The sequence below is a fragment of the Molossus molossus genome, unplaced genomic scaffold (assembly GCF_014108415.1).
Source record: "Molossus molossus isolate mMolMol1 unplaced genomic scaffold, mMolMol1.p scaffold_m16_p_4, whole genome shotgun sequence".
Taxonomy (NCBI): domain Eukaryota; kingdom Metazoa; phylum Chordata; class Mammalia; order Chiroptera; family Molossidae; genus Molossus; species Molossus molossus.
In genome coordinates, this window is record NW_023425377.1 from 26,724,933 (window position 1) to 26,785,700 (window position 60,768).

Sequence of the window (60,768 nt, forward strand, 5' to 3'; positions counted from 1 at the left end):
TATCCACGCACACTAGAAAGCCATAATTAGCACCTGCTACTGAAGACCAATAAATTTTGCATCCTGGCATCCTGACAGACGCCCAGCCTGTTCCACGCGGTGAAAAGGTTGGAGGCTGTGGACTTCACCTCAGTCAGGGGGCGCTGGCGGCAGTCTGCGGTCCCGAACTGCAGCATGGACTTTGTAGTTCAACGTGCCCGTGACATCACTACCGGTGTCACCTTTGAGTGGCCTATCGAATCAACTTCCGGTATCCCGGTGCTATCTGGGAATGGTAGTCAATAAGTGCCTGATGGACTAGGGCTTTAGCAGCCTTGGAACTACAATTCCCGGCAGGCTACGGGGTGCACCCGGAGGTAGTAATGAGCCGGCGATTGCCTCAGCAGGTGTGAAGTGTGTGCTTCAGTGCCTTGGAGGCCTGGGTTCCCCAATAGGGAGGCAGAAAGGTTGTAACTACTCTTTTGGGGGTGATCGCTGAAGTCGTGGGTTGTCACTGTCGGCTGGGCGGCGCCATGGCGGTGAGTTTTTGCGGGAGGGGAGTCCGCATGGTCGGACCCTAGGACTCGTTAATCTGTGTGTTTTCAAAAACCTAGAGGCTCCATGTGGTAGCCGCTGCCCTGCGGGGGAGAATCCTTTTCTAAAGAAAGGGGAGGACTTGCCCCCGACGCTTAAGACGTGGCTGTTGTGAGGCTGTGCCTTTTCTTGCTAACCGATGAGCCAGGAACTGATGTCTTCAACTTTACAGACTACTTAATACGTGTGTGTTACCGAAGTTTCTAAAACCGATTTGGAGTCAGAGGCATATGTAACATTGATTCTTTCAACAAAAAATTGAGTGCATCCCAGTAAAACAGAAAAAAAATATCTGCATTCGTGGTGTTTATATGTGTGTGTGGGCTACGTACTGAAACATATGGTAAAGTATGTCAGATGCTGATAATGGCTAAAGAAAAAAAAAAGAGCAGGAAGCATATGGAGTGTGGGGTGGAGTAGGGCTGCAATTTTAAAAAGTTGATCAAGAAAGGCTTTGTTGCAAAAGGGGCATTGTGGCAAAAAGGAGGTAGGGAGCAAGCCATGCAACCACATATATGGAGGGAAAGATTTCCAGGCAGACATAACAGTGTGAGTGCACAGCTAGGAGGGTTGTATGTCTAAAAGGCAGTGATCCAGGGGAGATGGTGGTGGTGACGAATGTGTGTTTGTGTGTGGGGCAGAGGTTGAGCAGTTTGCTGATTGAAGAGTGGGTTCAAGAAAGAATGGGAAGAGAGGGAATGGAGATGATGAGTATTGATAACTCTTGAGGAATTCTATAAAGGAAAGTGGAGGAATGGGGTAATAGATGAAGGTCAAAAGAGGGCTTTCTTTTTTTTTTTTAAAGACAGGAGAAATTATACTGTGCTTGTATGCTCATGGGAATTATCTTGTAGAAAGGGAGAATTGATACATAAGAGAGATGATTGCTGCAGTGATATTCCTGAATAGAATAGGGGTCATAAGGTCAAGTGCATCAGTGGAGGGGTTAAATAGGACCACATTCATCTATAGTAACAGGAAAGAAGGCAGAGTATATGGGTATAGATAGATGTATGTGGGACAGTAGAGGTGATGAAGGAGGCTGTGGAAATTTTCTGTTCACTTGTCTTATTGAATTAGAAACCAAGATTATAAGCTCAACCAAAGTAAGGATGAGAAAGGAAGTGTTGGAGGTTTGAAGAGGGAGAAGGTATAAAACAATTGTCTAGGACATTGCTGTCAATAGAACTTTTGCACTGTCTAATTTGGTAGCCACTAGCCATGTGTGGCTGTTGAAACGTGGCTACTACAATGGAAGGATCACATTTTTATGTAATTTTAAAATTATAGTCACAGGTAGCTAATGGCTATCGTACAGGACACTATGCACATTTAAGTTTGAGAAGCGCTGGTGTTAGGGCAAGGAGAAACTAACTGGTTTTCAGAGAGTAGTATTTTGCTAGTTATCACTTCCTGTTAGTGGTCATGAATTTAAATTGAGACTAGTCAGCATGGTTGAGTATTTATCTCCTACCATTTTCAGCTGCCTTAGTGAAGGAGCAGAGCAGATGGATAGGAGGCAAAGTTTGCCAGGCAAGAATGATAAAGACAAGGGCAATGGAGTGATTATACAGATGGACTAAGGGATAGAAGTGAAGACATGGGATGGGAGGGGCCTAAGAATTAGTGGCTAGGGGTCAGGATCAATAGGTCTAAATGGGGCTGAAGAATTACTGAAGTCAGCCCTGGCCGGTTTGGCTCAGCGGTTAGAGCATCGGCCTGTGGTCCGGAGAGACCGGGTTCGGTTCCTGCTAAGGGTATGTACCTCGGTTGCAGTTTGTCCCCGGCCCTGGTTGGTTGTGCGGGTGGCGACCACTCGATGTGTCCCTTTCACATCGATGTTTCTCTCTCTCTCTGTTCCTCTCTCTCCCTCCCACTCTATCTGAACAAAGAATGGAAAAATGTCCTCGGGTGAGGATGATAAAAAAAATTACTGAAGTCAGAATTCTAGCAGAGTTAAGATCAATCATGTCAATAACTAACATTTCTTAGATGTTAGGCTTTGCGTTTAATGTTTTATTTGCATTATCACTGAATCTTCACACTACTCTATTTGAGGTAGGCAGTCTATTATCTGTAGTTTACAAATGAAGAGATCCATGCTTAGAGAATTTAACTAATATAGCTAGTACATGATGAACGTGGATTAGGCCCTGACCTGTTTGTCTTAGTGCTTAGAGTGTCAGCCCAAGGACTGAGGGTCAGGGATTCTATTCCCAGTCAAGGGCATGTACCTGGGTTGCAGGTTCAATACCAGGCCCTGGTTGGGGTCATGTGGGAGGCAACCAATTGATATGTCTGTCTCTCTCTCCTCTTTCTCTCACCCTTTTTCCCTCTTCCTCTTTCCCTCCCTTTCATTCTATCTAAAAAATCAATGGAAAAATATCCTCAGGTGAGGGTTAACAAGAAAAAAACAAACAAACAAAAAAAACAAAGGGAAGTTGAACAGATTGACTCCTTTGTCAGTCACTGTGCCCTAGTGCTTTTTTGGAAAACCCAGGCTTTCTGATTCCTGGTCCAATGCTTTTCTTTTATTTCAGGTTGCTCAGTGCCTTGCCAAAAACCCCATCCCACATTGGCGGTATTCTTAGCCAGTGGAATTTGCAGGTTGTTTTTTTTAGTTGGTGTTAATGGGAATGGGCTTTTCAATGTATAAGACCTTAATACATTTTTCCCTTCTTTTATTTTTATTTATTTATTTATTTAATCCTCACCCGAGGACATTTTTCCATTTTTTTGTTCAGATAGAGTAGGAGGCAGAGAGAGAGAGAGAAACATCAACGTGCAAGGGACACATTGAATGGCTGCCACCCACACAACCCAACCAGGGCTGGGAACAAACTGCAACCAAGGTACATGCCCTTAGCAGGAACCAAACCCGGGTGTCTCTGGACCGCAGGCCGATGCTCCAACTGCCGAGCCAAACCTGCTAGAGCTCCCTTCTTTTATTTTTTTTAAAATATATTTTTATTGATTTTTTTAGAGAGAGAGGAAGGGAGGGGGAGAGAGAGAAATGATCATTGGTTGCCTCTCATATCCACCTCAACATGGGATCGAACCCAAGCCCGGGTATGTGCCCTGCCAGGGAATGGAACCAGCGACCTTTTGGTGCATGGAACAATGCTCAACCAGCTGAGCCACACCAACCAAGGTGGGAGCCAATTCTTAATTGTTGTAGTACTCCCAAATGTAAACTAATTGGGGAATTTCTTTTTTATTTTTTTGTTAATCCTCACCTGAGGTTATTTTTTCCATTAATTTTTTTTAGATAGAGTGGAAGGAAGGGAGTGGGGAGAGAGAGAAACATTGATGTGAGAGAGACACATCAATTACTTGCCTCCCCCACGGCACTGACCAGGGCCGGGGATTGAATCTACAACCCAGGTTCATGACCAGGAATTGAACCCGGACCCTTAGTTCCATGGGCTGATGCTCTAACCGCTGAGCCAAACTGGTCAGGACAAAGTCTCTTAAAACATAACCATAATGCCATTTTCACACCTAATAAAAGGCACATGACGTTCCCCTGCTGGTGTGGCTCAGTGGATTAAGCCTCATCATATGGACTTAGAGGGCTGGGTTGGATTCCTAGTCAGGGCTTATGCCCAGGTTGTGGGCTCAATGCCTAGTAGGGGGCATGCAAGAGGCAGCCGATCCATATTTCTCTCTCACATCAATGTTTCTATTTCTTTTTCCTTTCCTCTCTCTCTAAAAAAAAAACAAAAAACAATAAAACCATATTTTAAAAAAAAGCACATGATGTCTAATTGTCTCTTTGTGATAATGGTTAACATTTTGAGCATTTACCATGGGTCTGGCACTATGGTAAGTCCTCTTTTAATTCTCATAATTTTCTCTTTTAATTCTCATAATAATAATTATACATGGTAATTATAATTTTTATAGACAGAAAAATGCAGGCTTAAAAAGAACACGGAACTTGTCTAGGGTTCTACAGCTAGTCAGTGATGGAGCTAAGATGTGGTTAGAGTACCAAGAGAAAGCAAAAATAGGAGTCAGAAGATGACTCCAACTTGACCATTTACTGGCATGCTGATCTGAACTTGAGATTCATTACCTTTGAAATGATAGTCACTGGTCTGCCCACTTGTTAGGTTGTTAAGATCAAATAAATTAATGTTCATAAGAGTGTTTTAAGAATTGCAGGATATTATTAATATATATATAAAAGTTTATTGTCAAGTGTTTCTTTACCGGGGGTGATTTTGTCTCCTAGAAAATATTTGGTCCGGAAACTCTTGGTTGTCACAGTTGGAGGGTGCTATAGGCATCTAGTGGGTAGAAGCCAGAGATGCTCCTAAATATTTTATAGTGCACAGGACAGCCCCTGGAAACAGAATTTAGCCCAAAATATCAATAGTGCCAAAGTTTAAGAACTCTGATCTAGTTAGATAACCTTTTAGCTAATTAAAATAACCAATTTCCTAGTTAAATAACCAGTGAAGAAATTGAGGCTCAGATAGATCAAGTGACTTACTCAAGGTTATACAAGTTGGTGCTGGGCCAATATCAAATTTTATTACAATCAACCTTTGAGGTTTGAGGAACAAATTTTTCTGAGAAGCAGAAATCCCAAAGAAGTTCTGTGCACTTAGCATGTTCAGTACAGTAACAAGAAACATAGTTGTAAGTAATTTGTGAAGACTGATGCTTTAATTTTTTTTTTTTTTTTTAGAGGAAGGGAGAGGGAGAGAGAGAGAAACATCGATGAGAGAGAACGTGAATCAGCCACCCCCTGCATGCCCCACACTGGGGGTTTGGCCCACAACCTGGGTATGTGCCCTGACCGAGAATCAAGCTTGCGACCTCTTGGTGCATGGGTCGATGCTCACCCAGTAAGCTATGCTGGCCGGGCGCTTTCATGTTCTTTAAAGTTCGTGGCATGGTCATTTTTAAGCAAAACATATTTGTCATGAAACGTCAGTGTCTGTGGCACTGCACTTGGTAAAGGGTTTAAAAATCTGCCTGCAGGAGTTCACAACCCCCCTGGGTAAATGTCTCAAGGATCATTTAGTTGCATGCAACGGAAGTGAACTCAAGCTGGTTAAAGTAAAGAATTTAGTAATAACAGTGTGATTTCCTATGACCCATGACCCTGAGGTAGAAGGTACAACTAGGCTTCACGAGGTCCTTGAAACATTTGGTGCTTTGGGCCCTTTTCTCTGTAAACAGTATTAAAAATTATATTTAATTACTTTGGCATAAATGTGTATTGTGCTGTATATTAGAATTGACAACGGTTTAGCGTGTATTGGAATAGAGAGACTGGAGGCAGGTTACTTGTAAGAGGGCTTTGCAGTAAGAGGGGGAAAGGATCTGAGGTCTAAATGAAGGTGGTTAGTAGCAGGAATGGAAAGGAGTGAACAAATGCCTTATTCTTTCTTGGAAAAGGAAATACTTTCTGCAACCACAGTTAGTTTTATGGAAATTCTTGGGAAACAGTCCAAATTGCTTAGCACTTTGATTCAACTATGCAACCCAGGTTCTAGTCCATGCAATTTTTTTATGGCCATGGTATGTAAAAGCAGGCAGTGTGTTACTCACTTCTCTTTTAAAATCTTTAAATATTCAACAAATATTTGAGAGCCTGCTCTAAGCTAGACATTGAAGACAAAGAGAAACATGACACAGCGGACAGATACTAACATCACTACCATATGATAGGACTATCATAAGGGGAAATATTCATAAGTAGGATCATATTAAGCGTTGCATCTCATAAACTCTTAGGGAATCAAGGTAGGTGATTAGCTGAGATCTGGAGGATGAGCTAGCCAGGCAAAGAGACTAATTGATTGGTGGTGTATGAGGCCAGAAAGAAGAGTTTGAGCACAGGCCCAGAGGTGGAAGAGTAACTTAGCATATTTGGGGAAATGCAGATGGCTTAATAGGCCAGGAATGTGATGATGGAAGCTTGGAGGGGAGGGAAAAGGAGAGGACAGATATGAGCAAGAAGGGCCTTGAATGCCAGATTTCAGAGTATGGACTTTAGCCCGGCCAATGTGGCTCAGTGGTTGAGTGTTGGACCATGCACCAAGAAGTTGCCGGTTTGATTCCCAGTTAGGGCACATGCCCAGGTTTTGGGCCAAATCCCTAGTGGGGGGCGTGCAGGAAGTAGCCAGTTGTTATTCTCTCTCATGGAAGTTTCTGTCTCTCCCTCTCCCTTCCTCTCTCTCTAAAAATCAATAAACAACAACAAAAAAGAGTGTGGACTTTATCCTGGGAGCATAGAGAACCTCTGAAGGGGGATTGACTTGATCAGATTTGTGTTTTGATATGATTTCTACTCACAACAATTATGGTCAGGATTTATAGAAACAAAAAATCTTATTTTCATTTGGTTCCTAGATAAACTTGTTACATGTCCATGACTTCAAATTATGGGATTCTTCTCATTTCCTCTTTTTGCCTTTGTGACAAGTTTCTTTTAATCCACATTTCACCTTTTCCTTATAAGCTGACATTTTATCTTTCTGTTGCTTGTATTTCTCTTCTTACACTTGCTTAAAAATAATTTAAAATAGAGAAAGTTGAAAATAGTAAAACAGAGGTGACACATTTATGGTAGATTTGTACTGAATCTTACCTAATTTTAATACTATTAGTTTTTATTATTACATAATATACAAGGTCTACTTAAGATAGTTATTGGAGAGATAATGCTACTTTTTTTTTACTGCATGGAATTCCTCTTTGTATAATACTTCAAATTTGTGTAACCATTAAAAAGAAAACAGCTGTCTAAGAATTCAGCGTATCTGTGATGTGAACAGGAAGTAGTTTTTAAATTGTTGGGTGGAAGGAACAGAGGGAGGGCACAAAGGAGACAGATCCAGGGGTTAAGTGACTTGGCAATGTCACCTGTCTAGTGGATTATAGAAGTATGAGTAGAACCCAGGCATTTTCTCATTTGAAAATGTTGCAGAATCTGAAAATGTTAGCAGGTGAGAAGGAGAAGAAAATGTAACTAAAGTTCAGATAATTTTATACCAGAAAATAAAACTCTAGAAATGAATATTCATTTTTCAAAACAATGAGATATGTGTATGGTCCATTGGTATCCAGATTTTGCACTGGCCTAAGTGCTATGTTCCCTTTCTCTCTCAGCACAGTTACTATTAGCAGCTCATTCTTTGCAACAGAGTCACATACTGAGAATGAAGCTCTAACCCTTCTTTCTTTAGAGGTAGAGTGATCATGCATGTTTAGTCACTGTTAATCCAAGAATGGCTCATTGGAAGATAGGAATGTTGCCAGGTAGATCCAGTATACTAGAGACATGCGTACTATTCTCTGTTTCATTTTAATTTCATATTAATAGTCTTATAAGCCTGCTCGGTGTGGCTCACTGGTTGAGCGTCAACCCATGCACCAAAAGGTCGCTGGTTTGATTCCCGGTTGGATGTCTGGATTGTGGGCCTGATCCCTAGTGGGGGACATACAAGGAGTGGCCAATCGATGTTCTCTTTCATTGATGTTTCTCTCTCTCTAAAAATCAATAAAGAAAGAAAATAGTCTGATAAACATTTTGGAGAGTTCTTCATCAGCTTCCTTGACAAAAAGACCATGCCACCTCTATCTCTTGGACTGGAATGTCTTCCTTTGCCGCGTATGATTGCAGCTGGCAAGCAGGCACTGCTCTGTCCTATACTTTAGTGAGCACAGGGGGCAGACATAGGTTTACAGTTGTCAGTATGCGAAACAGTTTATTCTTATGATGGTTTTTGTATTGATTGATTGATTTTAGAGAGAGATCGATTTGTTGTTCCACTTAATGTATTCACTGGTTGATTCTTGTATGTGCTCTGACTGGGGATCAAACGTGCAATCTTGGTGTATCAGGGAGGACACTCTAACCAACTGAGCTACCCAGCCAGGACCAGAGTTTATTCTTTTTTTTAAAAAACATTCTTTTTTTTTTTTTTTAGAGAGGAAAGGGGAGGGGGAGAGAGATAAAAAACATCAATGAGAGAGTACATTGATTGGCTGCCTCCTGCATGCCCCCAACTGGGGATTGGCCCAGAACTTGGGCATGTGCCCTGACTGGGAATTGAACTGGTGACCTCTTGTTGCATGGGTTGACGTTCAACCACTGAGCCACACTGGCCGGGCTAGAGTTTATTCTTTTTTTTTTATTTATTTTTTTATTGTTTTTTTATCCTCACCCGAGGATATATTTCCATTTTTTGTACAGATAGAGTGGGAGGGAGAGAGAGGAAGGGAGAGAGAGAGAGAAACATCGACGTGAAGGGACACATCGAGTGGCTGCCACCCGCACGACCAACCAGGGCCGTGGACAAACTGCAACCGAAGTACGTGCCCTTAGCGGGAACCGAACCCGGGTCTCTCCGGCCCGCAGGCCGACGCTCTAACCGCTGAGCCAAACTGGCCAGGGCTAGAGTTTATTCTTGTATTATTTTTTTATTAATTAGTATTTTCTTACGAACAACTGTAAACCTACTTTTGCCATCCCCTGTATTTATATTTTTTAACTAAATAGAAACATTTGACAGCAGTGTTATATTATAGTATCTAATTTTTAAAAAGTATTTCAAAGCCTTTTACATATTTAAGTAATTTTTTAACCATTCCTTTGAGGTTTGAAGTGTATAGGTCTCAATAACAAATTTTTTATCTTGTTCATTTAAATTTCAAGATAACCATGGACAAAATTGATCTGTCAGTATGCAGCTCAGTTCTGTGTGAACCCATTTTCTTTTTTTTAAAAGCAAGCCTGTTGAACTATAGAGTGGGTTATTCTATCTCTTTTGTGTCTAATAGGAAAGAAAAGGAACAGCCAAAGTAGACTTTTTGAAGAAGATTGAGAAAGAAATCCAACAGAAATGGGATACCGAGAAAGTATTTGAGGTCAATGCATCTAATTCAGAGAAGCAGACGAGGTGAGTAATAGTTTGTGAAGTTCTGTACATTGTGTTTCAAAACCAGTTGGCTTTATAGTACAGAAACTGCTGTGTGGAAAACATAAGGTTGATTGTATTTAGAATGTCTGAAATAAACTGAAAGAGGTAATTTCCATTTTCTGCATTTAAAATTAGGATCTTCTTTATGGAATTCTTAAAGGATTTTTTTCTTAAAGGCTTTTTTTAAAAACTAATTTTTTATTTTCAGATAAAAGGGATGTTTTGAAGTTTTATCTTTGCTGACTAAAAAAAGAAATCTTTCTATTAGAGAAATTAATATTATAGTGATAACTATCTTCACAGAATCAACATGTAAATATTGAGAGGTTTGAAGATCAAAATGTAAATTGTGAAGATCTTATTTCATAAATATTGTATTGCCTCAATGTTAAGAATCACCGATAATAAGACAAACTATAGACAGTGATATGATATTGGGGAAAAACAAAAACAAAATAACTGCCCCCAAACAGTACCACAATAAATATATGTGTCAATTATAAGATGCATCTCAATTTCAGATATATTGAAATGTAGAAAAAGGTGCTTCTTGCAATTGAGGAAATATATTGATAACAATAATAGTAGCTAATAGCTAACATTGAACACCTACTGTTCAGTATGCCAAGACAGTAGGAAATATACCATTTTCTACATGCAAATTCTCATTTAATCTACTTAATAACCCTTTAAAATTAGTAATATTTTTATCCCTATTTAATAGGTGAGGATACTGAGGCACATAGAGGGTGAATAACCATCTCAAGGTTGCATAGCTAGGAAACAACAGGCCTGGACTTCTTTTAAGGACTTTCTTATTCCAAAGTCTACCCTCCTTTCTACTAAGCTACACTCTACTGGAAGTTTTTTTGTGTTTTCTTTTTTTTTTAAGAGAAGAAGAGTTTGCTGCAATATGAAGTCTCTGGTGTTGTACTTTATAATTTGAAGCTTCTATTTTGTTCTAGTTTTGGTCAACTTTAAGGTAATTTAAAGTAATCCAGAGTGAGCTGAAAAAAACAGCTTTGTTCAGTGAAAGAAAATGAGCTACAGCTATGTGCAGCAGTGCTGAAGGAACTTAGAAATATCACATTGAGTGGAAAAAAGCAAACTGCAGAAATCTATAAAATACACCATTTTTTATAAAGCTCACAAGTGAGGGAATCTAAATGATACATTGTTTAAGGGCATAGACTTTGGTACACACTATTAAACAAGGGAATGAAAAAGTGAATCTCAAGATAATGGTTATCTCTAGTGGGAGAGTGAGGAGGCACACATAGGTAGCTTCAGTGGGTTCAAAAGTCAGAGGGTGGATTTACAGCTGTTCATTTTATTGTGCATCATAACATATGTATGTTAGATACACTTGATTAGAACAAAGAATATAACATAATAAAACAGCTTTCAAAGGTGCTTTTAAATGAATTTACAAACATATGTATTACTGAGGATATTTTATTTCACCTGAGGGACTTTGAATTGCTTTGTATAGCTAGTAAAAACAAATCTCATTTAATCAATAAAACATTAAATTTATTCAGATTCCTAAGAGTTTTAACAAATCTAATTTTTAGCTCTGGCTGGTTTGGCTCAGTGGTTAGAGTCTTGGTCTGTGGTTTGATTCTGGTCAAGAGCACATACCTCAGTTGTGGTTCGATCCCCAACCCTGGTTGGGATTGTGCGGAAGGCAACCAATCAATGTGTGTCTCTCACATCGATATTTCTCTCTCTCTCCCTCCCTCCCACTCTATTTGAAAATCAATGGAAAAATATCCTTGGGTGAGGATTAAAAAATTTTTTTTAGTATTTTATCTTTATTCAACATTTTAGCTTAAGTTAAACCTACAAGTGTATTTATTTCTCTCTCTCTCTTTTTTCTTACTTTAGAGAGAGAGAGAGAGAGAGAGAGAGAGAGATTTTGATTTGTTGTTCCACTTATTTATGCATTCTTTTGGTTGATTATTGTATTTTTCCTGATTGGGGATTGAACCCACAGTCTTGGTGTATCGGGATGACACTCTAACCAACTGAACTATTCGGCGAGGGCAGTATATTTATTTCTTAATAGCCACCTATAAATGTCTTACTCTTTCAAAAGTAGGTTTTAATTTTAGAGAGCTTTTAATTTGGGGTGGTTTATAAATTTAACTTTTAATGTCTTTTAAATAACCAACGTTTAAACAAGTTATTTATAGCAAGCATTCTCTTCACCATAATCCTTCATTGTAAGAGGAATTTAACATTTTCTTGTCTGTACTTCCTTTTTCATATGATTGTTTTGCAGCAAGGGCAAGTACTTTGTAACCTTCCCGTATCCATACATGAATGGGCGCCTTCATTTGGGACACACGTTTTCTTTATCCAAATGTGAGGTAAGCTTCCTCTGTTCAATATAATGGGATGGTGGGTCTTTAATAAATACTAATTTGAAGAAAATAGTATTTGTAGAATTTATTTCCTCTTATGAGAATTTAGACTTTAAATTTTTATCATAATTTTTATATTTAAGTAATTTAATTTTTACGTTTAATTTTCACATACTATGTATGTGTGCAGGGGTCTAAGTATGTATGTTCACAAGTAATTCTAGGTTGGTGACAAGACACACAAAAGGGATAACGGGTTAGAATTTTGGAATGGCTATACAATTTAGCTGGTGTTTTAAAGGAGGATGTGAAGAGGGAAACTGAACAAATGCTCTTTGTGAAAAGTCAGCATTTTCTGTTCGCCTACCACTTACATTTAACTTTCTTTCTGTAGTTTGCAGTAGGGTACCAGAGATTGAAAGGGAAAATTTGTCTGTTCCCCTTTGGTTTACACTGTACTGGAATGCCTATTAAGGTAAGATTGCTTTTGGGATTGGTTTCTACCCTTTTTGACTTAGAGCAAATAGAAATATCCAGTTCAATAGCTTGAAATAGGATTTCCAAATACTGCTATCTTAAAGTGTTTCTTGAAAAGAATTTATTATAGTGAAAATTACATCTTACAAAAGGTATTTCAAGACATGCTTAAATAAAGGGCATCCGTTAAGGTTTAAGTGATTTCTAAGTAGTTTTGATATCTTTTGGTTGTCTTATACATAGATATTTCTGTTTTAGAATTAGGTAATAACTACTACCAAGTAAAATGTGCAGTGTTTTGAGCACTCATGACATATACAAGATACTTGCATAAAGTAATAAACATTTGTGCCCTATTTAGATTATTTTTGCAAATGTCTTCATTTGACATATATTAGAAATAATTCTCAATAAAGAATAGTCCAGAAAACCAGAGTTGAAAGGATTCCCTAAATGTTATAGGGTTGGGAAATTTAACTTAGATTTGTTTTTATTCTTCAACCTTTTATTTTGAAAAATGTCAAACCTACAGAAAAAGTGAGAGGATAGTACAGTGAACACCCATACACCCTTCCCTTATAGTTACCACGTATGAACATTTGCCTTAATTTAGTTCTGTCTCTGTCTTTTTTTTTAAATATGTTTTTATTGATTTTTTTAGAGAGAGGAAGAGAGAGATAGAACATGGATGTGAGAGAGAAACATCCATCGGCTACCTCCTGCACGCCCCTTACTGGGGATCGAGCCTGAAACCCGGGCATGTGCCCTGACTGCGAATTGAATCCGGTCCTCTCAGTCCATGGGAGGAAGCTCAATCCACTGAGCCATACCGCGTGGGCTAGTTCTCTCTCTCAACACAGTACATGCCCACTCTTTTACTTGCCTTTTCTGTGAATTCTTTGAAAGTAAGTTGCAGGGATCATGACATAACACCCATGAATACTTCAGCATAATCTTTTGAGAAGTGTATTCTTCAACATTATCACAGTACCATTATCCCTTTGGAGAAATTTAACATTGATGTAGTATTATCATCATGATCTAATCTATAGTTGTATGTCTCTCGTTGTCTCAAAACGTCCTTTTTGGCTGTTTCTACTTTTTATTTTGTGGATTGCACATTGCATTTTATTATCATTTCTCTTTAGTTTGTCACAGCATTGATGTCTTTGAAGACTCTAGGCTGGTTATTTTGTAGAACATCCCATAATCTGAGGTGTTTTATTGTTTCTTCATGATTAGATTTGAGTTAAATATTTTGACCAGAATATTACATTGGTGAGGTGACACTTCCCATTGTATCATATCAAAAGGCATGTGATGGCAGTTTGTCCCATTTTAGTGATATTAAGTTAATACCTGTCAGATTTCTTCATTCTAAAGGTGACTTTTTCTCATTTTTAATTAAAAACTAGCTAAGGGAGGGGAGGAGTAATACTTTGAGGGCCTCTTAAGACGAGGTTCCCAATAACGCAGAGGTTTTCACTTCCTTTGATGATACTTGTTTATTTCAGTTATTGAATTGGTGGTTATAAAACGGTGTCATTCTTTTCTCATTTATTAACTGAAATTCTTCTGCAGAAAAGAGTACACTCCCCTTTTAAAATTCTCAATTCTATGTTTGTATTTTTCTCCATAACTTTTAACCCTCTCTACTTGGTATCATCTTTGTTTTTGACAGTGGACTCCTTATGGTATGATTGAGGAGAACTGGGGTGGGAAGTCTAGGTTCATGTGTTAGTTTTGTAGCTTACTAGCTTTATAAGCTTGGATAAATCAGTGCATCTCTGTGTCTATTTTCTAACTTCATACCTGCTTGTGATGATAACTAATAGAGGATATATGACAATCATTAAATTGAGAAATGCTATTATTAATGTTTTTATTCAAAATAATAACACATTATATCTTATATATCCTTTTACTTTGGATAACTAACATATAGTATACTATATTGAGTCCTCTGGGTATTAAATAAATGCTTGTTGAGTAAATGAAGTAAAATAATAAATGATAAATTAGTGAATTTGGGGTACATGGTTTGTCTCATTTGGGTTTTCTCTAATGATCCACTTATATATGTAGATATATTGCAAAAATCTAAGATTTAAATTTTGTTGGCCATAAAAGCAAGGAAAAAAACCCCAGTTTATTTCTACCTTGAATTTTGAACTTTACTATCTTTAATGTTGTGTTTGTTTAGGCATGTGCTGATAAGTTGAAAAGAGAAATAGAGCTCTATGGTTGCCCCCCTGATTTTCCAGATGAAGAAGAAGAAGAGGAAGAAGTCAGTGCTAAAACAGAAGATATAATAATTAAGGATAAAGCTAAAGGAAAAAAGGTTTGGTGATTGATGATACTTATTTTGGTTGAAGTCTTATATTTGTCTGATTTATATATTCATTCTGAGTACTAGCACAGTATATATATTTTTTAAAAGTTCATGATATCAGGCTCAATTATAGCACCATGAGACTCATTCTAGCATTCTGTTCTCCCTTTTTTTACTTGTGACTTTTTTCTCCAACAGTGAGAAACCTGACTCTGATTATTTACGGTATATTTAGTTTTTTGTTCAGTCCTAGTATACCAATAGTTTCAGAATTGCTAACCTATAACCCTGGGAGAAATAATTTTTGTAACTAAAGGACAGTGTTTTATATATAGTTTTTTTTTGTTTTTTGTTTTGTCTTTTAGTTAACATACTGTTTTTCAAAGTTACTTCCATAGCTCCTTTCCCATCTCCTTTAGAATGGTTATGTCATATATTTATAATATAATTAGATACATTTGTCATACTCTTTATTCTATTCTGAGTTCCTCCAACATTCTGGTTGATTTTTTTATTTTTATTTTTTTTATTGATTTTAGAGAGAGAGGAAGGGAGAGGGAAAGCAAGATAGAAACATCAATTGGCCGCATCCTGCATGCCCCCACTGGGAATCAGGCCCACAACCTGGGCATGTGCCCTGACCGGGAATCGAACTGGCGACCTCTTCGTGCATGGGTTGACGCTCAACCACTGAGCCACATTGGCCAGGCTCTGGTTGATTTCTTTAAAAAAGTTTACCCTTAGACTTTTGGTCAAAATGATGGAGTATGTAAATGCTGTGCTCCCATGACCACATCAAAATGACAACTAAATTATAGATCAGCCACCCTTGAGAACAACCTGAAGACTAGCTGAACTGAGGTCTTATAACTAAAGATATAAAAGAGAAGCCACGTGGAGACTGAATATCAGTCAGAAATTAAACTAGATCATAAGGTAAAATGATTTAAAAGATGGACATTTTAAAAAATTCACTCTTTGTGGTGTATAGTTGTGTTGGTTTGACAAGTGCATGGAGTCACGTTTCTATTCCTACCATACCATACAGAGTAGTTCCTTCACCTCAAAATTTCTTGTCCTGCCTTTTCGTAGTTTAGCATCTTTGCTTGCTTCCAGCCCCTGGCATTTGGTTGCCTTTTTGATATTGGTAAAGATTGGAAAATGAGCAGACTCTTGTATGATCTAAGCTCTTAACTAAAAAAAGATGCATGTGGTATTGGGAGAGGGAAAAAGAGGAGGTTTGGTGTTGAAATCTTTGTGATGATAGTTCTTTATGGTTCCACCCATTTGGTAGTTTTCCTTAGTGTTAGAGTCCTGGTGAGTATCAGACTGTACAGTTTGGCAGGCAAAATAGTACATCCAAATCCTTCAGTATTCCGACATACCAGCAGCATTGTTTTGGAATTTTAAAATATTTCCAAGTGGGATTATGAACTTATAGTTATTGTGGTCCTATTCTTTGTTAACAAGTTGTTAGTTGTCCTTTCATGGAGTGTGTTTTTGCTGGTTATTTTCAGAGTAAAGCTGCTGCTAAAGCTGGATCTGCTAAATACCAATGGGGCATTATGAAATCTCTCGGTCTGGCTGATGAAGAGATAGTCAGATTTTCTGAAGCAGAACATTGGCTTGATTATTTTCCACCATTGGCTATTCAGGATCTGAAGAGAATGGGTTTGAAGGTATGCCTATCACCCCCCCATAGTTTAAGAAAATATGAAGAACACATTTGTATTTATGTGATTACATGAGATTTGGACCACCTCTTAATTTAGAATATGTTGAATTCCTGAAATGAATCAGTCCTCTTATTGTCAGGTTAGAACCTAATGGGCCTCTGTGTGAGCAATAAAGTACTTTAATATTTATTGTATTGGAATGTATATCAATATATTAGCATTTAGTGAAAAGGAATTCTATTCAAAGAATAAAAAGAAGCCGAAGTTTTTTTTTTTAATCCTCACTGGAGGATATTTTTCCATCTACCTCAAGATAGAGTGTGAGGAGAGAGAGAAACATCAGTGTGAGAGAGACACATTGATTGGTTGCCTCCCACAAGACCCTGACCAGGGCTGGGGACCGAACTGCAACCAAGGTACGTGCCCTTGACCGGAATCGAACCCATGGCTCTTTGGTCCGTGGGCTGATGCTCTAACTGCTGAGCCAACCAGCCATGGCAAGAAGCCAGAGTTTAACTTGAATATTTATGGGTACTTAAAGGTGTTATTTACAAGTTCCTTTTTAATTTATTCCAATTCCTATATGTTTAATATATAAACATGTATGTTTAAAAATACACATTTTAAACAAAATTAATAATTGTGATATATGATAAGTGGAACTTAAACTATTTTTCTTTTAATATTAGATATAATTCTTAATTGGAAAACAGAGTAGAAGAGTAAATAAGTGATTCATAAGAATTCCCATTCATAGAGACAGTACAACATTTTAAAAAATGACCTTTTCCTTTCTCCTTCTACAGGTAGACTGGCGTCGTTCCTTCATCACCACTGATGTTAATCCTTACTATGATTCGTTTGTCAGGTGGCAGTTTTTAACATTAAGAGAAAGAAGCAGAATTAAATTTGGGAAACGGTAAGTTTGTTCTTCAGTACAGAAAAGCAAAAATCATATATTTTTGCTTTGTAAATCAGTGCCCCATAGCATACTTTTTTCTATTATCCTTTGTTTTTTTTTTTTTTTTCTTTCCTTTTGTTCTCTTGTGTCCTTTGTTTCCCTTTTTGTCTTGCCAGTATTTTAATTTCTCTGAGTGCTTAGTGTTTTTGACAACTAGACCAGGGAGAATGGGACATTGGCTTTTATGATCTCGCTCAAGATTCTGTTCAGTATTGCCAGCCAAACAAAAAAATAATAATTTTACCTGTGCTTTAGTTTGTTCTTTTGTTCTACAAATTGTTTAAGATTCTTCCTTGATTATGTGGATTAATTAAAAGCTACTTTGCCCTGGCCAGTTTGGCTCGGCGCTTAGAGCATTGGCCTGCGGTCGGGAGAGACCCGGGTTCGGTTCCCGCTAAGGGCATGTACCTCGGTTGCAGTTTGTCCCCGGCTGATTGGGTCGTGTGGGTGGTGACCACTCGATGTGTCCCTTTCATGTCGATGTTTCTCTCTCTCTCTCCCTCCCACTCTGTCTGAACAAAATATCAAAAAATAAATAAATAAATAAAATAAAATGCTGGCAATAATGTTTACAAAAAAAAAAGCTATTTTAATTAATGATTAATGTAAGCATTTCATAAGTGAATTTAAATTTTTAATTTTTTTTGTTGATGAAGGTAGAAATCTTTCATAAAATAATTAGATTGCCAATAGAACTGCCCATAAAATATAAATAATAGATGTACACATTTGCTCAGTTAGAAGAAATATTGTAAGATGTCAGGAGCAACACTGGCAAATGTGTTAGGCTAAAAATTGTATATTATGGTAATATTTGTCACTTATTTTTTAGGTATACCATTTATTCTCCAAAAGATGGACAGCCTTGTATGGATCATGACAGGCAAACTGGAGAGGTATTTATTCGCGACATAGAGTAGCTTTTGTTAATAATTTTTCATAAGGCCAGTGAGTTTAAGAAATAAAAAATAAGCCTAAAAATAGCTTTATTCCAGTGCTGAGGCATATAGTATAGTCGTCCCTCGTTTATCGCGATTAATCCGTTCCAGACTCTAGCGGTTGCACCTGGCGTTGAAGGAGTCCTGGGGTGCTCGAATACACAGGCCTACAGTCCATATGTACAGTAATTTTAATTTTAATTGTAACACAGGGGTGTATAATTGACCCAGACATCCACGTGCACGCTGTATCATTTTCACTGTCTCAATCAACTTTTTAATGAATATATTTGAAAAAACTGCGATAGAGTGAAGCCGTGAAAGTCGAAGTGCGAAGTGGCGAGGGACGACTGTAGTGATACTCTGGTGACTGAAGAGGGAGGCAGAGTGTCATTATAGGCACCAGTATCTTGTCTAAGACCTTGCTACTCCAAGATTGGTCTTGACCAGCTGCATCACCTTGTGATAGAAAAGCACAGTTTTGCGTCTCACCCCAATTATTGCTGAATCAGAAGCTCTGGGGGTGGGGCCCGGGAATCTGTCTTTTAATAAGCTCTCAGTGTGATTCATATGCATGCTAATGTTTGAGAAGCACGGCCTGGAGAATGCTCTGCTCTGGAAAGAGCATGGGGAAAGGTAATGAGGTATGTTGTGGCTGACTGATGTACACAGATTTCATTTACACTCGCTTTGACTATCTGTCGACTTGCTTATTTCCAAATACTTCTAGTGATAGATGACATCAGTTCACTCTACATTTCTGTAAGACACACTAGTAACATTATTCTTTGTAATACTTGAGTGAAACAAGGGTAAGTGATTTGCTTAAAGCCTTGGTATAGTAAACCAGCAATGCCAGGATCTGAATTTAGGAGGCCCAATGAGTATGTCATTGTTACCACCTTTGAACACATGTATAGTCTAGTGACTGCTTTTCAAAATCAGCCTTCAGTTATGATGTTATTTATTTGCTAGAAGTGAGAGTTGATCAAAAAAAATTTATTCAATCCTCATTCTAGGATATGTTTATTGATGTTAGAGAGAGGGAAGGGAGGGAGGATGAGAGAAAGAGAGAGAAAGAGAGAAATAATAATGTGTGAAAGAAACTTCAATCAGTTGCCTCCTGTATGCACCATGACTGGAGATCAAACCACAACCTAGGTATGTGCCCTGACCAGGAATCAAACCTGCAACCTTTTTGGTGTTTGGGGTGACGCTCTAGTTAACAGCCACCCGGCCAGGGTAAGAGTTGATTAAAATTTTGAAAGATTTGAAAGACTTCAGAAGGCCCAATTAACTGACTGTGTTAAGTTTTAATATAGTCAATGGTAGCAATATCCTAAGTTGCAATAGCATATTATAATTTTTCAAAGCATTTTTCTATCCATTATTTTATGTGTTCCTCAGAACAGTCCTGTGTGAGGCTCAAAGAGACTGTGACTCCCTTGGGTAAAGCCCTTATTTAGGGCCCAAGCTAGATTTTGAATGCACATCATGCCCTTGGTCCAGTGTATGTCTCTGCTGACTGCTCTGTGGCAGTGCTACCTTCTAATTCTCATTTTGGCAAAAAACTGTTTGAATTGATTACTTTAAGCTTTTTTTTTTTCCTGTCCTCCTCTCTCAAGGGAGCTCTCAGCAAACCATCCTTAGTAGAGTCTCGGTCTCCTTTACCAGTTCTGCTGTGGGCTGGAAGGGTGGCCCTCAGCTCATTTCTCACACACGACTTCAGTGTGGATGTGGTCAGCACTCCACTGGCAGTGTCTTCACTGGAGGAAAGGATTAGTCTGTTTTGAAAATTTTTATTTATTGATTTCAGAGAGAGGCAGAGGTAGAGAGAGAAACATTGCATGCATGTTCCTCTTATTTATGCATTCATTGGTTGATTCTTGTATGTGCCATAACTGGGAATTGAACCCGCAACCTTGGCTTATCAGGACAACGCTCTAATCAACTGAGCTACTGGCCAAGGCTGAAAGAATTAGTATAACAATGTAATAACTCATCTTAGAAATTTGAATCAAATCTCTCATATAGATCAGTAGGTGTAATCCAAGTCATTTTTCCCCTCAAATTTTTGTTTTGTTTATTCGTTTAGGGTGTTGGACCTCAGGAATATACTTTAATCAAGTTGAAAGTGCTTGAGCCCTACCCATCCAAATTAAGGTATATTTGCCAAAGAGAAATTGCTTTGGCTTTTCGACTATCAGATACTTGTGATAGAATCCACAACTGTTTATTTTTTTGTTTTAATATATCTTTTTTCTTCGTAGTGGCCTGAAAGGGAAAAATATCTTCTTGGTAGCTGCTACTCTCAGACCTGAGACCATGTTTGGACAGACAAACTGTTGGGTTCGGCCAGATATGAAGTACATTGGGTTTGAGACGGCGAATGGTGATATATTTATTTGTACCCAAAGAGCTGCCAGGAATATGTCATACCAGGGCTTTACTAAAGACAGTGGTGTTGTGCCTGTTGTTAAGGAATTAATGGGAGAGGTAAGTTGGGTAGCAGACTTGTTATTTTAGTGCATAAATTTAGAGGAAAGATTTCTACAGTGAAGCTTGAGAAAAAAGCATTTAAAAAAACTTGTTTCTTTTTCTTTTTCTTTATTGATTTTAGAGAAAGAGGAAGGGAGAGGGAGAGAGAGATAGCAACATCAATGACAGAGAACATTGACTGGCTGCCTCCTGCATGCCCCCCACTGGGGATCAGGCCCACAACCTGGGCATGTGCCCTGACCGGGAATCAAACTGGTGAGCTCTTGGTGCATGAGTCGATGCTCAACCACTGAGCTACACCAGCCGAGCTAAAAAACTTTTTAATTGAGGCATACATACAATCCAATGTGTAAATCCTAAGTGTGTGTTTTGGTGCATTTTCATATGTGTATACACTCATATAAGCATCACCCAGGTCAAAATAGAGAACAGTTCTAGTTTTTCAGAAGGCTCTCTCATGTCTGTTTCAGAGTCAGTACTCAGCCCCCTCCTGCAAAGGTGTTTCATTATTTGGCTGTACCACAGTTTAGGTAATCATCCTCTGTAATGGATATTTGGATTGTTTCTTGTCTTTTTCTGTTATAAGCAGTGCTTATATCTCATTAGGACCTGATGTTGGAGTTCTGAGCACTTTTTGAGAACGGGATTAATGACACAAATTTTTAACTGTCTCTAATGCAACTTCTTTCCATGTTCGTTTAAGCAGATTCTGGAGTGAGGAAAATGGGTGCTATAAATTAAAAAGTAGCTTTCAACCTTTAAGACTTACAGTAGTTAGCCTTCACCCATATCACTGCAAATTCTCTAAAAGCAGCTTATCTATACATATAAAGTGGGGTGGGTAGGAACTGTGTGAAATTGAAGTTTGTTCCTTACCTAAACAAGCAGCTATAAGCCTTCTGATGCATATGAGAACATGGACCCCAATGTTGTTGGATTTTCTTATTTATTTATTTAAAAAAATTTTTTTTCTTTATTGATTTTAGAGAGAGCAGAAGGGAGAGGGAGAGAGAGATAGAAACATCGATTGGCCGCCTCCTGCATGCCCCCCACTGGGGATTGGGCACACAGCCTGGGCTTGTGCCCTGACTGGGAATTGAACAGTTGACATCTTGGTACATGGGTCAACGCTCAACCAGTGAGCCACACCAGCCGGGCTCTGATTTATTTTTAAAGATAAACTAGATATATCTTTTTTTAATTCAGTTTGTCTTCCTAGTTATCATTTAAAATGGATAGTATCCTAGCTTGTTGAAGTCTCATTTTATTAAATAAGTTTTCTATCATTTAATGTTTTATTTGTTTGCTGATTAATAGCATTAGGCAGACTTTTCAAAGAAAAACAATTATTTTTACTTTGAGGTTACTTCATAGAATATGATCGCTGGGTCTAAGTTGTGCGAACATTTTTGTGGCTCTTGCAATGAATTATTATTAAAATTATCATTTTTTTTACTTTGAGGTTAATTCATAGGATGTGATTGCTGGGTCTAAGTTGTGCGAACATTTTTGTGGCTCTTGCTATGGATTATTATTATTAAAATTATTATTTTTTTTACTTTGAGGTTAATTCATAGGATATGATTGCTGGGTCTAAGTTGTGCTAACATTTTTGTGGCCCTTGCTATGGATTCCCGTGTTGCTGTCCTCAAGGAGTACAATGTCATAAGCAATGTGTTAGGGTACACATTTCCTTACAACCTTAATAATATTTACAGTTATTTTTGGTCTAGTTGGTATAAAAGAATGAGTTTTTTTTTACTTCATATATTTTTGACTACTAGTCTCTTGGGCTTAAAATAGAAGCATTGTTTTCTATTTTATTGGTTAAAATAAGTTTCTTCACCTTTTATGCTCATTTTTTTCTTACACAGGAAATTCTTGGAGCATCACTTTCTGCGCCTTTGACATCTTATAAGGTGATCTATGTCCTCCCAATGCTCACCATTAAGGAGGATAAAGGTAAAGAGTTTAGTTCTTTATAGAAATGCTATGGTAATTACATCTGGTTGTATTAATAATTCCACACTTTTTTATAAGGCACCGGTGTGGTCACAAGTGTTCCTTCTGACTCCCCTGATGATTTTGCTGCCCTCAGAGACTTGAAGAAAAAGCAGGTGAGTGTCTGAGTTTCACATTCTTATTTTCTCTGTCTCATCTAATTGGTTGGGTACCTAAAAACTATCAGTGTATTGTTGAACTTCGGTCTCTAACCTTTTTCTTGATGTTATATATTTTTTGTAGTTTGAATTTTGAATATAATGTTACATAGAATTTTTTTTTTTTTAAGACTTGATTTTTTTAGAGCACACACAACAAAATTGAAAGGAAGGTACAGAGATTTCCCACCTACCCCCTACCCCAAATCATGCATAGCCTTCCCATTATCAACATCACTGACCAGAATGGTACATTCTTTAACCAAGATAAACCTACATTGACTCATCATAGTACCCAGTGTCCGTAGTTTATCTTAGAATTTAATCTTGGTGGTGTACATTCTTTGGGTTTGGACAAATGTATAATGACACATACCCATCATTATAACATCATAGAGGGCATTTTCACTGCCTTGAAAGTTCTCCATGCTTTTCCTATTCATTCCTCTCCCCTTGCCCAACCTGCTGGCAACCACTGATCTTCTTGTCTTCATGGTGTTACCTTTTCTTTTTTTAATCCTCACCTGAAGACATGCTTAGAGAGAGAGAGAGAGAGAGAGAGAGAGAGAGAGAGAGAGAGAGAGAGAGAGACATGATGCGAGAGAGAAACATTGACTCCATTGCCTTCTGTATGTGCTCCAACCAGAGATCAAACCTGCAACCCAGGCATGTGCCCTGATTGGAAATCGAACTGGTAACCTTTCAGTGTATAGGACGACATTCAATCAACTGAGCCACTCCGGCCAGGGCCATGGTGTTACCTTTTCCAGAATGTCGTATAGTTGGAACCATACAGTATGTAGCCTTCTTAGATTGATTTCTTTCACTTAGTAATATGCGTTTAAGGTTTCTCCATGTCTTTTCATAGCTTGATAGCTTATTTCTTTTTAGTACTGTCTAATATTCTATTGTCTGGGTACCATGGTTTATTTATACATTCACCTACTGAAGGACATCTTGGTTGCTAACAAGTTGCTTGGCAATTGTGAAAATAAAGCTGCTATAAACATTCATGTGCAGATTTTTGTGTGGATATAACTTTTGAGTAAATACCAAGGAGTGTGATTGCTGGGTCATAAGGTAATAGAATATGTTTAGTTTTGTATGAAACTGCCAAACTGTCTTCCAAAGTAGTTGTACCATTTTGCATTTCCACCCTGTAAGAGTTCCCATTGCTCCATATCCCCACTAGCATTTGGTGGTGTTAGTGTTCAGAATTTTGGCCATTTTGATAGGTGTGTAGTGGTTTCTCATTGTTGTTTTTAAATTTATATTTCCCTAATGACATATGTGGAACATCTTTTCATATGCTGCTTTGCCCTCTGTATATCTTCTTTGGTGAGGTGTGTTTGTTAAGCTCTTTGGCTCATTTTTTAGTATGGTTTTTTGTTTTCCTATGGTTGAGTTTTAAGAGTTCTTCATATATTCTGAATAACAGTCCTTATCAGATGCATCTTTTATAAATATATTTTCCCCAGTCTGTTGCTTGTATTATAATTCTTTTGATATTGTCTATTGCAGAGCAGAAGTTTTTAATTTTTTACCAATAATTGAAGTCAGCTTATAAGTTACTTCTTTCATAGATTCTTTGGTGTTGTATCTAAAAAGGCCATCACCATATCCAAGGTCATTTAGGTTTTCTCCTATGTTATTGTCTAGGAGTTTTATGGTTTTGAGTTTTAAATCTAGATCTGTGATCTGTTTTGTGTTAATTTTTGTGAAGGGTGTAGAGCTTGCTTGTGTTTTGATTCATTTTTTTTGCATGTGTATGTCCATTGGTTCCAGCAACAATCATGAAAGAGACTGTCTTTGCTTCATTGTATTGCCTTTGCTCCTTTGTCAAACATCTGTTGACTATATTTATGGAGATCTATTTCTGGGCCATCTGTTCTGTTCTATTGATCTGTTTGTTCTTTTGCCAGCATCACGTCTTGATTGCTCAAGTTTTATAGCAAGTCTTGAAGTTGAATAGAATCAGTCCTGCAGCTTTGTTCTTGTCCTTCAGAATTTAGTTGTCTGTTCTGGGTCTTTTGCTTCTCCATATAAACTTTAGCATTAGTTTGTCGATATCCATAAAATAAATGTCTGGGATTGCATTAAGTCTGTTGGGAAGAACTGACATCTTGAACATGGGTTATTTCTCCATTTTTTTTTTTTAGCTCTTTGATATTGTTCATCAGAGTTTTGTAGTTTTCCTCATATAGATCTTACATGTAACTTTTTAGCTAAGTATTTAATTTTTTCAGTGCGAATGTAAATGGTATTATGTTTTTAATTTTAAATTCCACTTGTTCTTTGTATAGGAGCACAATTGACTTTTGTATATTAACCTTGTATCCTGCAATCTTGCTATAATTGCTTATAACTTCCAGAAGGTTTTTTTGTTGTTGTTGATTCTTGTTGGATTCTCTACATAGATGATTATGCCAATCTGTATACCTTTTCTATTCTTGCTTTATTACATTAGCAAGAACATTCAGTGCAATGTTAAAAAGGAGTGGTAAAAGGGGACATCTTTGCCTTTACCTGATCTTAGTGGGAAAACTTTGCATTTCTTGTCATTAAGTATGATGTTAGCTATAGGTTTTTTTATAGTCTTTATGAAGTTGAGCAAGTCCCTCTCTATTCTAGTTTATTTGAGAGTTTTTATCATGAATGGGTGTTGGATTTTGTGAAATGCTTTTTTTCTCATTTGTTGGTATGATCATATGAATTTTTCTTCTTAATTGGTTGATGTGATGGATTTCACTAAGATTTTGAAAAGTTTTCTGATATTTACATTTTCATTGCAACCATTTCAAATACGAACCTCATTTTAAGTGGCGTGTGTGTGTCAGCTTTTGCTTTTGGCTGTATAGTTTTATCAGTTAAGCCATTCATTATAACTTAAACTGTTGAGGTTTTTTTTTATCCTCACCTGAGGACATTTTTCCACTTTTTGTTTAGATAGAGTGGGAAGGAGAGAGAGGAAGAGAGAGAGAGAAACATCGACGTGAAAGGGACACATCGAGTGGCTGCCACCTGCACGACCAACCTGGGCCAGGGACAAACTGCAACCGAGGTACATGCCCTTAGCGGGAACCAAACCCAGGTCTCTCTGGACCGCAGACCAATGCTCTAACTGCTGAGCCAAACTGTCCAGGGCGAGTTTTTTTTTTTAAGTAACCAGCATTATTTTTTAAATTTTTAGTTATTTTGGTTAATTCTCACCTGAGGATATTTTTCCATTGATTTTTAGACAGTGGAAGGGGGTGGGGGAGAGAAACGTCAATGTGAGAGAGACACATTGACTGATTGCCTCCCACATGACCCTGACTAGGGCTGGGGAATCAAACCTGCAATCCAGGTAGGTATGTACCCTTGACTGGGAATTGAACTTGTGACCCTTCCATCTGAGGGTTGATGCTCTAACCGCTTAGCCAAACCAGCCAGGGCAAACTGTTGAGTTTTTAAAAGTCAGATCCCTTCTTGAGATATTTGGTAAAAATAAAAGATTGCCCTGTATACAAAGGAGAAGAAATAATAGCTTTAAAAAAAGTTTGGAGGTTTCTTTTTTTGGTCATTGTACCAATAAAAGTGTTGATCATTAACATTAACTTTCACATTTTTTTGTAGGCCTTACGAGCAAAGTATGGAATTAGAGATGACATGGTCTTGCCATTTGAACCAGTGAGTACATAGATTATTCAGTATGTACATATCCATATGTTTATCAGAGAAAAAAGAAGAGCTAACCTTTCTTGTGACAAAATTATATAATTAATGGAGTATGGAAATAAGAAGGGGTTTACTTGATAATTTATTTTAACTGACACCTGCCATGGCAGATGAGAGTGAGAGAAAAACTAACAATAAGCATGTTCTTAGCACCTGGCACCTGAAATTCTGGAACAAACAAGCGGCTTCTTAGCATCACAGTTTTATAGTAGCATATTTTGCTACTTTGGCCAATTTCCAGGCTGCTGAGGACAAAATTTTCCCATGTTACTCATAAATGTTTATATTTTCATATTAGTGCCTGCAGAAGAAAAATATTTAAATTACTAGCAAATAACTTTCATGAAAAATCCAGATGACTTATTAGAAAAAAAAAAACAAGACCTTCCAAAAACTGAGTTGTTTACACAATTTTGCTAGTATCAGTGTTAATTATTTAGTTAATTGGATGCCAGTGGAGGGGTGAGGTCTATGGAAGGTATATGTGTAATAAATAAGGGAGGGCCAGTATGGGGGATGCGGCACAGAATTTGGGTAGTTCTTGTGGGGAGGAGAAAGACAGTCTTACGTCTGTATGTTGGTTAGTCACTCTGTGATTACCTAATGTTTGGTACTGGTATAATGATACATAAAATGGAAATAACTTAATTGGACAGTAGAGGCAAAAAGACTGTGCCCCACAGGGCTATTTTTGTGTTTATTAGGGATGAATAAGTTCTTGACATTGTTGTTCTTTACAGGTGCCAGTCATTGAAGTCCCAGGTTTTGGCAACCTTTCTGCTGTAACCATTTGTGATGAGTTGAAAGTTCAGAGCCAGAATGACCGAGAAAAACTTGCAGAAGCAAAGGAGAAATTATATCTAAAAGGGTTTTATGATGGTGTAAGTAATAATTTTTGTTTTTAAACTTACAATCACTTTATTTATTTATTTTTTGTTTTTGGTACGTGCCCCTAGCGGGAATCAAACCCAGGACTCTCTGGTCCATAGGCCAATACTCTAGCTGCTGAGCCAAACTGGCAGGGCGTGTAATCATTTTTTATTGTTTTTATTTTATTTACTCCATGCTCTGTGATTTTCTTCTTAATGATTTAAAAAGTATATAGAACATTTCAATATAGTTTCAGCCATAGCCTGATCTATGACAGATTAATATGAGATTAATAAGAGAGTCTAACCCTTTATTTTGGGGGGGTATTATAATATTTATAGAAATTACATTTTTGTGCCTTGTAGGAATCTTTGTTTTCTTTTTTAAGAATAGTTTATTGTTTTTTTTGAGAGAAAGAGGAAGGGATAGGGAGAGAGAGAGAGAGAAAAAAATCCATGTGAGAGTGAAACATTGATCAGCTGCCTCCTGCCTGACCTTTACCCTGAATCGAGCCTGAAACCCAGGCATGTACCCTTGACTGGGAATTGAACCAGCAGTCTCCTGGTACATAGGACGATGCTCCAACCAAATGAGCCACACCAGCCAGGGCCCCTGTAGGAATCTTTGAGGAATGAATTTTGTAAGAAGATATTTAAAGTTAGTTCATATTATGCACTAAACTCCAAAGGTTTATGCATGTATAATACTTGTTCCCATCTTTTGCTTTTTAGATTAAGAAGTTCATACACACACACACACACATACACACGCATACATATATATATGTGTGTGTGTGTGTGTATAATATATATATTTTTTATCCTCACTCAGGGATATATTTTTTAAATTGATTCTCTTGAGAGGAAGAGAGAAACATTGATCAGTTGCCTCCTGTATGTGCCCTGACTGGGGATTGAACCCAGAACCTTTTGGTACATGGGATGATGCTCTAACCAACTGAGCCAGCTGGCCAGGCCAAGAAGTTTATATATATATATTTTTTTGTACAGATAGAGTGGGAGGGAGAGAGAGAGAGAAATATCGACGTGAAGGGACACATCGAATGGCTGCCACCCGCACAACCGACCAGGGCCGGGGACAAACTGCAACCGAAGCACGTGCCCTTAGCGGGAACCGAACCCGGGTCTCTCCGGACCGCAGGCCGACGCTCTAACCGCTGAGCCAAACTGGCCAGGGCAAGAAGTTTATATTTTTAATAAGCAGTTTTACTCAATTAATTTACTTGTTAATGACTGCTAAATGCCAGGTGAGCACAGCAGACATGATCTGAACCTTTTTTCCCTTAATTGTGCATATGTTAATGTGACTTTCACTATGTTTCCATGGAAAGAAGACTAGGTTAGAGAAAGGAAGTATTCACCTGACCGGTGTGGCTCAATGGTTGAGTATTGACCCATGTACCGAGAGGTCGCCGGTTCAATTCCCAGTCAGGGCACGTGCCCCGGTTGTGGGCCCGATCCCCACTGAGGGGCATGCAGGATACGGCCAATCATTGTTCTCTCTCACTGATGTTTCTCTCTCTCCCTCTCTCTCTCAAATCAATAAAGAAAAAAAAAGAGAAAGGAAGTATTCAACTAAGTTGTCAGTTGCTTGAAATTAAAATGAAGATTAAAAAATGTTTTTTTCAATTACAGTTGACATGCAGTATTCTATCAATTTTAGCTGTACAACATAGTGGTTAGACATTTATATAAGTTATGAAGTGACTTCCTCGTAAGTCTGGTACCCATTATATACCAAACGTAGTTAAAGTGAAGATATAGTTAAGGACATAAATGAGAATTTAAAAATTTTTAACTTTACTGTCAATTTTTCTAGATAACCAAAAATTGGTTATATGTCTTTTAAGTGACTTATACATTTTGGGTGATGATAAACTCTAGCACTTATACAGTACTTACATATTAACATTTAAATCTCAAAATAACCTCATGAAGTAGGTACTGTTTATTTTTCCCATTTTACAGATGAGGAAATTGAGGCACTAAGAGATTAATTAATTTACCCAAGATCAGCCAGATAGCCAGCAAGTGACAAAACTGAGATTCAAACTAGCACCTTGGCTCTAGGATTTGTGCTCTTAACCACTGCATCATAATGATCAAGAAGTATAATGTCATAATGATGAGTTAAATAGATATGAAGCATTTTGGTAATGTTAGAGGATTGGAAGGTCCAAAAAGAATTTGTGTCTTTCACTTAGAAACTGTTTGAAAGAGACACAGGAGTCAGGTAGAGGGAGGTCAGTTTCAGCTGGAAAGAGGACAGAGGCTGAGGACTGGGACAACAATGGCAAGCTAATACTTTGCCCTAGAATTAAATTTCCCTACTAAGTAAAAGGCAGAGTTGAAAAACAGTAGGCCTTCCTCTAAGCTAAGTTTGTCACATGGCCAAACAAAAGAGAATGCCTGTGGGCTGAGCTGAATATGCTTAGTTCCTTCTCCCGAAGCCTTCAGGAGTGAGGTGTAGTGGAGTTCTCCTGCTGAGAAGTGGAAAGGAAGTGAGTGTTTCTTCCTAGTCATGTTCATGACGGCTATCCTAATTATTAAAAAAAAAAAAAGTGTGTAATATATATTAGTATTTGGTATTGTTCAAGCTATACCAAATTAAAAAGTTACGGTTATAAAAGTGATAAATTTCACTGTAAAATTTCTTGGGTTGGTGTGTGGATGTAAATTTAGTCAGGGAAAAGTTTGGCAGGGGGAACTCAAAGCAAATTGTAATCATTTTCTGTGTTTTTCTTCACTCTCATCCTTTCAGGTAATGTTGGTGGATGGCTTTAAAGGACAGAAAGTCCAAGATGTGAAGAAGACTATTCAGAAAAAGATGATTGACGCTGTATGTGATGGGCTATTCTCTCGAGGCTCTTCTAGGAGAAAAGCTTTTAGTTAATAGACAGACTTTACAGTGTTAATTAGCAGAGAGTCTGTAGTAGAACCTTGAGCTTTATTAAAGGTAGCATATATAGTTTTGTGGAAGAAAATAGAACTGTTTAGCAGTTCATTTAAGTTGAACTCCCACCGGAAGCATTGATGAAAGTGGTGTTGTAAAGTTGGCACATGCAAAGCATACAGAGAACTTGAAGATGCTTCTGGCAATGGCTATTTGAGATACTAGTAGTTACAACTCTTTCTTGCTGTAGTGCTTTATTTTTCACTTTCATCCTTTCCACCCAATGTTTTTTTTTTTAATCCTCACCCGAGGACATTTTTCTATTTCAGATAGAGTGGGAGGAAGGGAGGAGCGGGGGAGAGAGAGAAACCTCGATGTGAGAGAGACACATTGATTGGCTGCCTCTAGCACTATCCCAACCAGGCCGGGGACAAACTGCAACCGAGGTACATGCCCCTGACCGGAATCAACCCTGAGACTTATTGGTCTGTGGGTGGACGCTGAGCCAAACTGACCAGAGCTCCCCACCCAATCTTCATTTTTGTTGTAACTTTTTTCTTTTCAGCTACTTAACCTTGTTAAATTAAAATTTTATTTTAAATAGTTATATGTACCTAATACAGAGACAGTGGTCTGTAAGGCTTTTTAAAATAAAAAAGCCACAGTTTCTTCTTTATCCTTCCACATTCTCTTAATTCTTCTTCTTCTTCTTCTTCTTCTTCTTCTTCTTCTTCTTCTTCTTCTTCTTCTTCTTCTCCTTCTTCCTTCTTCCTCCTTCCTCCTTCTCCTTCTCCTTCTCCTTCTCCTTCTCCTCCTTCTTCTTCACCTCCGACTCTCATTGAGATCTCGAATCTAAATGTTTTTAGTATAATTTTCTGATTTTATTTGTCAGTTTTAGGCATCAGCCATTGATTTTCTATGGAAGACTAAGATTTAACTTTTCCTCGTACCTTGTGGCTGCTTCTCTAACCTCAGCACATTCATATACACTTCTTCATCCCCCATCTTCCTGGTATAGGTATATTATAATTTATGTTACAGCAGTAGTCAGTGTTTACATTTTTGAGACATGGCTGATCTATAGTGGATACAGTGAGAACTTTTCTTAACCAGCTTTTGGTTTTCCCTGGAGTTAATAGTTGTCTCTTTTTAAAAAAATGTCCTTGCTTTTAAGTATACTTCTCAATGCACCATCTCAAACCCCGCCCCATCTGTTTGTTTCTTCTCTCAGTACCTTCAAACACGTCAGTATGCTGTTGGTTCCACTCTCCCAGAGCCTTCTGGCCTGTTTTAGTCTGTACTGCCTGCTTACTGTCCTGGTGCACAGATGTCCTGAGATATTCTCCATTACTAAAGATTTCCTTTGCTTCTCTTGAGTTGGATGCCCTGTTTCCTTGATTCCTTGGCTGCTTCTTTCTTTTTTACTCTCTCATTTTAGTGAAACTTTGCCTCTAGTATCTTTCCTGAGAAAATGTCTGGAAGGTAAATTTTTGTGGCCTTCCATGTCTCAAATATCTTTATTCTATCCTCATTTGCCCTTGATTACCTGGGTTTAGAATTCTGGATTGCAAATAACTTTTTCTTAAAAATTACCCATGGTGTTCTGGTTCAGTGATGCTTTTGAGAAGTCCAAAAGAATTCTGGTAATAACTGATCTTTTGTAAGTGACCTGTGTTTTTCCCCCTTCTGGGAGCTAGTATATCATTTTTCTCCCAGTATTCTGGAATTTCATGGTGATTTGCCTTGTTTTAAGCCAGTTTTCCTTCATTCTTCTTGGTGCCTGTTGGCCTCCTTCAATCTAAAAACTTGTATTCTTAATTTGGGACAATTTTTTGACATATTTGTTGATTATTTTACCTCTTCCTATTATTTATTATTGCTTTCTGCATTCTTAGTATTCAGATACTGGACCTTTTACACTCTGAAACTCCTTTTGCCTTTCTGGGAGAGACTCATTTTTTTTTCTCTCAAAGAGTTTTTGTTCACTGTGTTTTTATATCTGCCAGTTGTGTGTGCATGTGTGTGTGTATAAATAACAATTTCAAAACATTAATTAAAAAAATCTTGAATGGAAAATTTCAGACTCATAAAAAAGTAGAGAGTAGTATGATGAAGTCCTGTATATGCATCACCCAGCTTTAGCAGTTATCAACTCAGGACCAACTTAAGAGCTTATTCTTGTTTTTTTATAGGATGTTATTTTGTTTCATGGATGTGAAATCTTTTATTTTATACTTGAGATATAATTGACAGGCATGTGAAATCTTATTTCTCTGAGGAAGACTTGATTATTTAAGAGTGGGTACAAAAAGGTTATTTGAATCTTTTGGATGTAGATAGGATTTGTCACTGGGCAGATCTGGAAGGGCCATTTGGGTCTGGGAAAGCCCTGAAGTTAGTTAGGGCTTTTTGGGTTTGTTAGATTCCCCACAGAAGATCTTCCTGTCTCTGGCTTAAAGGGTCTAAGGGTCTAACCTAACTGAGCATCCTGGGAGCTGAATGGGAGATCGCTAACGTGGGTCCTAACACCCACGTGCTGACTTGCACGTCATCCCCATTTACACTGCTATACTCATAGCCTCAACTTTGTCCCTGGTTGAGAGAGATTCTTATCTTCTCCAGAGAATAAACCTTCATTGCTGCATTGGCACAGGGAGGATCAGTTGCCTGTCTCCATAGTGCGGGATTAGGGGATCTGGTGTTCTAACCTCTTCTTTAAAAAGCTTAGTCTTTCTCTTTTCAGCTTCATCTTATGTCTTCTATAACTATCTTGTGCCACCAGTTCCTGAGGTTTTTGGAGGTTATGCAGTGCCATCTGGATGTGCTTATCAGCTTTCTCTACTGCTGGCTTAGAACCCAGCTAGCTTTCTTTAATTTGCTAATACAGTTAGCACTTATCCTGCTTTTTTGTTGTCCTTTTATTGGGATTTTGAGAGAGAATAAATATCTGTTTTTAATTCACTATCTTTAAACAAAAACTCCAGCTATTGAAGTTCAGCATGAGGAATTGCATTTAAGAATATAGAACTATGAATCATTTTATGAATAATAATGCTAAATATTATTTTTAAAATTTATCCTTGCTTAACAAGTTTGGGACCATAATACATTAAGAGATACTTATCTTTGGTAAAAATAAAATTCACAGTCAGTTTTCTAATGGGAATTTTTCATGACACTAAGTCTTTAGTAACAATATTTTCTATTTTTAATTTTGTGCATCTATTTTTTTTAAGTTTCATGCATTTAATTTTTTATTTTCTTTATATTATTATAACAAGGATAAATGGATATATAGGCAGCCTAACCTCCAAACCATAGGTTTAGAAATGAGTAAACTTCTTTGATTTTTCCACTGTATAGGAATATTCTGCCTAGGGAAGGCGATTCCTTTGACAGAGATGCACACCTTTTCAAAAGCAAGTTTTGTACACATGGGTTTGGATTTGTGGCAAGCCCATCCCCCTGCGTCTCTCATAGTGCCCCGTGGTACCATCACCTGGCCCCTGCCCATAGGCACTAAAGTGGATTGCACAGTAGGAAAGAAAATAAACAAGAAACACAAGCAAATGTTGTATAAAAATAAGGCAGATAACTTTACCCTGGGTAGAATGAAGATATAATGAAAATGCATTTTTTTTAAAAAGTTACATTTATTATCCTTGAGGAATAGCGATTGACTTGATATAATATCTGATGTATTTTTATTTACTTTCATTTAGAGAGATGCATTTATTTACATGGAACCAGAGAAACAAGTTATGTCCAGGTCTTCAGATGAATGCGTCGTGGCCCTGTGTGACCAGTGGTTAGTCTCCTGTAGGAGGAAATTTTCTCCAGTCACTTTCCTTCCCCTTTGACTTATGTCTTTTTCTAATCAATTTGTGTACTCCCAGGTACTTGGATTATGGAGACGAGAACTGGAAAAAGCAGACTTCGCAGTGCTTGAAGAACTTGGAAACGTAAGATGGGAGGAAGTGATGAGGGAAGGGAAAGGAGATGAGAAACATGGAAAATAGAAAAGGTGAAGGGAGACACTTTATTTCTTCCTCTCTCCAGATTCTGTGAGGAGACCAGAAGGAATTTTGAAGCTGCCTTAGGTTGGCTACAAGAGCATGCTTGCTCAAGAACTTACGGTTTAGGTAAGCAAACTTCAAATTTTTCTGCTTGAATGACTTTGGCAAATTGACACTTTTCCCTTTACCCTTCTCTTCCAGTGTTTTTCTGAATTGGAAGTGAGAGCTTTCTGTTAGAGGGTGCGGGAGACTAAGATGTGGTCCCCTACCTTCTAACCCAGTTTTCTCTTTATTAACTGTTTTATTTTTATTAATTACTCAAGTAAATTTAAGAACTTCCTCTATAAGCAGCTTTTTAAATGCTATAGAACTATTCTTAAAATGTGGATTTATAGATGAAGTGTCTCTTAGGTCAGTCATGCATTAATGTTTTTCCTTTTATCTTGCAGGTACTCGTCTGCCTTGGGATGAACAGTGGCTGATTGAATCACTGTCTGATTCCACTATTTACATGGCATTTTACACAGTGGCACACCTGTTGCAAGGGTCTGACTTACGTGGACAGGCAGAGTCTCCTCTGGGCATCAGGTTGGTAAATGGATAAGGAAAAGAAGTCTAGTTTGTCAGCAAGATATATGATCTTTTGATTTATGTATTGAAGGTTCTTTTTTTAATATTTAGTTTTCATAAGAATTAATTTAGCATCCTTGGCCATTGTGAGTCAGTTGGTTGAGTGTCGTCCTGTGCACTGAAAGGTTGTTGCTTCAATCCCCAGTCAGGGACCTATCTAGGTTTTGGGTTCGATCCCTGGTTGGGGTGTGTATGGGAATGAACTGATCGATGTTTTTCACGTCAATATTTTTTTTTCTCCCTCCCTCTCCCTCTCCCTTCTACTCTCTTAAAAAAAAAAAATCAATAAAAACATATTTAAAAAAATTAATTTAGCAGAATTTTGTCATGCTGCATTTTTTTTTTTTCTGCTGTTGAACTGAGAAGAAGTAATCAATATCCCCTCTCTGTTGTTATTATCCAGCCTTCATTTTTATGGGAGTCTATTGAACTCATTTGTTATTCTAACTGCATTAAGAGATTCCTAATTCATGGTTAGATTGAAATACTGATTCTTTCTAAAACATTATATATGTACATTTTTTGTTTTTGTTTATTTGTTTTATTTTTAATACAGACCACATCAGATGACCAAGGAAGTTTGGGATTATATTTTCTTCAAGGAGGCTCCATTTCCTAAGACTCAGATCCCAAAGGAAAAATTAGATCAGCTAAAGCAAGAGTTTGAGTACTGGTATCCTGTGGATCTTCGGGTCTCTGGCAAGGATCTTGTTCCAAATCATCTTTCATATTACCTTTATAATCATGTGGCCATGTGGCCAGAACAAAGGTGAGTACTAAAAATGATATGGACTAAATTTATTGCTTATTGATGGGTATCTTATGGCCTCAGATATATAAGAAGTTATTGTGCAGGGTATAGATTTACCAGTCACACCAGCATCAGATATCTATACTTATATTTTATTTATTTATTTATCCTCACCTGAGGACATTTTTCCATTTTTTGTTCAGATAGAGTGGGAGGGAGGGAGGGAGAGAGAGAGAGAAAGAGAGAGAGAGAGAGAAAGAGAGAGAGAGAGAGAGAGAAACATCGACGTGAAAGGGACATACTGAGTGGTTGCCACCCGCACGACCCATCTAGGGCCGGGGACAAACTGCATCCGAGGCACGTGCCCTTAGCGGGAACTGAATTCAGGTCTCTCTGGACCGCAGGCTGATGCTCTAACTGCTGAGCCAAACTGACCAGGCCTATACTTATATTTTATATTTATATTTTAAATTATACAAGGGTACAATGTTGTAGGCACATTTCTGTCTAATATTTTTTAATCTAATAATATAATTCTAAGATCTTTTTATATCCATATATAGCCCTGCCTTTGTTTTTTAAATACTTACATAGTAATTCCCTATATGCCTCTACCATAGTTTTTAAAACCAGTTCTTTGCTAATGGACACCTTCATTGTTTTCATTTGTTTCCTGTTACAAACAGGACTTAGTAAATATCCCTGTAACATTTGTCTTAACAAACTTTTACAAATCTTTTAGCATTTACCTAAAAAATTTAAGCCTAAACTACAATGTTTAAGTTTTATTTTCTGTCTTTAAACATCTACCTGTAAAGTGACAAATGGCCTGTAGCTGTGAGAGCAAATGGACATCTTCTCCTCAACTCTGAGAAGGTAAGTGTCATGAAAAATTAAAAATTCTGCAGAAAGTTTTTCAGATTTAGGAAGTTATACTTTTTTATTAAAGAAATAAAGAATATGAAAACCAGAGAGTTAAAAATCTTATATTTAAAATGTTTAGGACTACCAGTATAAATTAAAGTTTTATCTTTAAAACTGAGTGTGTAGCCTTGACCAGGGTGACTTGGTTGGGCATTGTCCTGTGCACCAAAAGGTTGCCAGTCTGATTCCCTGTCAGGGTACATGACCAGGTTGTGGCTCAGTCCTGGGTAGGGGGCTTGCAGGAGGCAGCTGATCAATGTTTCTCTCTCATTGATGTCTCTTTCTCCCTCTCCCTTCCTCCCTTCACCCCCCCCCTCTAAAATCAATAAAGATATTAAAAAAAATAATTGAGTGTGCAGAGTAGATAGTATTAATTGAGGGGAGGGACCTATCTATTATAACATTTGTATAGTATTTAGTTTCACAAAAGGTGACATGATTATGACTGCAGCAGAGAGACAGGGAAACAGAGACAAGAAATGTAAAGACATTAGAGTATCTTTCTTATTTAATTGAGAAAATACTTTGGTGGGTTTTGTTTTTTGCTTTATATTGTGACTGGCCACTAAATTAGAATAATAGAAATTTGGAGTTTGTTATGACATTTTCTTTGGTCTCAACATTGTTGTATTATACACCATACTGATTTTATTGGTACAAGATACTTTATTGCCATGCAGTGGAACTTGATATAATAATCCCCTCTCTTTGATATCAAGTTAAGATAAAGACAAAAAAATTTAAAGTAATAGCAATTGCTAAGTTGTGTACGATATCTCCTTAGATGTGCTGCCACAGCTTGAACAACCAATTATTGTGACCCTAATGACAGGAAGTTCCCTAAAATTCTAATTCTGACCTCATGAGTGAATCCATTTATTTCTGAAGGACTAATTAATACAAAGCTCTTCTCTATGATCAAGTGTTCCAGATTTATAGTGGAATAATTCCACATGTATAAACTAATAGTATATGTAGTCTAATGGAAAGAGTGGTGGACTGAGCATCAGCCTGGAGATCCTATCCTAGCTCTCACTCATTAGTTGAATGACCCATATAAGTCACTATTGACTGGACTTCAGTCTTCACCTTTATAAAATTAGTTTAGGGTATCTTTTTTCCATCTTTCTAATCCTTTTTGTCTTTATCTGATCATGGTCAACCCATTTGATTTGGTCAATTGAGTCTGTTTCATTTATGTATAGTCTTACTAATGCCTGCTCACTTGCTTTCTGTTCTAGATGTCAAAATCCACAGGCAACTTTCTCACTTTGACCCAAGCTATTGACAAATTTTCAGCTGACGGTGAGTATACATTTTTGTTATTGTTGTATGGGGTTCGATTCTCCTCAGATTACACAAAACAATTTAAAACTGTCTTAATTGTATTGCTTTTCTCTCTTGCTTTTATCAGTACCTTAAAGTATTCATGTTTTCTTTGTATACAAGTGCTGTAAAGTTTAAAACATAAGAATTGCTGAGACACAACAGTGTTGAAATTAGGCCATTTTGTAACCCTCCTTGGCCTCTAAGTGTTACAGTGAAAGAAGAGTTGCATGTCTCTCACCTGAAATGAAAAGCTGGAAATGATTAAGCTTAGTGACGAAAGCATGTTGAAAGCCGAGATGGGCTGAGAGCTGTTCCTCTTTCCTCAGTTAGCCAAGTTGTGAATGCAAAGGAAAAGAGATCGAAGGAAATTAAAAGTCTTACTCCAGCGAACACAGGAATAATAAGAAAGCAAAACAGCCTTATTGTTGATAGGAAAGTTTTAGTGGTCTGGATACACTATCAAACCAGCCACAATATTCCCTTTGGCTTAAACCAAAGTCTGATCTAGAAGGAGTTCTGTGAAACCCTGAGGAAGCTGCAGAAGGAAGGTTTGAAGTGGAGAGGTTGGTTCATGAGGTTTAAGGAAGGACACTGTCTCCATTACTTAGTACATAGTTTCCTCACTCTTTTTAGCAGCCATATCAGCATTCCATTGCAAGGTATCCCAGACTTTATTTAATTAGGCTCTTATTGATGACTTTCCCCCCCCCAATATTTTAGAAAGGAAGATTTTAGTTGAAAAGTAAAATTTTGTTAGTAGAAAGTTTTGAAGAATCTACTCTAAGGACTAAGAATTAAATATACATTTGTACACATGAAGCACCAGTGTGTGTTCTTATGCATTAAAATATTATATTTTGCTGTCTCTAAATGAAGCTGAGATGTTGATAGGGATATCTATCCCCAGTTTATTATTTTTTTCCTTTGCCTCATTAAAGATCACTTTATCTCATTAACTCAACATGCCTGAGAAAAAACACACATTGATGCTAAGTGTATGTAAATTAATACAGATGGTTCACATATTTTAACAGCATTATTAGGGATTCTGCTTTTGGTGATTTTTATTTTTGCTGTTGATCCATGGCAGCCCTTTAAAGCATTGGCTATTTCTTAATTTATATGTGGGGTTCACAGTGTACCCAACTGAATGCATAGTTGATATTCAGGAAACACATTTTAAAATTGATTGTTTTTTTTTTCTTTTTTCTTTTTTCAGGAATGCGCTTGGCTCTGGCTGATGCTGGTGACACTGTTGAAGATGCTAACTTTGTGGAAGCCATGGCAGATGCAGGTATTCTCCGTCTGTACACCTGGGTGGAGTGGGTGAAAGAAATGGTTGCCAACTGGGACAGCCTAAGAAGTGGTCCTGCCAGCACCTTCAACGATAGAGTTTTTGCCAGGTAACCTATTGACTCCAACCACTTTGTACTTCACACTTGCTTAGTTCTGGAATGCATTTTTAAGTTTTCTTTTTCCACCCTAAAATAAATTAGATGATAACAATAGCTACTATTCAGTGAAAGCTTTCTTGTGCCAGGTACAATGCTAATTACTTTGAATCCATGATCTGATTTTAGCCTCACAGCAACCTTATATAATAGATATTTTTAGCTCTATTTTATAAAGAAATCAAGGCTTAGAAAAATTATTTTACTAAATGCCTTAAAGCTAGTAATTTCAAACTTGGAATATGAATTTGCTTTTTCCAAAGCCCATTCCCATAACCATTTTACCATGCTGTCTTGCATCAAAGTAGGGCAGAATGGTTCAAGGAAAAGTAGATTAAAGAAATGAAGGATTATCATTTTCTTTTTCCCTTCAAAAGACATTTATCAACCTCTGTGTCTCAGGAACCATCCTAAACACAGGGCTTACAAAGATGGGTAAGACTCTGTCCTTACCTTGTTGTCTAGCAGGAGAGAAAACACTTATCCCACCAGTTATAAGTATAATAAGAGGGGTTGAGGTAATTCAGATGCTGTGTGAGTTCTGGGTTTCTTGAAAAATAAACAGGATTTTGCAAGGAGAGGAGAAAGCCACGGAAGAGTATGCTATTTATTTGAAGTACGGTATATGGAGGGCAGAAGTAGGAGATGAACCAAGTTGTGGCCAGAGTAGGCCATATTATGAAAGGCCTGCCTTTCATATGTAACATGAGAACATTTTTCCTGAATATCTAGTGTCATTTGTTTAAAATGCAACAGTTAAACCTGACTACAACTTTAGGTAAACTATTTTCATACTGCATTTTGGGCTTCATAACTAAGTTTCCACCAAGAAATTTTTATTTATTTTATTTATTTATTATATTTAACTTTTTGCTAATCATCACCAAGGATATTTTTCCATTGATTTTTTTTTTTAGGTAGCGTGGAAGGGAGGTAGGGAAGGAGGGAGAGCGAGAGAGAGATGCATCAATCGTTTGCCTCCCAGCTGACCCCGACTAGGGCCAAGGATAGATCCTGCAACTCAGTTTATGCCCTTGACTAGGAATCGAACCCACAACCCTTTGGTCCACGGGCTGATGCTCAAATTGCTGAGCCACACTGGCCAGGGCCCATCAAGGAATTTTTACATAGGAACATGGTTGACAGTGTTATCATAAGCAGGAGTTCTCAGCAGTGTCAGATGACAGTATGTACTAAAGGTGGATACATAGATAATAGGAAGATGACAATAGGCAATTTTAAGGAACACAGAGATGGTCTTGTGGTGGAGTAATTTTAAATGTTTCGGGCATTGTTCTCATTTTACTGTTTATGAGTATATGCAGCAGGTTTTTATTCCTATCTATACTTGCCTTTACACTCAGCAACCTCTTTTTCCTATTCAATAGTGAAATGAATGCAGGAATTATAAAAACAGATCAGAACTATGAAAAGATGATGTTTAAAGAAGCTTTGAAAACAGGATTTTTTGAGTTGCAGGTAGGCTATTAATTTTTTTAGTAGATATAAAATGTCAGTGTGAATATGATGTATTTTTGACCCTTATCCCTCCGTAATAATGCATTTAAAGTGAAGGCTGGAAATTTTGTTAAGAAAATTATAAATTCTTCAATAAATTGTCATTGTAAATAATTTCCTTTGGTACTTTTTCTGTCGTGTTCATTTGACATAAGTAATTCTGTTTCTAGTTGAGCTGTGAGCATTAATAAAGAGATTAAATTTAAAAATCAGTAATACTTTCCAGAAAAACATTTCTAAGTTGATAAAAAATAAAGGCAAAAATAAAGGTTTAATTGTAACTGTTTTTAGTTTGAAAATAAACATTTTTCTGAGGTTTTCCACAAGGTGTCAGTATTTCCTCAAGTTTGGCAGTTCAAGTGCTTAAAGTAAAAATAGAGCTTTACTCAATCAGTTTTATAAAAGAGCGAATTGGGGTTTATGTAACTTGGTTTTCATAGATGTGGTTAAATATGGATAAGTGCTGAGCTTAGCAGTGTGTCCTTTGTATAGCCTTTTTTGATACTTTATATCTTTTCTATATGCCATACAGAGCATTCGCCCTTCGCATACAGTTTAAATTATTCAACTTTTATGTCTGTTACAAAATATCTTAAAATTTTTTATTTCTTGAGACTCAGAACTGCAGCATCCTTTGGACAAGGATTGATACATATTTACTTGTAAATTGTTGAAGTAATTAATACCTTTACAAAAATTTATTATGGAATTTTAAAAGACTAAAAACTTAAAAATGCATTAAAAGAGAGATACTGAATTTTTTTCTCTTCACTTTTATTTTAAAGAAGTTTGGGGAGAGAAATAATAAATAATTTCAAATTTAATAGGCCGCGAAAGATAAGTACCGTGAATTGGCCATTGAAGGGATGCACCGAGACCTCATATTCCGATTTATTGAAGTTCAGACACTTCTCTTGGCTCCATTCTGTCCACATTTGTGTGAGCACATCTGGACACTCCTGGGAAAGGTATCTTGATGCATTTAAGACGTTGTGGGTGGTTGTGATTTTTGTCTCAATAAATAAATGTTATGGTAATGTTACTTAAGAGAAAAAGACTGAAAATGGGTATTTTAAGAATAATGCTGGATTCATCATCATAATTGTAGCAGCAGGTTAAACTGAAGCTGCCTCCTGTTTAGACAGATACATCATGTGTGTGCCTTTATTTATATGCACGCAGTGTATACATTTTAAAAACATTGACTGTATGCATGTTGTTTATCACCTAATTCCTGTTATGAAATGTTATAATACATTTAAATATATTCAGATATACATTTAAATACATGTATAACTAATATTGTCTTTCCAACTGTTTGTTAAAGAGGTGAAAATATTGAGAAAGATATAAATGTTATGAACTGCTTATAAACAAAGATAAAAGTATATATTTGCATAAATATTCTTGTTTTATATGAAATTCCTGGCACATATAGGGTTGCATATTCAGGGATATTATATTAGCATTTTTACTGTGAAAATAAATTCAATTATTTCTCCCTGGCTTGCAGATAAACAGATTGGCTGGTTTAATAACTCCTTTCCAACCTTATTAGCCAGGCTCTTTTGCATTTTCACTGCATGAACAATACAAAAATGTGCTCATGGTGTATATACCAAGTAGCCATACTTTCAATACTGGGTGTATTAATAGGATAAAAACTGAGAATGTGCATAATTTAGATAATGATTAAATTTAGGCGAATTAGCATTACATAATTTTCTTTGAAAGTGAGCATATGTGTGTGGGTATTAATATGCTTGTACAAATGGATGTTAATTAGGAATATAGAGTCAGACTTCACAGCTTGAACTGTAGGGAACATGAGATCAGGGGCTGTGGAAGTGTGCTGTGTGGACTCGGGGTTGGAACTTTGAGCACACCACTGCAGATGGTAGCCTTGGTGTGAAATTGTAATCAAGAACCATGAAATAGTTGTATTGGCTAATCTCCCTGAACCTCTCTTTGTTTTTATTTAAAAAGCCCGACACAATTATGAATGCTTCCTGGCCTGTCGTGGGTCCTGTGGACGAAGCCTTGATACGTTCCTCACAGTATCTTATGGAGGTCGCTCATGACCTTAGACTGCGACTGAAGAATTACATGATGCCAGCTAAAGGGAAGGTGAAGTCTTTTTTTTTTTTTTAAAGGTCATTCCTGAAAAGTTATTGGTTAAATAATATTTAACAGTAATGAAAACTAAGACAAATTTTCATTAAAATGTGTAGGGCTTGTCTTCATTGCTAATGCAGGTCTGCACTATGTATGTTTTTTAATGTTAAAAGCATTAGTGGTATATCTCAGGGGAGGGTTCTTTCCATTCTTGGTTTATATGAAAGTGATCAAATGTTTTTTTCCTCTTTTCTACCCTGTAGAAGACTGACAGACAACCACCTCTGAAGCCTTCACACTGCACCATCTATGTGGCAAAGAACTATCCGTCTTGGCAACATACCACCCTGTCAGTTCTCCGTAATCACTTTCAGGTGATGCTCAGCACATTTCCCCAGCCTTGTGGTGTCCTGCCTATGCCGAGTTTGGTTTTAGGATGTTGGCAATGTCTGGAAGAAGGAAGACTGGCAGCGGCTTTATTGAATTACCTCTAGGCATGGAGTGTCCTCCTGTGTTATCCTTGGGGGCTCTTAAATGGACGCCAAGGAGAACTTCCTGTTTTTCATCATTTTTGAAACTTTTATACAGAAATACATTGAATCTGGTTGTATGTAATGAAAGGCTGTGGGACTTTTTCATATGTGTGGTTAAAATCATGAAACAAAAACACTGGAGATTCATGAAGCCTTAACCTTACCATGTTTGACAAACTTGAAGCTTAGCTCTTATAATTTAAAAGAAATGTTCAGTTTAATAATGACCTATAGACATGGAGAGCCTGATGTTGTTTTTGGCTCTGTTAGGTAAAAAGCTATTAAATATGATAGTTCTATTGAAAGGAAACTCAATATTTAGACTTAGTTCTTAAACTTAGATGCAAACCGTGAAGGTGCACTTAAAAAGAGAGAGAGAAAACAGTTATGGCCAAAGCATAAAGTGATAACAGGAAAACCACTTCACTTTGATTTTATAGACCCTTATTAGAATTTTGCCTCAATAATTTTTATAGTTAATTAGGAAACATCAGAAAAACACTTTTGCAAAACTTGATGTAAAGGGAAGAGCAAGTGTTTTTTATTCCCTGTGAACCTATTTTTATGGAGAACCACTTTTCTGTTTAATTGTGTGTAATGGAAATAGAAGGTAGCCTTTAAAATCCGCTTGCAGATTTTGACTTTAAGTAAAACAGTAAAAGCTCCTTTTTGAAAGTAGAAAAGTGAAACTGTGCCTCAGTGGATTGCCTATTCATACCAGCATTTTCAAGGAAGCAGTAGAAGAACTAAATATAGTATGTAATGTCCCAAGTATTAAAAGTAAATGCATCATCATTATTCTTTTAGAGGCTATATTTTTACTTACTGTTCATTGACTAGTTATTATATAGTTTCAAAATGACATCATCTTTTGGTATTTGGAATGATTGGCTTCATTTAAAACTTTTGTTTTCATCCAAAAGAACCAAAAGAATGTTAATTTGTAGTCAAGAAGAATGTACTTGTGTTGAATGTGGCACCTGTTTTGTGACATAAGGAGTGTTTCCTACCCTCTCCTTTTCTCTTTCATCTGTATTTCAAAGCAACATGCTGACAAGTAGAGAAAAAGTATTTTCACATGTACCTTACTGAGTAAAGGTTAGAATGGAAAGTAAAAAGATTATTGGAAATCTTACTGTACGTTATTTTCATTTAGATTCGTTCCCACCCTTGGCTTTGAGTCTATGCTTCTACGCTAAGGAGAAAATGAGTCACCCACAGCTCTGAAAAGGCTGTTTGCTTTCTCACTCTATTAAAGGGGAGAGTTGATGTTTGCAGAAGTGAATTTAAATTCAGGCAGCACATTTGGGACTCCTGCATACTAGTGATATATGATAGTTATGTGTAGTTTTTCATTTTGGTATAACTAATGAAATACTTTCAGAAGTTTATAAGACCATTTCGTTTTCTCACCAGATAAGATCTAATGTTACCATCCTGGAGGTGCCACTATTGTAAGAAAAATGTTAAGATTCAGCACAGCGCACCTGCTTTTTCTTCTTTATCCTCAAAATCATATATTGTCTGAATTTAGAGGGAGTGGGAAACTCCCTTCTGTTCATTCACCTCTCGCTTCCCCATGATGCTAGGGCCGCACCCTCTTCTACTGTTCTTAGACAGGTGGAGGTCATTCTATGTCTGGCTGACTTCCTACAGGCACATCAATCCTATGTTATCTTTAAAATATTTTTCTCTTCTTTCTCTCCTCCCCAACTCTTCTTATTTTGTAGAACAATAATGGAAAATTGCCTGATAACAAAATCATTGCTAGTGAACTAGGCGCTTTGCCAGAATTGAAGAAATATATGAAGAAAGTGATGCCATTTGTTGCCATGATTAAGGTAAGCTGTGGACCCCATGAATAATGGTTAGATAGGCCAGTAGAAGGAAGGGAGAAGTCTCCCCCGAGATATCTACCAAAACAGCACTTTTAATTCGGTGGTTGTGGGACATGAACAACCAGATTTGGGGTTTACCTGTGGAATTGCTGAGTATGTGAAAGTACGTCTTGTGGAAGGAAAACTGGTTTAGAAATGCTGCACCAAGTGATTCTCTTCATGTTCTACCTTTCCTGCATTTCAGTTTGGGGAGGAAGATATTTTTTTGACTTACATTAGAGTGTTTTTATTAGATCTCGTTACTGGAACCAAGATCCTACATTTCTGTAGGTTAGCGTAACAGGATAAATGTTGCTAGTGTTGAGACCACGGTTTCTCAACAATGGCTCTATTGCTATTTTGGGCCAGATAGTTCTTAGTTGTTGGGAGGCTGTCCTGTACACTTTAGGACTTAGCAGTGTCCTTGGCTTCTACCCGCTAGATGACAGTAGAACCTTTTACCCCTCAACTTCTACAACCAAAAATGTCTTTAAACATTGCTAAAAGTCTCCTGTGGGTAAAATCAGCATCCCCCTCCCCCAAACCCCTGCAGCTTCTCCATTAAGAATCAATGGGTTACACTTTTATTTTTCTCCGTATACACAGTTGATCTATTGGATTTCTTAAAGAGAAATAGAAAGAAGGCTGTGTATTGCTTAAGGTCTCAGGCTCCAGGTCTCAGTCAAATCTTTGTCTAAATCTTGTTTGCCTTTTATTTCCTAGTTTTGAGGCCTTAGACATATCACTTACATTCTTTGGGCCACAAGGTTTTTCATCTGTAACATGAGGAAATTAATAGAACCTACTTAAGAGTGCTGTGAGGAGTCAATGAAATGATAGTTTTAACACACCTGAATACTACCTGTCAGGAAGTAGGCTCAGTAAATTAAAAAAAAAAAAAAAGTGTGTGTGTGTGTGTGTGTGTGTGTGTATGTATATATATATCAGTGTCTTCCAGACTTCTGGGAACATAGTGGTAATTCTTGTATTTGAGAGTAATTCTTGAATCTTCTAGGCTACAGGTGCCTGCCTGATGAAACCCAAACTCTTACTTAATTTGTCCTGTATTAGAGTAGATTTTATTCTTAGGAGAGCCTTTTAAAAATTTTTTTTGTTTTTATTAATTTTTTAGAGAGAGAAGAAGGGAGAGGGAGAGAAAGATAGAAACATTCATGAGAAAGAACGTCAATTGGCCGCCTCCTGCATGACTTTTATTGGGGATTTGGCCCACAACCTAGGCATGTGCCCTGACTAGGAATTGAACCGGTGACCTCTTGGTTGCATGTGTTGATACTCAACCACTGAGCCACACTGTCCAGGCTGGGAGAGCCTTTTTATTCTCTTAGTCCAGAGTTAACTGTCTTAGCCTTATGGTGTTTCAAGTTTGAGAAATAACTTAGAATTCTGGGTTGACCTGTACCAATCAAGTTATAATATGTCTGCTGGTGTGCTTCTTAATCATTGATCCCATTGGTCAGATTGCCAGATCCACTGTCAGTATATGGATTCAACAAACTATCTCATTGTTGGTTGCAAAGACAACTCAATTTGATGATGTGTAGTAACAGAATTCAGAGAAACTGATTTGAAAGCTAGTTATATGATTTTATTTATTTATTTATTTTATTTTTTTTATCCTCACCCGAGGACATTTTTCCATTTTTTGTTCAGATAGAGTGGGAGGGGGAGAGAGAGAGAGAAACATCGACGTGAAAGGGACACATCGAGTGGCTGCCACCCGCATGACCCAACTGAGGTACGTGCCCTTAGCGGGAACTGAACCCGGGTCTCTCTGGACCGCAGGCCGATGCTCTAACCACTGAGCCAAACCAGCCAGGGCACTAGTTATATGATTTTAGATTCAAGAGTTGGCTTTTGAAAAACCAGTGTTAGACTATTTGAGTAGCAATATTTTCAGTAATATTGGTTTGCCCAGCATATTAATGGTGTTAAAAAGTGTTTATGTAACTCTGATAATAAGAAAATGGCTTTTTAGCACTTTTTTTATGGGAAAAGAAACAGACTTGGATGGTAAATGAAAACGGTACATACTAGGAATCATGTCAGGTTCCTTTCACATAAGTGCAACCTGTTCTAGGCAGTCGGCTATGTTTGTGCATATGAACTTGGTTCTCGGAGGTTGCCTTTTGAGTTGGCAAATATTTTATTTTATGTTCCAGAAAATTAAGAAAATAAATTGTTTTTAAATGCTGTGAATCCACATAGTATGAGTTTTTAAATGTCATTTTAAAATCTGCAGGAATAGCTTAGGGAATTTATTATTAATTCATACTCTCTGAAATAGCTTTAAAGATTTGGTATCTTAGAAACTTTTTATTATTATTATTATTATTATTATTATCATTATTATTATTAGTTACCTGAAAATATATTTTTGTTTGATTCCTTGTCAAAGCAAATTCTTACAGTTTGCATATTAAATCAGTCTAAATAAACAATGATAAAATCATATTTATTTTATGAATCTGAAAACCTTATCTTTCGAGTCTTTTCATTGCTGCCTTAATCTTATCATATTTTAAATGATAATTACTCTGAGCTAGTAATTTCATTAACAAGCAGACATAGATAAGGGAAACTATGAGTCTAAGGCCTTTCTTTTAACTGTTCAAATTTGGAGATTTTATCAGTTGAGAGAAGAATGATTGCTTTGGAGGAAATATATTCTTTTCATCATATTCTTAATGTGATTTTGTTTTTCAAAACAATTTTGGCTGCTAGGAAAATCTGGAGAAGGTGGGACCTCGTGTTCTGGATTTGCAGTTAGAATTTGATGAACAGGCGGTGCTTATGGAAAATATAGTCTACCTGACCAATTCCCTTGAGGTAAGAGGGGCTAGGGATTCTAATAACTAGTTAACCATAGTAAACACAATCCAGTTCTTTTGCTTTATAGTAAACCTTTTATAAACATCACCTTCTATGTTTAGTAACTTTTCAGATATATCATTCAGAAATTTTTTTTTGGCGGGGAAGAGAATGGATGGGTACAGAAGCTGTAGGAAGAAGAAAAAGATCTTTTGTCTTATTTCACTTATCAGTTATTCTATACATAAAATACTAGCTGTATATACCTGCATTCCCCCACCCCCAACCACACACACACGTGCAAATTATCTAAAATAATGAGGATAGACCTTGTATTCAAATACTTTCAAAACTTCTCATATTATGGGGTGCTCTGAAATGCTGCTGCTTCTCTCCTCCTCATCCCTCACCTCTTACTTTTAGACCTTAGATTCACAGAATTGGGTTAATTAGAATTCTTGATTCATGGTATATTATTATTGGTCATGTTTTTAAATTTGAAAAATTTTTAAAAATTTTATTCTGGAATATAAAGCTCTTTGTTTTATGTTTACATGTTTTTATTGATTTGAGAGAGAGAGGAGGGGAGAGAGAGAGAAACACTGATTGGCTGCCTCCTGCACAACCCCCACTAGGGATCCAGCCCACAACCTGGGCATATGCCCTGACTAGGAATCAAACTGGGGATCTTTTGGTGCACAGGACAAAGCTCAACCAACTGAGAAACACCAGCCAGGACTATAAAGCTCTTTTTAACTAAAGTGTAGTTGATATACAATATTATATTAGTTTCAGGTGTACAGCATAGTTATTTAACACTTGTACACGTTATGAAGTGATCACTATGAGAAGTCTAGTAACCATCTATCACCATACAAAGTTATTGTAATACTATTGACTATATTCCCTATGTGTACATTATATCCCGTTTTTTTAAATTGACAACATAATGAACATTCATGAATTTACTACCAACTCAAGAACTAGAACATTACCAATAGCTTTCACATATTCTCCCTGTCCCACCATCCTGCTCCAGTCACAACTTCATATATTGATTCTAAAAATGCTGTCTCTCAGAAAACAGGCAGAAGGAAAGATAATTTGCTTTAGAAAAATTGTTAATGCCTGGTGTGTATGGCTCAGTGGATTGAGCATTGGCCCGTGGACTGAGAGGTCCTGGTTCGATTCCCAGTCAGGGCACATGCCTGGGTTGCAGGCTTGATCCCCAGTAGGGGGAGTGCAGGAGGCAGCTGATCGATGTTTCTCACATCGATATTTCTATCTCTCTCTCTAAAAGAATCAATGAAAACATTAAAAAAATAAAATTGTTAGAGGACTCTAGTGATAATGGAGACAGTGACGTAAAAAAAATACAGATTTAGAGTTTGAATAAAATTGTTTCATGCAATATTAGAATGAAGATAGTTACTTCTAAATAAGCATTTTATGTCATTATAAGCTAATAAATAAATATTAGTAAACAGCTATTTTAAGGGTAAAATAGATAAGATATATATATGTATACATATGAATATATATATGTGTGTGTGTGTGTATATATTTTATATTTATAAGTAAATATTAGTAAACATCTATTTTCCCCTGGCCAGTTTGGCTCAGCAGTTAGAGCGTCAGCCTGACCAGAGAGTCTCGGGTTTGGTTCCTGCTAAGGGCACGTACCTTGGTTGCAGTTTGTCCCCGGCTCCGGTTGGGGTGTGTGGGTGGCAGCCACTCAATGTGTCTCTCTCACATCAATGTTTGTCTCTCTCTATCCCCCTCCCTCTCTCCCTCCTGCTCTAGCTTAAGATAAATGCAAAAATGTCCTTGGTGAGGATAAAAAATAAATCTTTAAGGATATTTCTAAATATTTATATATATATACAATTATGAAGGTCCAAAACTTCTTGGATCTGGGAAATGGGGACACATTTAGGGTCATCTTATATTCAGACATATACAGTATGTTACATTTCTAAGTTTATTTAAGTGGAAGCCTTTTATTCTCAAATGCTTAATTTCTGAACTTTATATTTAGCCTTTTATGCTGATTTTTCATTGTCTCTTATACAGCAGGTAGATCCCAGATTTCATTATAGAAAATATTAAACATGACTATATAAATAACAGTACTATGAGACAGCTAAGATCAGAGTTAAATAATTGATTACAGATTTCATTTAATGTTTATATGGAAAATAATAAAATTGCACAGATCATTTCATGTTAAGTGGAGAACCTTGTTTTGCTTTTTGGTGAAGTGAGGTGATGATTAATTTCAATCATGTTAAGTGATACTAATGACTTCCATTTTTTCCCCTCTATTTAGCTAGAACATATAGAAGTCAAGTTTGCCTCTGAAGCAGAAGATAAAGTCAGGGAAGAATGCTGTCCTGGGAAACCACTTAATGTTTTCAGAACAGAGGTAAGTTGAAAGAATCTCATTTGAATCATTGCATTTAGAGTTGGAAGAGAACTTAAAGATCATTACTTCTAAACCCATCATTTAAAAGATGAAAGAAGTGGGGTTCAGAGAAGTTAAGTGATTGGTTTGGTCCAGGCCACTTAGCTTGTTAGCAACAGGGGTGGATTTGAGGTCTAATTCCCTGGTTGGTGCAGTACTCACGTTTCCTTACTCAGCTGTAATGGATGGCATCAGATGTTGTTTGTGGGTGTAAAAAATAAAAATATGATTTCCAAAACCTGGTTTTTATTTTTAAAAATACAGTGGCAATTGAAATGTGAGACTTTTTAAACGTGAAAAGGCACTTTCATTTTTCAGATGAGTCTTTGTTTGATAATTTTATTCAAGATTTTTTTGGTTTCTGGCATGAACGAGATTGATGCATTATCTTAAGTTGTGCTGGAATTGATTTTTTTTCCCCTTATTTTTTGGCCATTTTTGGGAAGGTAAATATCTTTTGGAACTTTGCAGTATTCTGTTTATTCTCCAAGAATTCATTCAGAATGGCAGCGTTTGGCAAAGTACTGTGGACAACAATTGTGAGAATCCATAAAATGCCCTATTTTTCTTGATAAGCAGCAGACTGAGATAGATCCTATTACTTTTACCACATTTAACTGAAAACCCAGCAAACCGAAAAATCATATTTTTAAAGAATGAAGTAATCCTGGTCATGAGACTTCCTGAATTTATCATCACATAATGAATACTCTCATTACATTAAGATAGGTGGCTTTTAAAAGAACAGTCATTTGGGTCATGGAGATGGTTACTTGAAATAGTGTTCTGTATACAAATACGTTTATTTTAAGCATTACATTAAGCCACATGTATTTAAGTCTTTAACAAGACTCAGTTGACTTTTTTCCATTTAAAATAATGAGCAGAGTCTTTGACTATAAAGTGTATATAATGTGAGAGATACTATGACATGAACTGATTTAATCCTGGTTCTGCCTCTTTAGTTTTATGACCTTGGTCTACTTTGTTAATATTTCTAGTTCTTAGTTTCTCATCTGTGATAGAGGAATGCTGTCACTAAACTGCTTAGTACAGTGTCTGCCCCATAGGAGAAATTTAACAAATGATGGTAGTTGTAGGAGAGAAAATATGTTATTATCCATCATTGGTATGGATATATGTAGTTGTCATTTTTTTATCTAGGCATTTGGATGTCAGCATGAGCTTTGTACATTTTTTTCTTTCATATTTGACTATCCCTTTGTCATGATTTTAGAATATCAGAATTAATCTGTCTTTCATTGGGCATTAAAAATGTAGTGGAGATTCCTCTTCACCTAAAAGTATTCAAATTTGAGTTCCTATAACAATTATTTTCTCTTTATTTTTCTAAGCCTGGTGTGTCAGTTTTCATAGTGAATCCCCAGCCATCTAATGGCCACTTCTCAACCAAAATTGAAATCAGGCAAGGAGATAGCCGCGATTCTATAATCAGGCGTTTAATGAAAATGGACCGAGGAATCAAAGGTAAATGGTTTCCTTGCACAGTTGGCAGTAGTTTGTGGATTTGATGAATTTTAGAGGGGAGAAAGACAAGTGACTGGCCTGCTTAGGGACAGCTGTGCAATGTTGTGGGAATAGCATTGGACTCAGGATCAGGGGACCTATATTCTCTTTGGATATTGTGACTAGGTAGCTTGGTGACTTGACCGTGTCACTTAAGCTCTAAACTGATCTCCCTTTTGGTAAACTGAGGACATTGGATTATATATTTTTCTGACTCCATGTAGCTTTAAAATTGTAACAAGCAGTTTCTCTCTCTTGGTGTTTTCAGAATTGAGAAAGATATCCCCTTAATAGTCTAAACTAACTTGCCCAATTAGGTATGTTCCTGGGGAATATGTGCCGTGGATTAGCTATTTAATCATTGTGTGCCACTATAACATAGAGGGTTGATAGTCCCCTTTCACAGATGATGAAGTGGACATCAGAAAGGCTAAAGAACTTGCCAAGTTCATTCAGCTAGTGAATCCTTGAGCTGAAATTCAAACTCAGGTCTATCTGACTCCAGAGTTAATTCTTTCTTCTAAAAATTCTGCTTTCAAGTAAAATATGTAAATAATCTTACTTTCTTATCAAGATTAAGTTGAGATCTTCTATGATCAGATTTAATATAATGCTTTATAGCATTATTTCTCATCCACTCAGCCAGGTCTTATGCTGACCATTATGTGCGAAATGAGTCAGTATGTCTCTGTATTATTTTTCTTCCCAATTATAAGACAAATTAATGTTGAAATTCCTTATTTTTGCATTATCTCTTTCTTTTTTTCTTGATGGCAATCAAGAGTTGATTGGGTCACACATTTAATTAGTATAAACTTCTTCTGAAAAGATTTACAAATCCCAGGCAGTGACCTAATTTATGGAACTATATTCAGGGTAACAGTATGCCATTAACATAGAAGACTTAATAGCCCTGTGGAATTCATCCTACTATGTTATTTTTTTGTTCTCTCTTTCTCTTTCTTTTTAATTTAATTTAATTTTATTATTATTACAAAATGTTTCTCCTTTTTCCCCCATTGACACCCTCCTCCCGATCCCACCCCACCCCCAGCATTGTTGTGTATGTCCATTGGTTTTTTTTTTGTTCTCTTGAAGTCATTCATTCACCTACTATGAACATTTATTTCTTTCTTTTAAAATATTTGTGTTGATTTTGAGAGAGAGAGGAAGGGAGGGGGAGAGAAAGAGAAACATCAATGTGAGAGCAAAACATCGATCTGCTGCCTCCCACATGCCCCCTGCCTAGAACCAAGCCCTAAACCCAGGCATGTGCCCTAACTGGGAATTGAACCAGCACCCCTTTGATACTTGGGACAACGCCCAATCAACTGAGCCACACTGGCTCGGGCTCTGTGGACATTTCTTGATGGACTACCGTGTATAGTGTATGTGGCGATGAGTGTTATGTAGAGACTGCTATGTATGCACGAGGGGTTTGGGGCATCCACAAAGTACTGTTGATTAGAACGCAGTGTCTAGTGAAGGGGTAGGGGACTACGCTACTGACACACATGGTCCTGATCTGAGGAGAAACTGCCAAGTGCAGTAAGAGAGGCATAGATGAAATGTGTGGCATGGAAAAAGGTGAGATTATTTCTGTCTGTGGTGATCAGGGATGAATTTATGGAGAAAATATTGTTTGGATGGGACATGACAGTTGTGCCTGTGAGGGTGAGGGGATAGAGTTCTAGCAGGAAGGAAGCACTAATACTCATTCACTGTATATCAACAGTATATTAGGGCTGAAGATTTAAAAATAAATTTTTTTTTTCTTTATTGATTTTAGAAAGAGAAGAAGGGAGAGAGAGAGAAACATCAATGAGCCCTGGCCGGTTTGGCTCAGCGGTTGGAGGGTCAGCCTATGGACCAGAGAGTCCTGGGTTCAGTTCCCGCTAGGGGCACTTACCAAAAAAGAAGAACAATCAATGAGAGAGAACATCAGTTGGCCATCTCCTGCATGCCCCTCACTGGGGATCGGGCCCACAACCTGGGCATGTGCCCTCACCAGGAATTGAGCTGACGACCTCTTGGTGCATGGGTCAACACTCAACCACTGAGCCACACTGGCCGGGTAGGGCTAGAGATTTTATTGTTCTTAGACATTACTTTAAATTGTGATAAAATATACATAATAAAATTGACCATTTTAGTCATTTTTAAGTGTACAGGTCAGTGCCATTAAATACAGTCACATTGTGCAACCATCACACTGTTCATCTCTAGAACTTTCCCATCATCCTAAGCTGAGGCCCATACCCAATAAGTACTAACTCTCGTAATTCTACCTCCCCCTAGCCCCTGGTAACCACTGTTCTACTTTCTGCCTTTATGTATTTGACTTTTGGTACCTTTTATAAGTGGAATTATACAGTATTTGTCCTTTGTGTCTGGCTTATTTCACTTAGCATAATGTCTTGAAGGTTCATCCATGTGGTTATAGGCACTTATCCTGTCCCCTCAGTTAACCAGGTCCTGTAGAATGATAGCACCATTCTTAGAACCTATAGGCCACACAAAGGAAATTTTGAAATATGAATATATAGGAAGCCATTCTGTGGCTTGGTTTTGCTGTTTTATATTGCATATATGCGGGTATGAGATCATTTTGTGATAGGAAGAACTCGTAGTCATGAAGAACCATATGGTGGCTTTTAAAGAAAAAAAGAGATGGCCCTGGCCGGTTTGGCTCAGCAGTTAGAGTGTTGGCCTGCAGTCCAGAGAGACCTGGGTTCAGTTCCCACTAAGGGCACATACCTTGGTTGCAGTTTGTCCCCAGCCCTGGCTGGGTCATGCGGGTGGCAACCACTTGATGTGTCCCTTTCTTGTCGATGTTTCTCTCTCCCTCTCTCCCTCTCTCCATCTCCCTCTCCCTCCCTCCCTCCCTCCCACTCTATCTGAACAAAAAAAATGGAAAATGTCCTTGGGTGAGGATGAAAAAAAAAAAGAGATGTTTGTGTAGATCCACTGGATAGGTAGCACATGAGAGATGTGTGCCTGTATTGAAAATTGTATTATATAATGTTAAACCTGTCTGTCTATTAGATAGACTCAGATACAGCACTGACTAGGTTCTTCAGAATTGTACTGAAATGTGTTTTCTACATCTTGTCCTTTCTCACTGAGCCTCTGGCATAATTCTTACATCCTTTGTCATACTAGCTGTGAATAATATTGTCATAAAGTCCTTTAAGTTTGGTGTTAGTAGCTGCTGTGAACTTTAGAAAATAGACATGTTAGGGTGTTGGAAATGAATATTCTTCCAAGTATCTACAGAAGAGCTCTAACCATGAGACTTTTCCAGGAGCCACAGGCTGCTTTGATATATAAGGGGGCTGAGCATATGAGATGGGAGAGGAGTGAAATTCAGTAACATTTCTCATCTGTCTGCTGCAATAAGCAGCAAGTCATCCAATTAGTGCCAATTGTATTGAGGGTGATTATGATCTAGGTCCAGGAGGAACTGGGCTAAAATCATCATTTTACGCCACAAAGACCACTTAGCAACTATTTGATGATAATGACTTTAAATCACTCACAACCCCTGCCACTTATGAACTAATAACTTGGAGGTGAAAGGCTCCATTTCACATTATCAATCCCGAGGGACTTTCAGTTACTCTCATCTCTTCTCTAAGTGCCTTAAATCTTGTGCAGTTGCAGACTCAGATTTCAACATTTCCAGCGAAGCCTCAGATAAGAAAAGATAGTAAAACCACTAAGAAAGCTCCAAGATTTAATGGCAGTAATGAACTACGTGGTGAAACATCAAAGCAAATGTGTTTTGTCACTTAGAAGCCTGATTGAGTATTAAGGCTTCTTTGAGTAGTTTGATTTTACAGTTGCTTGGAATGATGAGGGGGGTCTGTTCTAGAGGGAGAAAGACACACACACACAGAGGGGCCAGATCTGCAGTAAAGGGCATATCTGCTGGCAGAACTTGTCACTGCTTCCATAGCAAAGTAATTTGGTATCACTGATGCGCATATTGAATTGCAATAGCTGTTAAAATGAATTGTGTCCCCCCTCCTCCCCCAAATAAGGCCATGGCTGTCATGCAAACTGTGTCTGCTCCTTAACTTCAGGGCTTGTGCTGTAGCTGGGAATAGATTATATGGCCTCTGCAGAGACTCTCCAGAGACTCTCAGGCAGGGTTTGCCTTCATGGTAGTCACAGGTAATTGCTCTATAAGCCCCAAGATCCCTCCTCTAAACTCGCAGTCCTTCGGTCTTTGTTTCCCAGGGAGAGGGAATGCCTGGATAACTTGCACTCCTGGAACAGCCGCCAGCTGCTTTAGTGTCTCCTTTCATCTCTTATCCCCCTCTTGCTAAGCTTCATCCTCTCAAAGCAACACAACTGGGAGTGTAGCTCACGGACCACCCAGCCGTCTGCTTTAGAAAGGGGTGAGGAGTACTTCGGAAAATATCTTCTGTTCCCGTGGATCAGGTTAAACACAACTAGCCGTGCTGCACTTTGACTGTGATGTAAACCTAGAGTCACCATTTGTAGTTATTTATTGTGTTTTTCCACCATATAAAATAAAACTATTTGGTGTTGGGAGGTCTCAGAATTGCTGAAATAAGTAACTTTTTTTCAGGCTCAGTGGTTGGCAGGATTGTTAGATCATAAATTTGACCAAGGGACAAGTGCTTTCTTTGCCAGGAGCCATCTTATCAGTTTGCACAAGAGCAGATCAGGGGAATCCCATGCAGGGGCGGATTGGAGCTTATCCAGAATCTTTTAAAATCTGTACCCTTTCCCCCTGCCCGTTCCCTTCTCTCCTTGTCCCTCATCAACTTGTTAATGCAAACGCTTCATCCTTTGTGAAAAGTGAGAAACTAGTAATGCTATGTGTTAGAATAGTAATTCTTTTTTCCAAAAGTACTTTCCAAAAAACCCCAACAACTCTTACAGTTTTGTTTTGTTTTGTTTTTGGTATGTGCCCCTAGCGGAACCGAACCCGGGACTTTCTGGACCGCAGGCCGATGCTCCAGCCGCTGAACCAAACCGGCTAGGGCCAACTCTTACAGTTTTAATCTATTCCAGAAAGCAAGACAAAAAGGAGAAATGTTTTGTGCTTTTTTATATTCTGAAAAATGGTTAATTGAAGCATCTAAAAAGTGATTTGAGAGACTCTGTAGGATAATGCTCAAAATTAAACTCAACCCTTCCCACTGGTTTATAATCCCAGGGCGTATGTTATAAGAATCTCTGACAATCTTTGATTTGGTAAAAGCTGACAGGGTTTGAAGATTTGTTAGATTTAGCTCTGCTTTCTGAGATTGGGTTCTATTTAATAATCTGATGAAAATATGTTTTAGATATAAATTCATGTGTTCAAAAAGTGAATTATCAGATTCAGGGATGGGTTTGAGTCAATGACTGTAATTAAATGCTCATATTGATCTTTTTTTTGCTATAGATCTTTCCAAAGTGAAACTGATGAGATTTGATGATCCACTGTTGGGGCCTCGGCGAGTTCCTGTCCTGGGTAAAGAGCAGATTGGGAAGACCTCCATTTCTGAGCATGCTGTTTTCCACGTAGACCTCATGGGCAAGAAAGTTCATCTTGCTGAAAACGGACTACGGGCAGATATTGGTGACACACTCGTCTATCTGGTTCATTAAACTCAGGCAGATTGGAGATTTACCATGGTTTTTGGGGAAATGACTACTTTGTGCCTACAGAGTGACTATGAGAACCTTAGGCTGGACCTAAACAGATTTCATTTCTAACCATCAAATTCTGCATGTAATCATAATTACACAAAGTCATCTTGGATTCCTGGACCTAATAAATTTTTTTTTCTTCTTGGGGCCTCTAAGTGAAATAGTTTATATCATACTTAAAAAAACAACAACAAATTATTGTTAATTCCCAGAAGCTTCTAGGACATTAACACAAAAGCGTCCACATGTTTCTTTATGAGGGTTAAGGAGTGTCTAATAACTCTTTATATTACATCCATTAGGGACTAGCTGTATTTCTTCTTTAAAGAGAAAATAGATTATCTAGTTTTGCTTTTTTTTTTTTTGGTCCTCACCCGAGGACATTTTTTTCCATTTTTTTGTTCAGATAGAGTGGGAGAAAGAGAGAGGAAGAGAGAGAGAAACATCGATGTGAAAGGGACACATCGAGTGCTGGGGGACAAACTGCAACCAAGGTACGTGCCCTTAGTGGGAACCGAACCCGGGTCTCTTTGAACTGCAGGCTGATGCTCTAACTGCTGAGCCAAACCAGCCAGGGCTAGTTTTGCTTTTTAAAGAAAGGAATTCTCATGATGATTTAAAAGAACAAGTGAGAATATTTTGACTTGACTGATCACTAAGTATTTTGTGTAAAGAACAAGTCATATTTTTAAGAATTTTTTAACTTTAATATATTCAATTAACCACCAATATTGTTTTTCAAGGCTAATATCAATAATTTATAAGCAGTTTATTTCGGTTTTACTAAAATTAGGCATTTTAAAAGAGCCCCCCGCCTCTGAAAATTACATTTATCGAATTTATCTTGAGTCCAGTTGTGTTTAAAGACCATACCAACTGTATTGCAATTAAAAAAAAATATTGCTGGAATGTCTTTTGATATTGTCTGTGCCATCTGTCTTCATAATGAGGAAAAAATATTAGGTATTGACTGGCAGAGGAGAAAAACATTTCCATTTGTTGAAGGGTTCAATGTGGGAAAAGACCAATTCTGATAACCCTGAGGAACCTGAATTCTAACTTTCAGGTCATGTAGAGATTTTATCGAGCTTCTTTATTTTGTTTTGTACAATTTGAGATTTCTGGGCCTAGTCGAATGCCTTGTCATAGATTCATTAAAGCAGTGATAGAATGTTAGAGCTGGAAGAGCCCTCAGAGGCCAAGTGCAAACCATCCTTTATCTGCTAGGGCAGGCACTGGAGCAAAGCAGGTGAGAGTATAGGCACTGAAGTCAGGCTAGCTAGGTTACATTTCCATTTCTTCCATTTGCTACTTGGGTGATCTTAGCCAATTACTCAGCTTGTTTCTCCACCTATAACATAGAACTAATAATGTACCTCCTTTTCTAGGCTTGTGGAGAGATGTTGAGATAGCACCATCTCGGGAAACCATATATATAGTATAGTGCCAGGCAAGTGGTAAGCCTTCTGTAATGTTACTGGTGATGATGATGGGCCTTCAGTAAATGTTAGTGATGAATAATAATAATAATAACCAACCAGGGTGTATTGGCTTCAGATGACTATAGGCTATAATCATGTCATTGGTATTGATTCCTTTGGGGCATCTGTCTTGTTGTTTGCCCTCCTTTAAATATGTTTTTATTGATTTTTTTTTTTAGAGAGAGAGGAAGGGAGAGAAAGAGAGAAACATTGATGTGAGAGAGATACATCAATCAGCTGCCTCCTGCACATTCCCTACTGGGGATCGAGCCCAAAACCCAGGCATGTGCCCTGACTGGGAATTGAACCAGGACCTCTCAGTCCATGGGACGACACTCAGTCCACTGAGTCACATCGGCTGGGCTGTTTGCCCACCTTTAGATACTTTTGCTGCTCCCTGAATCTAAATAACCTTAGTTATTCTCCACATCAGAGTAGGCTTTCCTGGTGCCAAAACACAAGCCTACTTATGTTTAACTGAGGCCAATTAAACGGTGTGCCCAGGAGATAAAAAGGAGAAAGGAAAATAATTTAACATTGTGTGAGTGATTGTGGCTATATTATTAAATGAGCCTGTGAACCTTTGCTGCTTTGGATTAAATGTGAGTTGGGATTCATGGATGCTCAGTTCCCTCAGTCTCAATTCCTGAGTGTGTCTTAGAATGAGCATCCTGCTGGGCTGAATATGCTTTTTGTGCTTAAAGGCACATAGGTTTTGTACAATGAAGCCTCTAAACATAAGCCATTACTTTATCTGGTGCTCAGCTGAAAAAACAACAATTAGTTGAAATGCTGAAGGAAAAACAGGCTGCGTTGGGCTTATTGTATTTGTAGGAGATGGTTCTTCCTAAAGGACTTGAACTCTTTTTAAAATTGTAAAATATAATGCATACACACAAAAAGTGAGCAGTAAGATATATATAGTATACAAATAAACATGTAAAATACACACAAAAAATGAACAACAGCAAAACAGAATCTATCCACAAAGCAAAAATCTCTATAGTCAAGGAATAACACAATGCCAGCCAGTGCACCTTGGAAGCCTACCCTCTGCCTCCTCCCGTGAAGACGGGCATACGGCCAGTATATGATCCAGTTTTTATACATGTCCCATGTGAGTCTGAAAAGAATGTTTATTCTGCAATTGTAGAGTTCCCTCTATGTGCATGAGGTCATAGTTGCAGATGGAATTGTTCAAATCTGTACCATACCGTTTTGTTTTTTTTT

General features: G+C 37.5%; 1 protein-coding gene across 2 annotated transcripts; it reads left to right on the forward strand.

Moving 5' to 3' along the window:
• Positions 1-376: 376 nt before the first annotated feature.
• LARS1 (leucyl-tRNA synthetase 1) lies at positions 377-58,199 on the forward strand. Of its 2 annotated transcripts, none has more exons than XM_036240141.1 (32): positions 377-518; positions 9,376-9,494; positions 11,800-11,887; positions 12,276-12,356; positions 14,562-14,699; positions 16,208-16,369; positions 17,173-17,285; positions 18,160-18,223; positions 20,361-20,428; positions 20,536-20,761; positions 22,639-22,726; positions 22,805-22,881; positions 26,539-26,592; positions 27,381-27,521; positions 30,292-30,369; positions 34,146-34,231; positions 34,320-34,385; positions 34,483-34,565; positions 34,889-35,027; positions 35,626-35,838; positions 36,639-36,696; positions 37,986-38,049; positions 39,293-39,476; positions 40,913-41,003; positions 41,870-42,010; positions 43,029-43,169; positions 43,421-43,531; positions 45,421-45,531; positions 48,310-48,414; positions 50,726-50,821; positions 52,216-52,348; positions 57,810-58,199. In XM_036240141.1, the coding sequence occupies exons 1-32, from the start codon at positions 513-515 to the stop codon at positions 58,013-58,015; spliced, it is 3,531 nt and encodes a 1,176-aa protein (XP_036096034.1). In that variant the 5' UTR covers positions 377-512; the 3' UTR covers positions 58,016-58,199. The 2 variants fall into 2 exon arrangements, with proteins under 2 accessions (XP_036096034.1, XP_036096035.1); XM_036240142.1 differs by lacking the exon at positions 377-518 and adding an exon at positions 10,408-10,497 and having other exon boundaries at positions 9,391-9,494.
• The last annotated feature ends 2,569 nt before the right edge of the window (positions 58,200-60,768 follow it).

Coding starts and splice junctions, on each gene's coding strand:
- LARS1 (XM_036240141.1), top strand. Junction 42,011..43,028: donor TCTGGACACTCCTGGGAAAG/GTATCTTGATGC, acceptor TTATTTAAAAAG/CCCGACACAATTATGAATGC. Junction 50,822..52,215: donor TTAATGTTTTCAGAACAGAG/GTAAGTTGAAAG, acceptor TATTTTTCTAAG/CCTGGTGTGTCAGTTTTCAT.